The following is a 70,740-nucleotide window of genomic DNA, read 5'->3' on the forward strand; positions in this document are numbered from 1 at the left end:
CCTCATCTCCCGTAGTAACCTGTAAAAGACTAACGCATCACTTAAGCGCACGAGAAAACAAAAACGAGAGGGGCTAGGGCCCACAGAAAGTTTCCATAATCGAATGTATCTTCTGTTGAGTTGACAGCTGAGGCCAACCCACACCTTCTCTGTCTTTTCTCTTCTTCACTTCCTCTGTTGAAATCCTTCTTTTTTTCTTCTATTCCACCATCGCGCACCCCCCCCCCCTCCCCATCTCTTGCTCTCTCTCTCTTCCATAGACACACGTGACGTTATCCACATTTTCCCCTCCTCTTCTGTTGCTTTTACCCCCCCACCCCCCACCCCCCCCAAAAGGAGAACTGGCATCAATGTTAAGGTATGACCGAAGAGAACATTGAAATGAAAGAAGTCAATGACTTTTCTTTATCTCTGAGTGAGCCACCACCACCATTATCAGTAGCCCGGGTGGTTTGGCATTCAGCGGTAGCTTGAGCTACTCAGAACAATGACCGTCATTCATAGGCCAGCCATTCTGCTCTGTGCTGCGTGCTATCATCACCGTTTTCTGGTCAGTCGACACATGCAGACACGTACGCACAGGAACTTAACAATGACCCTGACGGTGACGTCAGAGGTAAGCAAACGTCTTTGATCTGAATTGATCTGATCTCCGTGGAAACGATAAGAGCTATTGGGGGAAACAGAGAGGTGGAGTCTTGCTTCTCTGACATCGCGTGCCAGCATCTGGATCCCAGTTGGTTATGTGTGAAGGGCTTCTGCCAGAGAGGGGACACGGCAAAACCAGAGCATCTGTGGCCAGGGCTCGCTCAGCAGAGGATATGCATCAGCCACGGGACTCTACGGAATTCCAGAGTGGTTGGCAAGCCATATACTGCCTTGTGGCCTCTCTCCCCCTCCCTCTCTCTCTCTCTATAGTAAAGTTGTTTTTATCCCTCTGGCCATGGAAAAGGGTTTGGTGCTTTACCTCACCCTAACCAGTGGCACAGATGAGGGAGACCTAATTAGAATTGGGACAATGACATCATCTTGTGGTTCAAACAGCTTTTAGACACATGCACACATACACACAAACAAACACACACAAACAAACACACACACACACACACACACACACACACAAACACAAACACAGAGAAGACAATTCAGCAGCTGGGGAAGCATTGAAAGGTTCTGGTATGTTGGCATGAGCTTATCACTAAAGAATGTGGAGGAAAGCTGAGAAACAGGACGTCTGGCAGACTGGTGGCACAGTCTGCTTCAAGCTGTCAACAGTCTGCAAAAACTGCTGAACTATTCTCAGAAACTGCCGATAGTCTAGTTCACACACAAGTACACACTATCCTTCGAGCAATACACTTTTACTAGACATGAGCCAGATATCTATCAGCAGCTGACTGACACCAACCAACATGGGCATTTTACAAGACATCTGTGTGAGTCATACCTTATGATCACTTTCACAGATACTTGTAAAAAGGTTGAAAGTAGGCCAAAACAGGCAATGTATGCCCCCCCCCCCCCCCCCCCCCCCGGYCTCTCTTGCTCTCTCTCATTACCTCATTCCCTAAAGAGCTCACCTGAACTCAGTAACTCAGTAACTGAGAAGTTAGGTTGTACAGAAAAGAGCAGACACTGAACAGCTAACAAAACCTTGGGTTACTTGCATAACCCTGGTTCTATGATAATATGAGTGAGATGTCTCACAATCGGATTCACTCGTGGATCACTTATGGCTCGAGTAATGACGCACACAATGTCTGTTGGAGACAGACAGGGTGAGTGGCGAATGAGGTGAGCCCCTCTCCTCCGAATAAGACGCCACTCGCCCACCCACTGGTAATTCTCAAGCATGCCTCTGTTCCTTGCGCTCTTTCAAGCATGGAAATGTGGTGAGACATCGACTCATATTATCATAGAACCGGGGTTACGCAAATACTCGTTTCGATGTCTCACGATCAAATTGCCATACCAGGCGATGATGCAACCAGTCAAGATGCACTCGCTGGTGCAGCTGTAGAACGTTTTGAGGATCTGGGGACCCATGCCAAATCTTTTCAGTCTCCTGAGCGGGAAAAGGAGTTGTCGTGCCCTCTTCACGACTGTCTTGGTGTGTTTGGACCATGATAGTTCGTTGCTGATGTGGACACCAAGGAACTTGAAACTCTCAACCCGCTCCACTACAGCCCCGTCAATGTGAATGGGGGTGTGTTCGGCCCTCCTTTTCCTGTAGTCCACGATCATCTCCTTTGTCTTGCTCACGTTGAGCGAAAGGTTGTTGTCCTGGCACCACACTGCCAGGTCTCTGACCTCCTCCCTATAGGCCGTCTCATCGTTATATGTGATCAGGCCTACCACCGTTGTGTTGTCAGCAAACTTAATGATGGTGTTGGAGTCGTGCCTGGCCATGCAGTCGTGGGTGAACAGGGAGTACAGGAGGGGACTGAGCACGCACTCCTGAGGGGCCCCGTGTTGAGGATCAGCGTGGAAGATGTGTTGTTGCCTACTCTTACCACCTGGGGACGGCCCGTCAGGAAGTCCAGGATCCAGTTGCAGAGGGAGGTGTTTAGTCCCAGGGTCCTTAGCTTAGTGATGAGCTTTGTGGGCACTATGCTGTAGAACGCTGAGCTGTAGTCAATGAACAGCATTCTAAAAATGGGATATGGCTAACTCCCGTATCGCAGACATGTTCTCCGAAGCCAGGGTAGTCCCAACAGCTTCACCACTCCTTCTTCTGTAGAAGTCAAGGGCGGTGGGTGGAAATCCATAAGCTCTAAGGCGAGACAATTGCAATTGAAACTGACCTTAGGCGTAATGGCGGGGTTGGGTAACAATGTTATCTTGGATAACCCCGGAGCAAACTTTAGGCACGAGTGGTGGACTGACAGTGCGTGTAGCTTACTCACTCGCTTTGCAAATGTAAGGGCAATCAGCAAAGATGTTTTGAAGGAGAGATATTTCAACTCCAAGCCTTCCAGAGGCTCAAAAGGTTGCTGTGGAATTGCCTCAAGCACAATAGACAGATCCCAAGATGGGGCTAAAGGCCTGGAGAATGGGGGTAAGCGCGACTCGCTCCCTTCATGAAACAACATAACAGAAGGTGTTTCCCTATTCTGTTAATGTTGAAGCCTATATGCGATAGCAGCTAGTTAGACATTAACAGTGGAGAAAGCTTTCCCTCTGTCCAAAAGGTCCTACAAGAATCATTAAACCTCAGATACAGAGCAATGGTAAAGGAATAATCTGTTTTCGGTCCCACGACATGTTTCCATACAGTGAGGGTGTAGAAGGGGCTCTGGCACTGTACAGTCTCAATGACTCTGAGAGGCAAGCCTGTTGCATTCAGATTTCTCCTGTCACGGGCCTGGCCCAGAGGGCCATGGTTCCTAGGTGAGGATGGAAAATCTCTCAATTCGCAATGGTAGTTGCCAGGGATTGTCGTAAAGCAGGAGAAGGATCTCTGCTAACCAGAGCCTCCCTGGCCATCGAGGGGCTACCAAGATTAGGAATAATCATTGTTCCATCACTCTGTTCAGGGTGGGGAGTATCAAGCATAGAGGAGGAAAAGAGTAGATGCCAGCGCGTCCAATCCCAGTGGTGCGTATCCTGCTATTGCAAAGAACAACGGACAGTGCATATCTTTGTGCGATGCGAAGACATCTATGGTGGCTATATCATATCTCTCCCAGATCTGGTTCACCATCTGGGGATGGAGTCTCCAATCCCCGCAAAGGGGATTCCCTCTGGACAACAAGTCCGATCCTACATTCAGTACACCCAACAACTTTTGGGTGTCAGGGAAAATGTATGGAATAAAAAATACATTATTTACCTTAGGAATGTAGTGAAGTAAAAGTTGTAAATAATATAAATTGTAAAGTAAAGTACAGATACCCAAAGAAATTACTTAAGTACTTTAAAGTATTTTTACTCAAGTACTTTACACCACTGTACGCAGGAATCGGGGTTAGTGAGTGTTGCATTAGCGTGCTCAAACCCCAAGCAGGTGATGCACATGGGGTGTTTGTCTATGCCTGCTATCATAGCCCAGCATGGACACGAGTGTGTCCGTGTTGGGGCAGGAGACCTGCTCGGTTCTCCCTGTGTAAGGGTAGCATCCTCCATGGCTCTAATAAATATTATTCATTGAGCAAAGTGTGATCTAGCTAGTGTTCCAGGTAGAAAAGCTAGACTGATGTAGCTAGCCTAGACTGGTGTGTCTGTAACTTCCTCACTCATCATTATTCACGACTCATTCAGGAATATCGGTAATACATTTACATTTAAGTCATTTAGCAGACGCTCTTATCCAGAGCGACTTACAAATTGGAAAGTTCATACATATTCATCCTGGTCCCCCCGTGGGGAATGAACCCACAACCCTGGCGTTGCAAGCGCCATGCTCTACCAACTGAGCCACACGGGACCATGTGTAATCATGGTAGCATCCACATTAATGTAAAAGTGGTTAGAAACATATTCGATTCTTATTTGCAATAAAAGTGACTCCAAAATGACACAATACATGATTTACCAATCATTTCTGTTGGGCACAAAATAATCTGAAACATTTACATTTAAAATTTAGTAACTTAGCGGATGCTCTTATCCAGAGCGATTTACAGTAGCGAGTGGATACATTTTCGTACTTTTTTATACAACCAAAACAAACAGCAAATGCATCCAACAAGTTTGTAGAGTCACAACCTTGATTTAATCATTGAGTGAAAGGAATATGGGACCAAATACTAACTTTTGACTACTTTAATACACATACAGTAGAAGTGAATTTGTCCCAATACTTCTGGTCCCCTAAAATGGTGGGACGATGTATAAAAAGTGCTGTAATGTCTAAACGGTTCACCCAATATGGATAAAAATACCCTCAAATTTAAGCTGACAGTCTGCACTTTAACCTCACAGTCATTGTATCATTTCAAATCCAAAGTGCTGGAGTACAGAGCCAAAACAACAACAAATGTGTCCCTGTCCCAATACTTTTGGAGCGCACTGTATGTAAAGATATACAGTACCAGTCAAAAGTTTGGACACGCCTACTCATTCCAGGGTTTATCTTTATTTTTACTATTTTTTACATTGTAGAATAATAGTGAAGACATCAAAACTATGAAATAACACATATGTTATCATGTAGTAAGCAAAACAGTGTTAAACAAATCAAAATACATTTTATAGTTGAGATTCTTCAAAGTAGTCACCCTTAGCCTTGATGACAGCTTTGCACACTCTTGGCATTCTCTCAACTAGCTTCATGATGTAGTCACCTGGAATGCATTTCAATTAACATGTGTGCCTTGTTAAAAGTTAATGCATTTTTAATGCTTTTGAGCCAATCAGTTGTGTTGTGACAAGGTAGAGGTGGTATACAGAAGATAGCCCTATATGGTAAAAGACCATGTCCATATTATGGCAAGAACAGCTGAAATAAGCAAAGAGAAATGACAGTCCATCATTACTTTAAGACATGAAGGTCAGTCAATCAGGAACATTTCAAGAACTTTGAAAGTTTCTTCAAGTACAGTCGCAAAAACAATCAAGCGCTATGATGAAACTGGCTCTCATGAGGACCGCCACAGGAAAGGAAGACCCAGAGTTACCTCTGCTGCAGAGGATAAGTTCATTGGAGTTACCAGCCTCAGAAATTGCAGCCCAAATAAATGCTTCACAGAGTTCAAGTAACAGACACATCTCAACATCAACTGTTTAGAGGAGACTGCGTGAATCAAGCCTTCATGGTCGAATTGCTGCAAAGAAACCACTACTGAAGGACACCAATAAGAAGAAGAGACTTGCTTGGGCCAAGAAACACGAGCAATGGACATTAGACCGGTGGAAATCTGACCATTGGTCTGATGAGTCCAAATTTGAGATTTTCGGTTCCAACCGCCATGTCGTTGTGTCACGTTCCTGACCTGTTTTCTCTTATTTTTGTATGTGTTTAGTTGGTCAGGGCGTGAGTTGGGGTGGGCATTCTATGTTACGTGTTTCTATGTTTAGGTTCATTGTTTGTTAGCCTTATATGGTTCTCAATCAGGGACAGGTGTTATTCATTTCCTCTGATTGAGAATCATATATAGGTAGGCTGTTTCACTCTGTTTGTTTGTGGGTGGTTGTCTCTTGTGTCTGTGTTTGTAGCGCCACACGGGACTGTTTCGGTTTGTTTGTAGTCTGTACCTGTTTGTGCGTTCTTCGTGTATATGTAAGTTCTTATGTTCAGGTCGGTCTGCATTTGTTTGTTATTTTGTAAATTATCAAGTGTAGTTCGTGTCAGTGTTCGTCTTGTCAAATAAATTCATGATGTCTACATTCAACGCTTCATTTTGGTCCGACCCTTACTCCTTCTCCTCATCCGAGGAGGAGGAATTAGACAGACGTTACACGTTGTGAGACGCAGAGTAGGTGAACGGATGATCTCCGCATGTGTGTTTCCCCCCGTGAAGCATGGAGGAGGAGGTGTGATGGTGCTTTGCTGGTGACTGTCAGTGATTTATTTAGAATTCAAGGCACACTTAACCAGCATGAATACCACAGCATTCTGCAGCGATACGCCATCCCATCTGGTTTGCACTTAAGTGGGACTATCATTTGTTTTTCAACAGGACAATGATCCAACACAGCTCCAGGCTGTGTAAGGGCTATTTGACCAAGTAGGAGAGTGATGGAGTCCTGCATCAGATGACCTGGCCTCCACAGTCATCTGACCTAAACCCAATTGAGATGGTTTGGGATGAGTTGGACCGCAGAGTGAAGGAAAAGTGTTCAGCATATGTGGGAAGTCCTTCAAGACTGTTGGAAAAGCATCCCAGTTGAAGCTGGTTGAGAGAATGCCAAGAGTGTGCAAAGCTGCCAAGGAAAAGGATGGCTACTTTGAAGAATCTAAACTCTAAAATATATTTTTATTTGTTTAACACTTTTTTGGTTACTACATGATTTCATATGTGTTATTTCATAGTTTTGATATCTTCAATATTATTCTTCAATGTAGAAAATAGGAAAAATAAAGAAAAACCCTTGAATGAGTAGGTGTGTCCAAACTTTTGACTGGTACTGTAGGTATTTTGGTATTTTATTAGGATCCCATTAGCTGTTGCAAAAGCAGCAGCTACTCTTCCTGGGGTCCACACAAAACATGAAACATAATACAGAATGACATAATGCAGAACATCATTAGACAAGAACAGCTCAAACACAGAACTACATACAATTGTAAAAAGGCACACGTAGCCTACATATCAATGCATACACACAAACATATCAATGCATACACACAAACTACCTAGGTGTCAAGATCTTTGGGGTATACTGCCTACCACTTTACAGGATGGATAAGAGTCAGCTTTATATAGCAGCCATACAGAAATATCAGCAACTCAAGATTTTATGGAGCACTGAGGTCATAGTAATTAATTTTCTGCGTACGACCTCTGACGTTAGCTCTTTTCTGGGAGCGGGAAAGCTGCAGAAAGAAGCGATCTCTGGGCCAACATCTGTCCGATAACACAATTGGACTTTTAGCCAGACAGACACAGACACACCGAGACGGAGAGAGAGGAGGTGAGAGAATGAGTGCGAGACATAAAGAGAGAGAGAGCGATATATATAGAGAGAGGACAGGAATTCATTTAATTGATCTTGGTGATGCATGTTTCTGCCATCACATGCCTCAGTCCCAGAGGTCCATCCCTACACTGAAAAATCTTAATAAGAAACAGATTTTGGAGGAAGATTTTCAGAAGTCAGCATGTTGCATATGATATTTCAGCCAACGCCCCAACCAACTCAACGCATTATTGCAAATAGCCTTACGGCATTTATTTAGGTCTCTAATTGGTTCAAATGAAATAGTATTCGGTGTTTAAAGAAAGATAACGATCTATTAAAGCAGGCATATTCCTATTATTAACGCTGGGGATTTAACTGAAGTCGCCAGAGTTTGCTATGTAATCATCATGGAGCCAATTCATGTGCAGAAAACTATTACTAATAGGCTTGTTAAAATGCGGTATGTATTGCTGATTCTCGAATAAAAGACAGACATGAAATGCAGAAGTCGAAGTTGCAAATCAGAGACAATATCAGTCTATGTTGCCATGTTGTATTATATGGACTGACTAACTGTACATTCGTGTTTACATAGCTTTTACATTCACAATTGAATCGAAAAACATGCCTCGCCAACAGGTCTACGAATAGTTTCGAATGTCCTTGTATTAATCAATAACGACTAGATTTGGATCTGTCCATGCAACTTACCAAGTTCAAATGAGGTTATGTGGGACGCGCACGCTCTCCCTGATCTGCACAAGCGCCAGTTCTTCTGCACAGGATATAGCCTACTACTGTATAAGGTACTTACAAAAAATGCAAACCACTCTGGAGGCAGGATATCGGGTAATAAATCATGACAGGATATGACTGCCTTCGAATAAACGTAAAAGTACTGTATTTCCATGCAGAATATATTGGCCAAGTCTTCAGGAAATGGTTGAATTAACAATACGCCTACTAATTGGTCTGAAATGTTGATTGATCTTTGTTTTTAATTGTAGCACTATTCTTTACACAATTGTTTTAAACTGAAAGTGTAGCCTATGTTAGGGGTTTTCCAACTGGGATCTGCGGAGGTACTGCAGGTGGTCTGCGATTTCTAAAATATATAATTGGGAAACTTTTCTGGGAATTTTTGGGGTGATTTAATCAACAAAAATATGAATAACGCTAGCTGCAACAGAATACCATCATGGATACCATTTGTATGTATTTGCATCCAGTATGAAAGAAGTTAGAAGTAGTTTCATGAGCCAATGTTAACTAGCGTTAGCGCAATGACTGGAAGTTAGCATGCTAGCTGTTCTGGTTCAACGGACTCTGGGGAAGTAGATAAATGGCTTCATTGCCAAAATCTCGAACTATCCCTTTAATATGGAGGAAATTACAGTCATTGGCGCTAATTACAGGCTTGTTTCTGCATAGAAGTGGTAATTTTCAGGATGGAAAAACAGTTAAACGACCAAAACCAGATAGAAAGCAAGCAGAATAAAAAAAAATACTATATATATATTTATTTATTTAATACCATCTTTGAGAACTAACAATCAAATAAAAGCTAGACATTAAGGAAGAATCAAAACATGTAAAAAATCAGGCATTCAAGGCACATGGCCAATGATTTTGTTTTGTTTGAGCAGAGGAACATTTAGCCATGGCAAAATGCATTGAGCTAAAATGTCTCTCAGCTCCATGCCAAACTTGCAGGAAATTAGATTCAAAACTGCAAAATGTTCTCTCAGCTCAATAGAAAAATCTGAAGAATTGCATAACATTTTCTTTACAATAGCAACATTTTCTCTACTCCGCCAATATACCTTTAGCTTCCTAGCTAGATTGCTGAGTTCACACTTGCTCTTGCAATGAACTGCGGGGAGTTCAAAATAATGGCTGTCTACCAAATCTATTCATTATAAAATGTTGATTAACGTTACTTCTACTTGCCATTATCATTCACTTGATGATAAAACAAGACGTGATGTTGTTTTGTTATGCTAACATATAATGGGGTCCCTGGGTCGCTGATTTGCCTGGGCAGGGGTTTCTGGGAAAGAAATGTTTGAAAACCCCTGACCTATGTGATATACAACAAGTTACAGTTTAACAATTATAACATACTTGTACATAAATACACACAGAGTGAGATAGATTTGCTTTTTTTGGTAATAGCAACAAAAAAAAACATTCACATAAAAAGTATTGAAATAATTTCAACTACAATATTTGTTTTTATTGTGCTGTTAGTAACTTTGTCAAGTACAAATGAATAATACAGATCTAAGGTTTTGTTTCTCCCCACATCCACCAATTTAACTTTATTTTTTGAATTCACATTTCAAGGCAAAAACAAAATATACATCAATATCATACACCCTGTCACGCCCTGACCTTAGAGAGCCTTTTTATTCTCTATTTGGTTAGGTCGGAGTGTGACTAGGGTGGGCAATCTATGTTGTATTTCTATGTTGGCCTGGTATGGTTCCCAATCAGAGGCAGCTGTCTATCGATCATACTTAGGCAGCCTTTTTTCCACCTTAGTTTGTGGGATCTTGATTTTGTAGAGTTGTTGTGTAGCCTGCAGAACTTTACATTCGTTTTGTATTTTGTTGTTTTTCGGTGTTCATTTTAATAAAAGTAAGATGTTCGCCTACCACGCTGCACCTTGGTCTCCTCATTCAAACGACATGCATAACACACCCAAATACGGTTGGAACAAGTAAAGACTGCCTCACCTTTTCAGGTTGAATTTTCTGCTACTTCAACAACTGGCCTTTTATATACTAAATATCTACAACCCCACCTACAACCCTACTTACAGACTAGATTTGTTCCAGGGTAGACTATGTGAAGCATTCCTTTCATATACTGACTACAATACACTGGTACAGTTACAGTACTCATAACATGTGGTTACACTATCTACTGTCTGTGGTAGGGCAGAATTTGTTAGCGCAAGTGGCTTATATTAAATAAAGATGACAATAAAAGCAAATACAAAAATGTAATATAGAACAAATGTCAGAATATGTCCATAGTTGTATTCGGCGCATGTGACTAATACAATTTGATTTGATTTAGATTTAGTTTCTGCCTACCTGACTAAAAAAGAAAACAAAAACAAATCCTGCATAGCAGAAGCTCGGAGTAACAGTTCCAGTTTCCTGTCTTGGAGCCCATACACACATTAAGCCAGGGTGTACTCCATAGACAGCAGCTCTGTACAGTATCATACCAAACCCTTCTTCAGGTCAATAGATTCAGTATAAAGGCATCTGCTTATGGATAAGGACATTGTAGTGCACAGAGCAAGACTTGAATAGACAGGAATCTCCTAACATAAATCTGCTTATGAATAAGTCTGCTCATACACATTATATTCCACAGTGTATTGGTATAACATTGAGCTGGGTTTCAAGTTATAATAATCCAAATGATTTACTGTAAAGGATTCATTAATATGTACAAATCACAGTAGGCTCAGGGGGGTCGTCCATGGGCAGGACCAGACATGTTCCCCTTATGACCAGTTCATGCTCCACCACCTGGTTCAAGGAGGCCACACCCCTTGTGGAGGCAGACAGACATTTGTGGTTGGTGGTGCGGGTGCTTGAGGCATCGGTGCTCATTGTGACGTCACAATACATGGTTGCATTGCCGTCATTCAGTTCGTCAGATTCATCATTGTGCAGGCGCCCTTCATTCTGGAGAGAGAACGAATCAAGAACCACTACCATTACATTACCAGTGTGTGTGTGTGTGGGAGTGTGTTTGCTTGTGAACACTCACCTCGTATGCCTGAGGGCTGGTGAGACAGCGTGCCAAGTGCCACAGCAGCCTGGCAGGGTGGCAGTAAGGGGTGGGCCGCTGTGAGTCAACAGCGGATTCAGGTAGCTGGAGGAGGCCACACTCAAGAGATCTAATCCTCAAAACGCCACGGACTCCTTTAGCAATTCATTAGGAGATTACTATACATTAGTCTTGGCTTTTTGGCTCTGCTTTTTCGGGTTAGCTCACTGCCAGAGCATATATCATGTAAGATATAATAATAACAGGCAGTGAACAAGGCATGCTATACCAATCCCCCTGACTGAAACAAAAGCAGATCCCAAACAGGTGGAGGCTGGGGTGGGTGGTGGGAAAGCAGAAAACAGATATGCATTGCGAGTAACGCATGTTACAGCATTAGAATGTCACCGAGAACACCAGCCATCAGAGAATGTGTGCTCAACCTGGTCGGCTAAATAGACCACCATATTAAGGGTAGTGTGATGAATCTATTTGATGCAATGCTATCAGCTAATGCAACATTCGGGTTTCCTGTATGAAACTGCTGCGCTTGATTTATAGTAGTCGGAGCACAATCATCATCAATAAAGGAATAACCTCTATAAAGGCATTTAGTGCCTCGTCATATTTTCATTGATTGTGTATCACATGAACTGACTTTCCTTTACATTGCAAACGAAATTCAAAGAGTGCCCTCTAGCGTATAATGTTAAACATTGCATCTGCACTGCACTATACTGTACATACAATCACCATTGAACAGTGCTTCCCGAATGGTGGGTCCAAGTTGAAGACTGGATTGTTATGGCTAGAACTGTTGTGTTTATCTCATGAAAAACGAACAATTTAACACCAAAAATCCAAATTCAAATGTCAGGCCAGGCATTGTCAAACGAAAACCAACAGCATGGTTTTAGAGACCAATAGACCGGTATCTGTTCCAGTAGCGGTTTGAGTCAGAAGAAAGGTCGTTGAAGGTGTAGTGAGCCTGAGTCCTCCTACACAACAACATGGCCGCCACACCTGCAGGACAAAGCACACACAGATGAGCATGTGATAGACTCACCTATGAAAGGTAGGCTGAAACCGTGTGCGTACATGTGTGTAAATAAATATGTGTAAAAAAAATAGTGAAAGATTCAAAAAAGTTATCCTTTTTAGATAAAACTACACTAAATATCACACATTGTTTTGCAATGAAGGTCTACAGTAGCCTCAGCTGCACTCTGTAGGGTAGCACCATGGTGTAGCCGGAGGACAGCTAGTTTCCGTCCCCCTCTGGGTACATTAACTCCAACACAAAACCTAGGAGGCTCTGGGTTCTCACCCCGTTCTATAGACTTACACAGTAATTATGACAACTTCCGGAGGATGTCCTTCAACCTGTCAGAGCTCTTGAAGCATGAGCTGACATGTTGTCCGCCCAATCAAAGGATCAAAGAATGAATCTAGTACTGAAAGCATAAACTACAGCTAGCTAGCACTGCAGTGGCTAAAATGTGGTGAGTAGTTGACTCAAAGCGAGAGTCAACGACCAGCAACACGTGCCAGTATTGTGGAAAAACTCAATAATTATACCCATTCCTAAAGCATCTAATCCCTCTGGCCTGAATGACTACCGCCCTGTCGCCTTGACATCCCTAGTATTGAAATGCCTTGAGAAAATTGTGAGTCATGTTCTCAGCGCCACCCAGAAGCTCCTCCATCCGTTTCAGTTTGCCTATCAGCCCAAATCAAATCAAATCAAATCAAATTGTATAGGTCACATACGCAGATGTTATTGCGGGTGTAGCGTAATGCTTGTGCTTCTAGCTCCGACAGTGCAATAATATCTATCAAGTAATGTCTAACAGTTTGACAACATATACCCAAAATACACATAAATCTAAGTAAGGAATGGATTAAGAATATATATATACAAATATGTCAGAGTGGCATTGGACTAAGATACAGTGTCATTGTATAGAGTACAGTATATACATATGAGATGGGTGATGCAATATTTACAAACAATTAAAGTGACTAAGATACCGTAGAATAGTATGGAGTACAGTTTACACATATGAGATGAGTAATGCAAGTAATGCAAGATACGGAGACATTATTAAAGTGGCTAGTGTTTCATTTCCTTAAAGTGGCCAGTGATTCCTAATCTATGTCTATAGGCAGCAGCCTCTGATGTGCTGGAGATGGCTGTTTAACAGTCAGTGGTGTAGTATAGAATACAATACAGTATATACATATGAAATGGGTGATGCCATATGTAAACACAATTTAAAAGTGACTAAGATACCGTAGAATAGTGTGGAGTGCAGTTTATACATATGAGATGAGTAATGCTAGATACGGAACATTATTAAAGTGGCTAGTGATCCATTTCTAAAAGTGGCCAGTGATTCCTAATCTTCTTCAACACACTCTCTGTGTGGGTGGACCATTTCGGTCCCATTGATGTGGATAGTGGGGTGCTCCCTCTGCTATTTCCTGAAGTTCACGATCATCTCCTTAGTTTTGTTGATGTTGAGTGAGAGGTTATTTTCCTGGCACCACACTGTGATCAAGGATTTCTATTGGAGAAGCAGTTTTTGCCTATCTTCATACTGTACTGTCTTTGGTTCTAGGTCGATTTTCAACCATTTTGAATGAAGTGCCGTTTGAAAGCCAAATGATGCTGCACTTTTAATCAAGCAATCAATCAATCAAATGTATTTATAAAGCCCTTTTTACATCAGCCAATGTCACAAAGTGCTGTACAGAAACCCAACCTAAAACCCTAAACAGCAAGCAAGCAATGCAAATTATGAAGCACGGTGGCTAGGAAAAACTCCCTAGAAAGGCCGGAACCTAGGAAGAAACCTCGAGAGGAAGCAGGCTCTGAGGTGTGGCCAGTCCTCTTCTGGCTGTGCCGGGTGGAGATTATAACAGTACATGGCCAAGATGTTCAAACGTTCATAGATGACCAGCAGGGTCAGATAATAATAATCACAGTGGTTGTAGATGCAACAGGTCAGGTGCAACAGGTCAGCACCTCGGGAGTAAATGTCAGTTGGCTTTTCATAGCCAATCATTCAGAGTTAGAGACAGCTGGTGCGGTAGAGAGAGAGTCTTAAACAGCAGGTCTGGGACAAGGTAGCACGTCCGGTGAACAGGTCAGGGTTCCATAACCGCAGGCAGAACAGTTGAAACTGGAGCAGCAGCACGACCAGGTGGACTGGGGACAGCAAGGAGTCATCAGGCCAGGTAGTCCTGAGGCATGGTCCTAGGGCTTAGGTCCTCCGAGAGAAAGAGAGAGGAGAAAGAGAAAGAGAGAAAAAAAGTGAGAGAATAAGAGGGAGTATACTTAAATTCACACAGGACACCGGATAAGACAGCAGAAATACTCCAGATATAACAGACTGACCCTAGCCCCCCGACACAAACTATTTTAGCATAAATACTGGAGGCTGAGACAGGAGGGGTCGGGGACATAAATTCTGCCAAATGATGCTCCACACCGAAAAGACTCGGATTGAGAATGCTAACTAGCTGGCTAGTAACTTGTGACTCGAGTTCACGCTGTTCCGCCAGCCTAACAAACTTCCGAACATCCTGTTGGAATTATTAAATGCATAACAAAATGTAGCTCGTCATTAGGCCAAAATAGCGTAACTTATTATTGCAGCTTTACTCATGAACTGCACAAAAATGGGCCTGTTGTTGAGTCGTCAAATGCTAGTGGGACCTGAAACACTTCGGTTGGTGACACCAAAAAATACTTTAAAAAATGTACGTTATTTTTTTTTTTTGCATTTTAGTATCGGCTCGCCAGATATGTCTGGATAAAGATACAGTAGTTCACTCAAGCCCAGGGGCGTAATGTATGGAGATCGATTTCCAGAGGTGTGGACTCGAGTCAAATGACTTGGACTCGAGTCACAAATATGATGACTTGCAACTCGACTTTGACTTCAACACCAATGACTCGTGACTTGACTTGGACTTGAGCCTTATGACTCGATCTGACTTGATACCCTCCCCAAACCCAAATATAAAAAATGATGCTATTAAAAAAAGTATGCAGTGCATCAACTCTTCATTTAACAGATTACAGTTTGAATCGGACTGCAGCCAATCAAATTGTGCCAGCTGAGAAAAAGTTGTGCGTGACAGTGCAGAGGAACGTCGGCGGGTGAATTCAGATGGAGCCCTTGGAAAGATGATACCCCAAATTATTATTTTCGGATATAAAGACGATGCTGTATCAACAGAAAACGGATTGCAACTTTCAAAACATGCGGGAAGAAAATTACAGACGGAGGCGCAACAATCTCCAACTTTGTTTGACATTTGAAGCTGCACAAAGAACGGTAAATCGTGGCTAATATAGCCGACAGCTATATATTTTATCACTTTACTAGTGTATCATGTAAGCTAATGTAACGTTAAATCAATGAGCCTCCACACAGTCAGTTAGTGCGGAAACGTGATCATTGCACCCAAGAATTGAGCTACAACTGGCTAGGCAGTTGGTAGCCTAAATCCTGCCTGATGTTACTGCTGATCCTTAAACCATTGACATACGTTAGCATACTGTAACTACACAGAGTGTGTGTGTGTGTGTGTTTGTGTGTTAAGGTTGGGCGATTGTGTACAAGCCTACGTCGCCCGATTGCGCCCCATAGCGATCCTCGATAGTCAATCACTATTGGGGGGGTGTGTCTTTCTCATGGCTACCCATGTATTTCCATGGAAATATAATGTTTATTTGGAAAGTAATAAATAAAGAGATATTTTCATCAGCATTCATGATTTGCGTAAATGTAATCTACTAACTATTACTCTTGTTAAAAATATGAAATGGTATTACATTTGGTGAAGAGCACATTATGACTTGTTTAGGACTCGAAACTCAAAGTTTAGGACTTGAGATTTGACTTGATACTTGACGGTCTTGACTTGAGACTTGACTCGGACTTGCCTGTCTTGACTTGAGACTTGACTTGAGTCTTACTTGTGACTTGTAAAAAAATGACTTGGTCCCACCACGATTTCTATCGAAATGTTTTAAATAGTGAGTCACACACAAACAAAATATATGTTGTGCAAATATAGAATGCAACTTTTAAATAAGAATCACAGTCTGTAAATGTCGATATACTGTAGTTTCACAAACATGTCACGAACCAAAAGGGACGAGTCATCAGTTCTGGGCCATATAGTGAAAAATGATTGTGAAATAAAAAGGCGCAGCCCAGGTCTGGCCTAAATAGGGCACAAAGGTACGGCTGAGTTCCCTCCTAGGTCCCTGGTCCACAGGTGGGCCAGATGCAGGAATCCACACAGACCTTAAGGGCTACATTAAACCAGCTATATTCTCCAAATTACATTCAGATACTCTGCTATTAAAATGCTGTATTTAAACAAAAGAGAAGAAAAAGAAAAGAGAAGAGCAGTTGCAGATGAGTCAATCAAAAACATCTGGTTTATTACAAGTTGCAACAGGGAAAATGTAGTGTAGAAACACAGCACACAAAACCCCATAAAAAAATCTAAAATATTGAATTGGATTTGTGTCACAAATGCTAAAACGTGAGCATTTGAAAACATTGGCCAGGTAAACAAAAACAAAGCATGGATCGCTGGCATACCTTGTCCATAGACAGCTTACAGGGTAAGGACATTTGGGTGAACTGTCCATTGAATTACTGTTTACCCTTCCCATGGGAAGCCCTTGGTGTTGATATCCCTGCCCTGGTGGGCTGACATTAGCTAGCATGTCACCACATGGAAAAGTGTGACTACACGAATGGTGAGCTAACACTAGCTAGCTGGCTAGCTATCTCACAAAGTACTTGTGAGCTCAATGTTTCCCCATACAAAACACAGAAACGGTTTTGTTTCACGAGTGCATTGGTTGTACATGACTAATCAAATGACCTGTGAAGTCAGTTAGAAATGTCAGAAGGGATGAAAATTAAGCTAGCCCAAGGCTAATACTTTTCAGACTGGGCTAGTAGACAATCTGCCAAACTAGCCTGACACAGCAGTGCAACTTTGCCTTTACAAACATCACATGCCACAGATTTAGGACTTGAATGTTACCCAGGCTAGTAGAAATTGTGGTCTGCTGGCCAGTGCCCAAAATCCTTATGCTCCATCTCTGCATGTCAGTCCCTTTCAGACGATCCCTCTACGACTGTTGGTCCTCCTCACGGCTGAGGGTTAACTTTCCTCTTGAGAATTAGAATCATAAGTACAGCCGTATACCCCATCGCAATAATTCACCTCTTTGGGCAATGGTACCCGTCCTGGTCTAGTTGAGCATTCCAGATAATTCCTCCAGCCCAGCAGAAATTTCCCATCCAAATGGTAAGATTTTTTTATGTGCAGATCGACCAAAGCCCAATCTATTTTACCGTTACTATAGTGAAGTTTGTGGGTTATGGTATTTAAAAATAGATGTTACCATTTTAGTAATCAACCCAGCTAGCTAGTATAATTTTTTTTTTTGCAGATGGGCGTGCCGGAAACCCAGTGACAACACTCGGGTCTGCAGCTGCCATTTTCCGGTGGGAAAGAGAATTGGTAGCTCATCCACCATTGCAAAAGAGGAAGATCCAGACACATCCACCATTGCAAAAGAGGAAGATCCAGACACATCCACCATGACAGAAGAGGAAGATCCAGACACATCCACCATGGCAAACGGGTTAAGATCCCAGACACATTCACATGACAGAAGAGGAAGATCCAGACACATCCACCATGGCAGAAGAGGAAGATCCAGACACATCCACCATGACAGAAGAGGAAGATCCAGACACATCCACCATGACAGAAGAGGAAGATCCAGACACAACCACCATGACAGAAGAGGAGATCCAGACACATCCACCATGACAGAAGAGGAAGATCCAGACACATCCACCATGACAGAAGAGGAAGATCCAGACACATCCACCATGACAGAAGAGAAAGATCCAGACACAACCACCATGACAGAAGAGGAGATCCAGACACATCCACCATGACAGAAGATGAAGTTCCAGGCCCCTCGGCAGGCTGAAGAATGTAGGCGGCTGCTGTCTGCACAGTTGCAGAATGTTCTCACTGAGGTGCATCTTGAGGGAACATTAAGTCAGTTGAAGGTTCTACAGGAGAATCAGCTGAATACCTGCAACAGGAATTCAGCATCGCAGCTGTCTGATAAAGTACTTAGGATGGAAACAGGACTTCCAGAAAATTTTTGTTGTTGATTACTTGGAACATCACAAGGACTGTGTTGTCTACGTTGCAAAGTGGAGTGTCGAGACGTTGTCTTTTTAGGTCAAGTGTTTATGGCGCTTAGGAAGTTGCGCCACAGCTACACTAACTTGCACCTGGCTCAACTATTCCAATGTAGTGCAAGCACTGTCAGCAATGTTACCATCACTTTCATTCATGTGATCCACAATCCTTTTTCCATTAGAACAATGAAGACTGTTCCAAATCAGGAGAAGAATCAAACGTGCTTGCCTGCGTCGTTTCAGGGGTCCAGCAGAAACTGCAGGATCGTCATTGACTGTATTGACATAGAAGTTGCTACTCCAAGTCAGATGGATCTACAGAAACAAACCTACTCTGTGTACCGTTCAATGCACTCCTTCAAGCTACTCCTGGGTGTTGCACCTAATGTGATGATAACATACTGCAGTGATCTGTATCCAGGATCTGTGTCGTACGAAGCCATATTCCAGAAGTCAAGGTTTGAGAAGATCTTCATGTCCGGAGACGTGATCTTGGCAGACAAAGGCTTCTTGATCCAGAGCTCGATGCCTGCAGGAGTCACTGTAAACATTCCCCCATTCCTGAACCACAGAGGTTTCACAGACAGTGAAATACATCTCACAAAAGACATAGCGAGAAACAAGATCCATGTTGAGAGGGCAAATGCTTGACAAAAATATTTAAAAATCCTGAGATCCATCCCACCTTATCTATGTTGTTATAGTAATGTGCTGGTGCAGACTTGCTGTGCACTTGTAAACCTCCAAGACCGACTCATCAGAGAAGTAGCTGTTGATTGGGAAACAAGAACAAACAATGAGGCATGAGGATGGGTGTTGAGTGACCACTTGTCACATTGTCCAATGTGGGTTTACGTTATAAACAATGAGTTTTCTGTCCAGATAAAGAAGTTGATACAGCATTGAAAAAGACCCACCACTGACCAAATGTCTCTTTGTTTTCCAGTCCAACAGGAGTGCATCCCTCAGACCATCTGGTGCATGGACATCCTGTGCCAGTGTGATCCAAGCGGGAGTGTCCAGTTGTAGAGATTACAGCAGATTGAGCCTGTGGATGGACAGGTCAGTATCTCATCAAATGTGATACAATATTGTGTAGAACAGTGAATTTGAAGATTGTGCAGTATGTTTGTCATTAGGGATGCACGATATATCGGTAAGCATATCAGAATCGGCCGATATTAGCTAAAACTGCCAACATCGGCATCGGCCCAATGTCTAGTTTAACGCCGATGTGCAAAACCGATGTCAAAGCTAACGTGCATACCTATATAACGTAGGTAGATGATGTGATGATGCCACAAAAAATACAACGCTACACTTGCAATAAAAAATTATCTAACATAAATCATGTAGCAGATATAGAATATGGTAGGAAAAGTAGGTGGCCTTTTTTGTAACTACAGGCTGGAGATAAAATGTATGACAATGTAATGAGACGGATACTTTTTACATTATGCAGGTTTATCCGATCAAATAGCATAACCTAAATGGCGCCCAATCAAATAAAAAGGCTTTGTCATGTTAACAACAAACAACATATCCTTAAAACAGGACAGGTCAAAGTAAAATGGAAAATATGGAATGGACAATCACAACTGTTGTCCAGGAGTTTCACCCCCATTGTCATGATCAGTGGTTTCCATCAAGTCCATCAAGTTTGTATCCATCAATTTTTGACAAGCTGACCATTGCGGGAAAAAACAAAAACTTCTGTGTGTAAACACATTGCAAAGAGGCTCACAATAACTCCTGATGAAGTTGGGTAGCTGATATTCCGGGCTTAAATAGACAAATTGATCCACATTTTTGCAGACATGGTAGGCTACACCCCAGTAAGCACGAGCCGATGTCTTTTGGACATATTTTTTTGGTTCTTGATTTCCACATCCACAGATATTGGTTTTTGGTCTGGTCTAGACAGAATCTGAACCAATCATAGATGTCTATGTTTTGTTCAGATTTGGTGCGGTCCAGACCAGCCTTGATTTCAACGTCCACGGACATAGATTTTTTTTGTCCAGTCCGGATCAAATCTGAACCAATCATAGACGTCTATGTTCGATTTTGTCCGGTCTGGACCAGCCTGGATTTGGCCCAAACATAAACGTCTATAAATTACACGTTTCAAATTTTATTCAGAACCAAAAATTTGATTTAAACATCAGGAAAATACATATTTTTCAACATCCGGAAAATACGCTTTTTCAACGTCCTGGAAAAAAATATATTTTAAATGTATGGAAAATACATATTTTCATCTTTCATCAGAACCTAAATTTAACCTGATTTCAATTTCCAGAAAAATCATATGACAGAGCCAGGTGCCCTGATCTGTCAGACGTGTAGTAGTATAATTCTGTATTTTCCCATGTAAAAGCGATTGCTTTTGATAAAAACGCTTTATCTGCCTTCCCAATGAAAACTATTTAGAAAATTAAATAATTTATTTTATGGATAATAGATCTTGTATGAGTCTGGATGATACATAATGGTGCCTTGTAAACAAAATGAATGAGCGGCACAGATTACTGTTCAAGAGCGGCAGGGGGAAAATCGCGGAAGTGGATGAACAATTCAAATCAAGCAGCGTGTCGAACAAAGTTGGTGAAGATGAATGTTGTGAATGGACAATAGTAGTGGAGGATACTTGTATGAATGATAATGAATCACCTCTTGTTGGGATGCGTTTGTTGAGTAAGGATGCATATGTGGGAGACCCCTTTGAGGTGTCAAATGGTGAAGTATAGGCTGGGAAAAGAGTCTGTCAGAGTGACCAGGAGTGGTCTTATTTTGATTAATTGTATTTCTGAAGAAAATAAGAATATTGCAGTTAGCCTCAAAAGAATCCGGACAACAGAAGTTTTGTGTTTTGAGCTTCGGAGTAGAGCACCAGTCAAAGGAGTAATTTTAGGGGTGACAACAGATATTCAGGTTGAATCCCTGAAGAGAATTCCCGGTGTGATTGGTGCCCCGCGTCTGACCCGCTGGGTAAATGGAGAAAAATAAGAAAGTCTGTCAGTCCTGTTGTTTTTTGATGAAGAGCAAATACCTATGTGAAGCTTGGTTATGTAAGATACACTGTAAGAGCTTTTGTCCCCAAGCCATTGCAGTGTAAGCATTGTAAAGTATTTGGCCATGTTTCAAGTGTGTGCAGACGGACAGAGTTTATTGAAGAACAGTGAGTAGAAGGACTACGGTGTTGCAATTGTGGTGGGGGATCATGATTCCGAGTTCCTGGAGTGCCCTGTAAGGGTGAAGGAGATTGAGGTGGCAAAAGTTTGAGCGGTCAATCAAATCTCCTATGCGGAGGCGATTCAAATAATTGAGAAAACAAGTGACGCTAGTGAAGACATGGTAGTGGACACATCACAGCCTGTAGTAAATGTTTGCTGCCAGGCAAAAGATACCCTGTGTGTTAAAAAGGTGGATTTTATGGCATTCATTGACACAGTTATAAACTGTACGGCACAAGTCTCAAAGAAATCTAAGAAACTGGACGTTATTGTGGCTGCTGCAGAAATTCTTTGGGGACTCAGAGGCAGGACTTGCAGCGCGATCTGTGTCACAAATAGAACTGACTTCTATTTTACAGGCTGACTACACCGCTCGCGTCGCCAAGAGCTAAAATAGAAGTCAGTTCTATTTGTAACGCGGATCGCGCTGCAAGTCCTGCCTCTCCCATCTCCTCATTGGTTTATAGAAGCAGGTACCCACGTGCCATCTCCTCATTGGTTATACCCACGTGGGTGACTGAAAGACGAACGAGGTCAGTGGCGGTAATGCACTTAATTTATGAAAGTTGCCAATCGCAATATAAAGTCAAGAGAAGAAAAAGCCTAGGAGGAGAGATAACTAGAAACGATTTGGTTGACCATTTTATGTGTGGATGAATTGTCGGAGTAGAGGACATTGTGCATTTCAGGTAAAATAAAAACTCAATGTTTATATCCCAGGACAAATTAGCTAGCAACAGCAAGCTAGCTAAATTGGACAAATTAGCTAGCAAGTGCAAGCTAGCTAAATTGCCATAAATGTTTAATGCTTTTCGACCTGTCCCCAAATTAATGTAATTGGTTCAGAGTTTGTTTTGATATTTTAACCTGCATTTGGTGTGGGGGGACAAAATACATTTATGCACGATGGCGCATGCACAGCCGGTTTGGGTTCCGTGTTAGCCCTTGGCAACGCAGATGCTTGTTGACGCGCGCGAGTTGTGTAGGTGCAATAATTGAATGATATAGATTTCTAAATGTATTTTGCAACGCTCGCATTGCGTAGTCAGCCTGTTACAGTCGACTACTCTCTACAATGTCTTCAGCCCAACTCTCCCATATGTCATTGAACTTTTACTGCCCTTGCATCTCGTAATCCAATCACTTCAATGCAAGAACGGAAACCCCATTGTCATTTGTTAATTAAAATAACTCAACCCCAGCATACAATTCCCATTGGCTATTTGCAACCATTTAAAATCTAAACTCATTAACACATAATACATTTGTCAATACACCACATTTTGTTTTTTTGCGAATCCTTTCTCCATCCCGGACAGTAGGTGGCGGAACGCATATTCCATCGCAAATAAATAAATAAATATATATACCATAGAAGAAAAAGATTACCGTTCAATTTGAGAGAGCGCTCCTCCCTCCGTGTGTGTGTGTGTGTGTGTGTGTGTGTGTGTGTGTGTGTGTGTGTGTGTGTGTGTGTGTGTGTGTGTGTGTTGATTTACGCCGCGTTGAAATTTGCTGAACACATCAAATTAGTAGGGGAGATCTAGCTGAGAATTGTTTCTCGCTATTGAGTTTTATAACGTGAACATCTTGCGGGTTGTCGGACAAGGAAGATGTCAGATCCCACGGTAGCTGATACTCGCCGGTTAAATTCAAAACCTCAGGACCTGACGGATGCTTATGGTCCCCCCAGCAATTTTCTTGAAATGGATGTTTATGACCCCCAAACTGTTGGAGTCGGGCGGAACCGTTTCACAACGTACGAAGTCCGTATGCGGGTAGGTTATTATAGCTAGAAGTCTGTCGTCACTACATAGTTAGCTTGCTGAACATGTTTGTAGCTTTTGCTAAGGTTAGATGGATGAAAATCGAGGCCCAGGACTTGTTCCGGCCTACTAGCTAGTTAGCTTTGTAAGCTAAGGAAGTGTTTAAAATTGCACGTGAGAGAGCCTTTTTAAGCTAAGATGGGTTAGCTAGCTAGCGTTTACTTGTTGGCTGTCTATTGACGAGAATATATAATGTTATTGTTTCTGTTTTCAATAAATGCAGACAAACCTGCCGATTTTTAAGTTGAAGGATTCTATTGTGCGAAGAAGATACAGTGACTTTGAGTGGCTGAAGAATGAGTTGGAGCGAGACAGTAAGGTGAGTGAAAGATTATAGCTATAGCTTGACTGATTAATCAGACTGTGATACACAAATTAATTTGAGGGGTGCCCTCCACCAACTAATGTTTTTAGCTCTTGCCATAGGTTATGGTTGTGCTTCAGATCTGGACTTTTCGCTGACCCCTCCAGTCCAGCGTTTCTTTCTGAATAATTCCAGGGTTCTGTTGATGTGTCTTTGGGTTGTTGTCCTGATGGAAGACCCACAACCTTCAACAGAGACACCGTTTTTGAACACTTGATTGAACGTTGGACATTGCACTCCTAAACACATTGATAATCTGGTGATTTAATGATGCCCCCCAGTACCAGAGACAGCAAAACAACCCCACAAACCTCTCCCATGTTTGATTGAAGGGAGGGTGTTCTTTTCTTTGAATGGTTAATTTGGTCTTTGGTAAACATAGGAGGACCCCACTGCTGAAGGAGACCCAAGGCAGCCTGATTGAAAAAAAATATGAACCAAAATTACAGCTCTTTGGCAATACAGATCAGCGCTGTGTTAACTGACAACCAAATGAAGCATTCCATGAAAAGAACACCCTCCCTGCAGTCAAATATGGGGTGTTTTATAATGCTATGGGGTTGTTTTGCTGTCTGTGGTACTGGGGGCCTTAAGGGTGTGCAAGGCATCATGAAATCAGCAGATTATCATGTTTTAAAGTCCAATGTTCAACCCAGTGTCCAAAAACTGGGTCTCCATTGACCCCAAAACACACACCAAAAACCCCCAGGGATGATTCGAGAAGAGGTGTTGGACTATTCTGGAGTGGCCAACGATACCTATGACATTTAGGCTTACAAGTGTTTTAACAATGCAACGGTTGAAGATGCGTTTCCCAAAACACCACGCAGAGAAAACGTTCCCTAAGTGCGTTCACTAAGTGCATCGTTGAGGCATTTGTTGATACTGATAGGATTGAAAGAAAGCCAGCTCTAATCTCAAATCCGCTTTCTCCATTCAAATCTTACCTTAGCATTAGAATTCTTCCACAATAGTGATTGATCAGCTCCAACAGTCTGATTCAGACTGAAGAAATGTACACCTTGCCTACTCACTTCTCAGTAGTTGGCATTCAGACTTGCCTTACGCAGGTGCGTAATGGGCTTTGCAGGCGTGGTTGCCTTGTGTGCACATCAAATCAACTGCTGGAAACCTTCCCACTTGCTGGCCAACAGACTCTCATGGAGTTCATTCATTTGAGTTTTCAGTACATTTATCTAAAGCCATCCCTTTCAATTTGGTGATCCTTTAATTATAATTTTCTCGACAAACTGACTACTATATGGAGATAACGTGCATATTCGTCTCCTTTTCAGGACCAATTGGTTGTTGAAAAATGTATATTATTTAGGGTTAGGAAGTATTTGTATGAATAATAAAAAAAACTGGTTTGATGAGCCTTTACACACTAAATATATTGGTGAATCAAAAATAGTGGTTTGATTCATCCAGAAAGTTGCCGTATTCAGTTGTTCGATCATGACGCAATGAGAGGTGAGAGAAGTGTACAATAGGGGTTGAGCGGTAGTCTTATAAATCTACCCTAATAATCTTCATTAGTCATGGAACTGTTGACAACGGTCCAGTCGTTGTGAACCGTGCGCCAGACTCCAGGTTTAAACTGTTACGTTTGGTGTGCGTTCCATAATGATTCAAATTGGCTACATGTCCCAAATAAGTACACAACTTTGTAATACGTTAGCCTAATATGATTCACTATTGCTAACGAGCCTCAGGAACAATCACACGAACGTGACAGAGGAAAGAAAGGTAAACTAAAAATGGAATGGAATGATGCAAAATGTAAGGAAACTAACACTAAAGTTGTGACAGTTATAAATGTATGTGAGTAACCAATTTTCCCTCATTTTCTTGGGGGCACAGAGCAAATTTGAGGTCTTGTGAGCGGAAACTTGCAACGTTGTGAGAATTTTGTGCAACTTCCAGTGCGTGTTTACAGTGAACACTGAGGCTGTGCCCTTACAGTTTTAGACAGTAGCCATTAGGCTAGACAGTAGCTATTTGAGCATAATGTAGGCCTACCAACAAAACCAATGGAGCAAATCCCATAACACTTTGAAATGGAAATAGCTTTTGATTTCTATGATCTAGCCTACAGTAGCTTGACCTTAATTACATAAAATATCTTACTTGGTCTGTAACACCATGGGCCAAATAGGTGACTGTAAATTGTATTGTGTTGTATGATGCAAGAATTACAATTACAATTACTATTCAGAGAATTAGACAATGTAGACTACCCCTCTGCCTATTGGCTTATTTGCATATTCCAGCCTGTCTGAAAATACAACACTGTCCCTTTAATTAAGATCTAAGCATTTTACCTGACTGGCTTTTCAAAGACAGCTTGAATTGTAACCTACACTTTTTGTGTTCTTGTAGGAAGCAGTAACTCCCCATTGCTGACCTATACTTATCTATAACTGGGCGAATAACTCGCTAACTAGTAAAGAATATCAACAAAGGTGCACACGTAAGCCTCTGCACTCATGAACTGATCTGAAAAGCACATTCACTTGTGGGTTATTGAAAGACCGCTCGTGGGTTACCCCACATAGAATTCTTCTCTGTTGTACTCTGGCTCTGCCTACAACAAAATCAGACTCAATCTTGCAAAGTTAGATTTGGTTTGGTTTGATGCATTGAAAAGGGGCTGGTATAATGTTGATTCGATCACAGAAAAAAACGTTGATCTATATAGTGCAAGCTCAGTGAATTTCTATCTCTTGCGTCTCTGCGTGGCATGGCTTTTCTTCTGAGTGGCAGTCCTGGAAGAAGTGTGCGGCCGCTCACACGCTCAGCTTAGAGGGGACATTGGGTATAACGGACGGTGGCTACCGATTTAGGCTTGGACGGTATCCAGATGTTCATGCTGTCCTTCTCTCATCCTGGGATTTACATTTATTACCGACATGGCACACAAGGGGGTGCTAAAAATGCAAGAAAAGCCCATTGGGCCTCTATTACCAGAATTTTAACAAAATTAGCACAAACTAATTGCGAAATCACATGAATTGCAAAATGCTAACGTGCGAGAAATGAACAAATCCAGCTCATAAAGTTATACAAGCCTAGCTTGTAGCAACCTCGGTGAGTGTGGACATTTACAAGCGAAAGTGAATGAGCGAAATTGTGCAAGTGAACAGAGTTGTGATGTATGCTTTTCTGAAGGAAGAGCAGCATGTGTACACTGAGTAGAGCGGAGGAGGAAGAAAATGCTAGTAGGAAGCACACATGGAAAATGGCAGTTACTGATAACTTATCCAGAGCTCTTTGACTTTCTGGCAGAAATCCATTATAAGATATCTGATGGCTAACATTTAGTAGTGAATTGCATACACGTGTGACTTCATCCCCTCGTGTGCCTCTCAACAGAGACTCGCCAATAAAAAAAATAACTCTTTGGACTCACCAGCTCCCACTTTCTCCCATTGTGCTATTTACAAATGTGACTGACTGTTCTTGAGAACTACGGTAAGCTTCATTATGTAAAATAATTTGATAGGTAAAATTTTAAGAATGCAATCTGCTTTATCTCCTAAGGTATTGCACAAGTTGACTGCAGGTATTAACATAAAAAGTATACATAAATATAAACGTAACGTGCAACAATTTCAACGGAGTTAAAGTTCATATAAGGAAATCAATCAATTGAAATGCATTTATTAGGTCCAAATCTATGGATTTCACATGACTGGGCAGGGGCGCAGCCATGAGTGGGTCTGGGATGACATAGGCCAATCGGAAGGAGTTTTTCCCCACAAAAGGGCTTTATTACAGACAGACATCCTCCTCAGTTTCATCAGCTGTCCGGGTGACTGGTCTCAGACGATCCCACAGGCGTAGAAACCAGATGTGGAGGTCCTGGGCTGGCGTGGTTGTGAGGTTGGTTGGACTTACTGCCAAATTCTCTAAAACAACGTATGGTAGAGAAATTAACATTCAATTCTCTGGCAACAGCACTGGTGGACATTCCTGCAGTCAGCATGCCAATTGAATGGTTCCTCAAAACCTGAGACAACTGTGGCATTGTGTTGTGTGACAAATCTGCACATTTTAGCCATTTTTTTGTCCCCAGCACAAGGTGCACCTGTGTAATGATCGTGCTGTTTAATCCGCTTCTTGATATGCCACACATGTCATGTGGATTAATTATCTTGGCAAAGGAGAAATGGTCACTAACAGGGATGTAAATATTTCTGGGATTTTTTTTTCCTGCTCATGAAACATGGGACCAACATTTTACATGTTGTGTTTATTTTTGTTCAGTACAACAACACTTTTTGGGTTGTTTTACGAGTGGTCTGAGGCAGTCGGTAAATAACAAGGATTTTCAAGTGAAACTTTAGTAACGAAGGTTTTGGGAAACTACTCAGCGTTCTAACTATGACCTAAGCCATAAGATGCTTTTAGGAAATCGGCCCTGATCTGAATCACATCTAAAACCTATGGCGAGATCTGAAAACAGCAGTTGGTGGAGGACACTGTAAAACACATATGTCAGAGTCAAGGCCCGCGGGCCACATCCGGCCCGCGAGAAGGTTTTTTACGGCCCCTGGGATGATCTTGATTTATTATTAGAACCGGCCCGCAGACCGCAGCAAGCCGGCAGCCCGCAGATCTTTTACACGCACCAATACTACATTTCCCACAATGCAACGGTGACGCACCGAGCAGTAGGCTGCTTCATTTCAATATTTATTGGCACAGCAGTCGTCAGCATCACAGTAAAATTAACTTTCAGATACCCATCAAAAATGGCAAAACGGAAGGTGGACACTGAGAACCGGTGTTTCAAACAAGGTGGGAGTCGGAGTATATGGTTCACGGAGGTAGCTGGAAAACCTGTGTGTCTTCTGTGTGGAGAAAGTGTGGCGGTACTGAAAGAGTATAATCTGAGACGACATTATGAAACGAAACACGCGGACAAAAACAAGAATATGGACATGGAACAAAGGCTACAAAAGGCAGAGGAATTAAAACGAGGCCTCAAACTCGACAGGCTCTGTTCAAAAAAGCCAAATCACAAGGCCAGGCTGCTGTCAAGGCCAGTTTTATTTTGGCAGAAGAGATCGCTAAATCAGCCCGGCCATTTACGGAGGGGGATTTCATCAAAAACTGCATGATTAAAGTTTGTGACGAAGTTTGCCCAGAAAAAAGGCAACTCTTTTTAAAGTGTGAGTCTGAGCAGAAACACCATTGCCGAGAGAGTAGACCAGTTGTCCATCAATCTAAAAGAGCAGCTTGTGAAAAAGGGAAAAGATTTCATTGCATATCCTTGGCTGTGGATGAGAGCACCGACATTTCTGACATTGCCCAGTTGTCAATTTTCATCCGCGGAGTGGACTCCAGCCTAAGCGTGACAGAGGAGTTTTTGGCTTTACGTCCTATGCATGGCACAACTACGGGGCATGATTTGTATGAAGAGGTGTTCAAGATGTGTAATGAGATGGAGCTGCCTTGGAAAAACTCGTGGGTTTGACAACCGACGGAGCACCTGCGATGTGTGGACACAGGAGCGGACTGGTGGCGAAGATACGGGAAAAGATGCAAGAGGAAAACGCGACAGGTGAGCTGACAGCTTATCATTGTATCATACACCAGGAAGCGTTGTGCGGTAAAGCCTTGAAAATGGAGCATGTAATGAGCATCATCACGCGCACAGTTAACTTTATCAGAGCCAAAGGTTTGAATCACCGCCAGTTCAGGCATTTCTGACGGAGTTAGAAACGGAGCATGGTGATTTGCCTTATCACACAGAGTGCGATGGCTAAGCCAGGGAAAGGTGCTTCAAAGATGTTTCGAGCTTCGTGAGGAGATTTGTCTGTTCTTGGACAGCAAAGGGAAAGACACAACACAACTCCGAGACGAAATGTTTCTGTGTGAAATGGCTTTTCTGTGTGACATTACGAGTCATCTGAATGCAATGAACTTGCAGCTGCAGGGTCGGGATCATGTCATCTCTGATATGTACAGTACAGTGAAGGCATTTAAAACCAAACTGATCTGTGGGAGACGCAGATGCGGAAAGAAAATTTGAGCCACTTTCCCAGCTGCCAGACCATGAAAGAGAAGCTCTCTACCAGTGCGTTCCCGAGCGCACAGTTGGCTGATAAAATAGGTATGCTTGCCGCTGACTTTCGACGCCGATTTGCTGACTTTGAAGCACAAAAAAGCAGGTTGGAACTGCTCGGTAACCCATTTGCTGTTGACGTGGGAAAGCTCACCACCAAACCTCCAATGGAGTTGATGACCTCCAATGCAATGATGCACTGAGGGCAAATATGCGGCAGTGGGTGCTGCGGAGTTCGCCCGTTCCTCCCCGACACAATGCCCCAGCTGCGCATCCAGGCTGCTCAAACGTTGTCTATGTTTGGCAGCACATACCTGTGTGAACAACTGTTTTCTTTGATGAACCTGAACAAAACATCACACAGAAGTCGACTTACTGCTGAACACCTCCACTCAATTCTGAGGATTCCTCAGCTCAGAGCCTTACCCCGAACATTGATGAACTTGTGGAAAAGATGGGACACCACCAAGTATCACCCTCAACCTCAACAAGTGAACATTACTGTGCAATCACATATTTAGAGTTTTACTCAGTTCAAGTTTAAAAGTTAAAGTTTAATATTTGTTTTCACTGCATGTTACTTCTCCTTAAACAAAGTGTTGTTTTTGATTAATAGATTTTTTGCACTTTATTTTATTGTATTTCAATCCAATTATATTTTAAAATATTTCAGTTGAGTGGATGATAGAAAATTGCTATTATTGTTTTTTTCTTTGAAGTAAATTTAGCCCACTTTTGCGTAAAATAGAAAATATAGGCTACTGATGGTGCCTTGAATACCGGTTTCTTTCATTTAATGTTCATGTTATGGGGATTTTTATATAAAGGAAATTTGTCTTTTGTGTCTGTTGAAAATTAAAGATTACTGACAGAGCCATAAGAAAATATTGCTTTATTTATCTGATCATATTGGAATATATTTGTTAGGTTTTCAGTAGGTTCAATTAGGTTCACTAGACTATATGCGTCATTTAAAAAAAATTCAATGAACATTCGAACAGTCCGGCCCTCGGCTTGTAGCTAAATTTTTTATTTGGCCCTCCGTCCATTTGACTTTGACACCCCTGCTGTAAAACATTGAAGAATTAGAGCAGTTTGCTGCTAAAAGTGGGCCAAACTGCCAGCAGAAGGTGCAGCAAACTCAATGATGGCTACAATGAGTTATCTTGGCCAAAGGCTGTGAAACCAAGTACTAGCTCCAGGGTGCCAATAATTTTGTCCATGCCATTTTGTTTTAATTTAGAAAAATTCAAATTTTGAACTTAAATTTACTTAAATTAAATAATTCTGCAATGTTAAGTCCAATTACAAGATGTGGTGACCCATTTATTATTATTTTTTAATGTATTTTAGAAAAGAAAGGTGGAACTATTTAAGAAAAGTGCAAGGGTGCCAATATATTTGGCCGCAACTATATCTACACTACACATTACAATAGGATTTTACTCCATGGTGATGTCTCCATAAGTTAGGCTAATTACATTTATCTAGAGCAATAATTAATGATGTAATTAATGAATCATGATTAAGTGGATCTGCTATGTCCTAAATGCATTGCTATTGGTTTTCTTCCCCCAGATTGTGGTGCCTCCCTTGCCTGGGAAGGCACTGAAGAGACAGCTACCTTTCCGTGGGGATGAAGGCATTTTTGAAGATGCTTTCATTGAAGAGCGGCGTGTGGGTCTTGAGCAGTTCATCAACAGGTGGCCCTCAATTTTATTAAACATTACAGATGTAATGATGTGAAATAACCTGCATCAACTTTGAGTTTTTTTGTGGCAGATTTGGAATTGGCTTCTGCTGGTGTGGGTCATTTAAAATGCATTCATTTCTAGACACCATTTTTGAACTGCACATAAATTACTTTTTATGAATTCATGTCTTATGTTTTTTTTTCTAGAATTGCAGGTCACCCTCTGGCCCAAAACGAGCGCTGTCTTCACATGTTTTTGCAGGACGAGAGCATCGACCGCAACTACGTTCCCGGAAAGGTACGTCTGTAGGGTTTGGAGTTGGGGTTGACAATGTGGTGTGGAAATGACTGCTTTCTATTCTTGTCCCTCTGCTCTGCTCTTTCGTTGTTGTTTTTACACAGAGCTCTTTGCCATTCAAAGTAGTGCAGTACTTTTATTTGATATTTTGTATATAATATTGTGTAGGAATATTTGGAAAGTATTCAGACCTCTTGACTTTTTCCACATTTTGTTACAGCCTTATTCTAAAATTCATCTTTGCCTCGATCCTGATTAGTCTCCCGGGTCCCTCCCGCTGAAAAACATCCCCACTGCATGATGCTGCCACAACCATGCTTCATCATAGGGATTGTGCCAGGTTTCCTCCAGATGTGACGCTTGGCATTCAGGCCAGAGTTTAATCTTGGTTTCATCAGACCAGAGAATCTTGTTTCTCATGGTCTGAGAGTCTAGGTTTCTTTTGGCAAACTCCAAGCAAGCTGTCATTTGCCTTTTACTGAGGATTGGCATCTGTCTGGCCACTCTACCATAAATGCCTGTTTGGTGCAGAGTGCTGCAGAGATGGTTGTCCTTCTGGAAGTTTCTCCCATCTCCACAAAGGAGCTCTGTTGAGTGACCATCGGGTTCTTGGTTACCTCCCTGACAAAAGCCCTTCTCCCCTGATTACTCAGTTTGGCCGGGCGGCCAGCTCTAGGAAGATTCTTGGTGGTTCCAAACTTCTTCCATTTAGGAATGAGGGAGGCCACTGTGTTCTTGGGGGCCTTCAATGCTGCAGAAATGTTTTGGTACCCTTCCCCAGATCTGTGCCTCGACCTCACGGCTTGGTTTTTGCTCTGACATGTACTGTCAACTGTGGGACCTTATATAGACAGGTGTGTGCCTTTCCAAATCATGTTCAATCAATTGAATTTACCACAGGTTGACTCCAGTCAAGTTGTAGAAACATCTCAAGGATGATCAATGGAAACAGGATGCACCTGAGATCAATTTCAAGTCTCATAGCAAAGGGTTTGAATACTTATGTAAATAAAAATGTAAACCTATTTATGCTTTGTCATTATGGGGTATTGTGTGTACTGTGGATGGCTGAGGATTTTTTATTTAATCCATTAGAATAAGGCTGTAACGTAACAAAATGTGGGAAAAGTTAAAGGGTCTGAATACTTTCCTGAAGGCACCGTATGCAAAGTTATGTAGTGAGTTTACTGATTTAAATGTATTCTCTCTCTCTTATGCAGGTATGAATGAAGTAAGTCTGACTTTTTTTGACACTCTAAAATCTCTTAGAAGGTTTAGATCATAGCATGGACACAATCATTAGTTAAAAAAAAAAAGGTGGACCCCTTATCCCGGGGGGCTAAAGGTCCCGAAGCGTCTGCGCATGTGCTGGATTCTCTATTTACACAGCTACTCTACTCGTAGAGAACAAGCTTCTCTTGCGAATGGTGCTTGTTCAATGACGTTAGTTCAAAGCTGAATCAATATCTGCAACATCACGTTATGATAGTATTGTACATAACAGAAGCGAATATAATAGCATAGTTTAACGTTACTTACTGTAAGACACAAATTACTGCATTTCTTATGAGATTGTAAGATGATTGTGCGAATGGTCACTTAAAAAAAAAAAATGTATGCGGCCACAACTCAAGTGTGCGCCACTAGGCAAAATGTAGGCTACAGTTTATTAACGTCATCGCCTCAATTTGCTCACCGCACATACCAGTAATTGAAACAACACTGTACATAACCAAGAAGATCTTTATATTATGGATATAATGCATATTCCCATGAAACTGATTGAGATCCAATGGTTGGCATGCAGATGCTGCATGGACATTTCACCAGTCAAACTTTTTAAGAATTATAATTCAAAATTGACAGTGAGAAATGTGAAGGGATGGTGACCACAAAAAAATGTATTCGTAAAGAAACACAGAACACGATACGGATCTTTTCAGACGGGCAGAACAGAACAGTTGCCTATGAATCCGCAGTCTCGGGCCCCCTCATAAAAAAAAAAAGTCGGACCTGACACTTTGAGGTTAAGGATTTCACAATTTTTGCAACATCTCTTTCAGTAATGGAAAGACCATCTGATCATGTGACGCAATTGTTTGGACTCCAGATCCAGTAATCCAGAGGCAAGACGTGCCGAACACAGACAAGGACCCGTCTGTTTTATCACCTCGGCCCGATTAAGCATACCGCACCCTATCCCCGTCGTGGCCGCAACCACCTTTGACAGCTGCCTGCGTCACTCTCTAATGCCTTGTACTGTATACAAAAAGTATATTCTGCTAGTTGCCCCAGCAACAATGGTGCATGTCCCTCTGCAGCCCTGTCATGGGGCTGTTTACTCCAAGAACACTAAATGGGGAGTGTGACAGGGAAGTTAGTGCATTGTTGGAGATATATATAAAAATACATGAGAAATAGAGTATGTTATCCCATCTAAGTATTCAATCATAATGTCTCTGTCTCTTCATACCCACAGTAACCAACATTGTTCCTCCAATTGTATGTTTCCCATCTCTGATGGATGTCAGTAAATGATACCTTCCAAAGTTAAGCAAAACAACCATTTTAAATGGGAGATTTACTTCCCATAGTCTTCCTGTAGCATGACATTCCATGTTTCTTTGCACTTCAACATGCTCTTAGTGTGATTTTTGTAATATGATTTTTTTTTTTTGTAACTTTGTTTGCCTTGAGCTCTGCATAAGTTGTCTTCAGTCTGCTTATGGAATGTAATGTCAGGTAATCAAACCACTGTGAAAACAAGGGGCTGAAAAATAATCCACACATTTTTTTTGATAAAGCTTTCAGCATCAAGTTTATTGACCCAAAGTATTCTTTAAATTGCTTTCTGTCATGTCTTTTACCTCTTCATTATTATGTACATTTAATCATGCAGCTTTCAGTTTTCATAACTGCCTTGTTTGTACTATCAATAAAATCTCTGCCTGCTGTGCCATGTCCAAAATAGTGTTTTAAATGGTCTTTTCAAATTAATTTCAGGGGATGGTATGTGGTTCTCATTTGCATCTTGTACAGGCGCATATTGTATGTTTAATTTTTTCTAGTGTATTTCCTTATGTCGCCAGTTCAGTAATTACGGAAGTAGAATGACATCTCTGTTCCAAGAGATTATTTTATGGAAACATAGTTCTTAGCGAAAGAAAGATCATATTTTCTGATGAACCTAGTATTTTCCAGCAATCACAGTCCTTGTAAAAACATAAGCTCTGTGTATAACAACTTAATAGGTCTGCATGTTTTTACGATTACACTACGTGGACAACCAAAGTGCTGTAGTTTGGGTGGATGTATGGGGTTACTTTCTTAAAGTTGAACCTCTTTAATTTAGTAGCGTACTCCAGGAATCGACAGGATTAACAGGGAGGAGGGGAATGTAGTCAGGATTAAATGTACCCCAAAAATAGCTTTTGATGTGTGCCTTGACCTGTATAATGCATGGTTCAAAAATAACAAGACACAATTTTCCCAAATAACCGTCTGTTAAGTTTTAATTGAAAGTAGCATTAAGACTAGTAGGATTTTCCACTCCTTTGTAGCCACCCGCATATGCAGTGGTCACTCAGTTACTTTAGCAGGGTATAAAATGTGCGTGGAGGAAATGATGTGCAAAGGGATTTTCATGAACAACTATTAATGGGAATCAGGGATTGACATTAAAGTCTGAAAGGCACTTGCCCATCTGTCAAGTCAGGAGTATTCTTTTGTTGTTGAGCTGCCTGAAGATTATGATCACTGGCCCAAAAATATAAATAGTATTTTAATATGCAGAAGTACCATATATTGCCTGCCTTTCACCTACAGGGGAGGAATCAAAAAGTTCAGTACTGGAATTATTTGTATTTTGGTTATCAGTCAAAAATATATATAATCTCAGGCTCAATTTGCCTGTCTTTTACTTAAACAATGGGTAAGAACCATTGTGTCTTGTCAGTTTTAGGCTATTAGAGTTATTTGCAGTTTGGTTGTTTCCATTATTCTTTTTAAATCACCTGCCCAATGCGGTAACCTCGGAGCAGGTTCAACTTGCGTGACTGCTCAGTTCACTTGAAATCGGACAACCCTTAATGTCAAGCCCTGGGAATGCTAGGGTTACAAACACAACACACTTTTTCATTCAAACATGCATTCATGTCCCCATGTCAAATGTCTTGGACGATAGTGCTATTCAACAATGATAATGTATGTGTGGTCATATCTGGTTGTGAAGTAAAGTTTAGCTTTTGCAGAACCCATGAAGAAAACTAGAGTGCACGTTTGATGCCAATCGAGACTGACTCAGAATATCTACTGAAGGCAAAAACCCACAAGCCTGTCTTTGATCTCCAGGCCCTGTCCTGTTCAATGAAAGCAGACAGAATGGATGAGCTGTATGGGACAGCAGTGAGATTAGCAGTGTTATGTTAATGGCGCAGATGCAGATACAATCCCAGAACGTAAGGCTGTAGCCTGGTTTTCAGCGGTGACGCTTGTTTTACTTAGGGAGACATGCAGTTTTGTTAGCTTGATAAAGTGGAAGTTCATTGAAAGAGCAACTCCATGCTGGCCTGAAGGGAGGCAGATGTCACTGAGCAAGGACAATGGGTTGGGTATTACCCAAAGTTAAAGGGCAATTCTGCCACTTTTCAACCTCATATTCATCATCTCAAGCATAATACCAGTGTCTACATAATATGAAAAAGGCAAGATAGAAGGTCCTAATTACTGCTTCTCTGTAACCACGTTTCCATCAATTTTTTATGCCAGTAAAGTCATAGTGAAAACTGAAAATATATCACAACAGCTGTGATAGAAACAGGACGTTTTGTTAAAAATTTCTAAATGCCGACAGATAATTTGCTAGTTCGACATGGTGGGATTTTTTGGGGTCGGTAAAATAAATTATGCGAGAGAGAAATGGCAGTGGAAGCACCTTTATGCGCAAATATTTCTATAATAACCATACAATCATATCGAAGTAAACTTTGAGTCACGCGACTCTTGAAACGATGCAGTTTATTTGGCTACAGATAAAATAACTTATGAGGAACTTCACAGGGTGGTGAAAGTGCACGTTGATCTTGATGCTCCTTTACAATAAATATCAATCGATGCTTGACTGACGTTTGATAAATAAAAATATTCTCGCTCTTAGGCTATCCATAATAATCTCATCATCTAGATTAGTCTACCTGCACTGTTTGGCTAGAGCGCAAATGCCAAGACCATAGTATGTAAGTTTGCTATTTAACGCAACAGTTTTCGTGACAAATTAAACATACGCATCAAAATCTGTCGACAATTGGATGGAAACCTAGCTAGTGACATGATTTGCAAAATCTGCAACGGGTTTCTAGCCAGAGGCAGGGTCTTTTTTTGCTTCTCACGTCACCGTAAACGCTTTAACTTTTGATGTCATCGGGTATAACTTTTTTTCTACAAAGTTTAGAAATTCACTGTTTTCACATATGTAGGCACCTGTGATGGGAAAACTACCCAATTGTCATACTTGGGGAAAAGTACCCAATTTCCATACTTGAGTCAAAGTATAGCTACCTTAATAGAAAGTTAATCAAGTGAAAGTGAAAGTCACCCAGTAAAATACTACTTGAGTAAAAGTCGAAAAGTATTTGGTTTTAAATATACTTAAGTATCAAAAGTAAATGTAATTGCTAAAATATACTTAAGTATCAAAAGAGTACGGAAAAGTAGAAATAATTTCAAATTCCTTATATTAAGCAAAGCAGACGGCACCATTTTCTTGTTTTTTTAATTTACGGATAGCCAGGTGCACACTCCAACACTCAGACATTATTTACAAAGGATGCATTTGTGTTTAGTGAGTCCGCCAGACCATGGCAGTAGAGATGACCACGTGTTTTCTTGATAAGTGCGTGAATTTCACAATTTTCCTGTCCTGCTAAGCATTCAAAATGTAACGAATACTTTGGGTTGCCAGGGAAAATGTATGGAGTAAAAATTAAAATATTTTCTTTAGGAATGTAGTTAATTAAAAATAGTAAAAAATATAAATAGTAAAGTACAGATACCCCAAAAAACTACTTTAGTAGTACTTTAAAATATTTTTACTAAGGTACTTTACACCACTGGTAGACACAGCTATTGTGATGGGGAGATAATGAAAATGAGGTTGAAAAGTATTAGAGTTGCCCTTTAAACTCAAAATATTACAGTAGAAAGAATAATTGTGTTTTCTTCTTTCCTATCATGGTCTGATTGGTGGGAGTAATATACCTTTCCTGTTATGGAGTTTGCATGCCAGTGAGATTTCAGGACTGGGAAGGGCATATGTCATACCGTCAGTATGGCATCATTAAACATGGTCATTGCACCTCTAACACTCCAGACAAGGGCATTGGGTGCAGAGATGAAGCAGAACCATTTCCCCCTTCTATTAATCTGGGTGACAAAGCTACAGCGGATACAGTGAAAAGCCCTTGGAGCTAGCTCAGTTGCTGGAGTGAAAGATCTTGAAAAGGGAATGACATGCACTCACACGCACGCACAACACAACGGGCTTGAATGGGCATAATGACTGCACATCTCTCCTGGATTTGTAGTATAATTTCTCTGAATTTTGTAAAGGTCAAAGTGTGGGTCTATCTCAATCATTTTAAAAAGCTTCCTCTCCTTGTTGCATTTCCTTCATTTGCAGCGACGTGAAAGAACTCGAGAAATGAAAGCATATTGCGTTTCACCTCGTATGTGATCAGTGCAATTGGTGGAGGGGGAGGCGAATCGAGGAAGCCACTGTACCACATTGAGATGTACCCTGGAATACATGAATGGTTTGCGCCACCCCACAAAGGGAGGGTTGTTTATACTACGAATATCCACGTCACTGTCTCCGCCCTCTAAAAAAAACGCACACAAGAACTAAGGAACGCGGGATGTTTCATCAGCGAATGTGAAGTCAACTGTATTTGGTCGTGCTGTCGAGCCTTCGAGCATTCCAAAGTAAAACCAAAGGTAAAGTAACCAACATCACACGTTTAAAAAAACTATATTGTACTGAAAAGTATGTGCTTACGTTTCGATGTTGTGGTCCATGTGTCGAAACTGCACGAGACTCCGTAGTATTTTACTCTCGCTAATTCTGACGCAATCACACCCTCGTGTGTTGTCAGAAATACTAACTTTAGCCAACTACTATAACGATATTCTCTTTTAAAACAGCACATTACTGGTTATGTTTTTAGGGATTAGAATACCTATTGTCTGTTTATTTTGTTTGAAATAAATAGTTAGATGGGTACCTAACGTCTTCCAACAAACGTTAGTTGACGTTACCAATACCATTGCTCGCTAGGTGGTTGATGTTTTAGCGGGGAACGTTAATTTAGCCAGTTAGCATATTGGCTATTAATGGTAGCTAACTAGGTAACGTTATAATCTAAGATGTGCCGTGTAAATCCATGTTGTTGCAACTAACTAGTTTATCTTGTCGGGTGTAAAAGCTGATGTGTGTCACCATTCATTGTTTTACTTGCTAGCTATCAAACAAAGTCTTAAGTCAACTAGTTCAATTACTTTGCTAGCTAACGTTTAGTTAGATAATGTTATCTAGCTAACTATCGTTAGGTAGAAAACTACACATCAACGAACTGTAGGTATGCAAGTGTGCAACCTGTAATATTTATCTTAACAGTGGGTATGTAACTAGTTAACAAACCAATCACAAACAACTTTCATAATATACCAGTCTAGCTAGACAATAGACGGGTCCGTGGCTTGACTGCTGTAGCGTTAGCTGCAGCTAACTGCATTTTTAATATGTTGCGTCAGCTGTTGCATCAGCTTGAGTTCGCTAACTAGCAGCATTTTATAGTTGCTGCTATTAACTAGCCACAACTATCAAAATGTGTTACACGTCATATTCAATGTGAGGACTCCTTGTCTGTGTGTTGAAAGTTGTTCGCCCTCAGTCTCATGTCAGACAGCTAGTTGTTCAAGTTGTTGTTGTTCAACTCTCAAGGAACATAACTTTACCGCCTTAGTAATTGTTTGATGTTCAGGTTGGTCATCATGCAGAGGAACATTTGTTTTATTATAGGGGGGTCTTTGCCTCAACTGACTCATTCAAGGGGTCACTTTTTGCATTGAATGCATTTATTTGGTCACCCTAGTATTCTAAGCTGATGGATGGAAAAACACATTTTCAGGGACATTTTCTGAAATGTTCAAGGGGCAAATTTGCCCCAAGCTCTGTGTAGACTGGTCATGGCAGAGGCATTGAGGAAGGAGGAAGGGATCCTGTTGGCTCATAGCAGTAGTCCTTTTTTTTTTCTGGAAAATTGATTGCACCATAGCGTCAAACAACTAGACAACTATTGACTGTCTGTGATGCATGAAGTGTGCCACCCATCACATAGCTCCAAGCGTGACCTCGCCCACTGAGATTAGAATGCTGAAAGGGCGCTCTGCACCAGCCTATTAAAAAGTATCCACTCTCCCAATGGACATCTGAAAAAGCATATAAAAGGGGCAAGAAACACCATGTGTAGGTGTTAAAATAATTTCATTGTGTGTGCTTAACATTTAGTATATGGTAATTGTACCCACAAATTGCATGGTGAGCCAGTTTGTCAAATGATTCCCCTGGTCATGAAGTCAGCAGTCATTAGTCGAACATGAAATGCAGGGCTGGAGTAAAGTTGTCATTTCGAGGCATTTTCAAATCTGGTCATGTTATACAGTGTACCCATTAATTGATATGCTTGTTACAGTGAACATTTTTTAAGATTATAGCAGTGGTGCCTGGACTTTGCAATCTGTTTACCTGCCTGCCGAGGACAAGTGACAGGCAGAACCACCCGTATCACTTGCGTTCTCTGTCCCACACGCCAGGACCGAGAGGTGCAAGAATGCTCTTTTTAGCAACCAGGGCGTAGTGCGTCTTTCAAATATTTTGACTCAAAACACGAGGAGACGTTGAAACAACTTGTTTATTGAATACCATCTCATTAGTCTATTACACTTTAATAAAGCACTGTGAATGACTTTACAAGAAGATACATGTTTTTTCTATTGCATGCCACCAACTGAGTAACTTAGTGGCACCCGTCTAAATTCTAAATAATGTCAAGGGTCTGGGTCGGATTGGATATGATTGTTAGGTATCTCTGGTTGTTAGTTTAACTGACTTGTCCGGAAGGGCTTGTACACATCTGAACGCGCTAATTTATGCCGCTGCGCTTGCTTTTCATGACTGGGGCGTGGAACGTGTAGCTTGTTGTTGGCCAATCCTAAGTCATCAAAGTGGCAATAGTCTACAGTCATAGAGCCTCCATGTGTGGCAAACGTAAGGAGATATCTAATCAATGGAAGACGGAATGAAAAGTTAAAGGAGAAGGATATGCTGAGAGCCAACAGGCTGCTACTTAATTTTTTGAATGGAATTACAATTTAAAACATATATTTTTAAAAACTTGGAGGGGGAGAAGACTTTTTTTGCCATAGCCCTGACTGGCTTTACACATGCGCTTGTCTGAGGTGTCGGACTTGACGACAGTTGCTATCAGATTTGACCGCTGTGGTTGGGTGCTCAAAATTATGGGGTGGGGCTTAGCATAGGGTACATTTTGGGGAGGTACTACCTAAATCGCTCAAATCTCAATTTAAGATACTGACTTTATGACACATTGTGCTATTTACACTTGGTAGTACATTTTTACACCGTTTTTGACTATCAATGTAACATCGGTCGTTTTGAAGCAGATAAGTTGGTTTTTGAGGTCAGCTGCCTTTTTAAATAAGTTTTATCTTAATTGTGTGTAATTATTTGTCTAAATTTAGTCCATATCCATGTATTTCAGTGTGTATCGCTAGGTTTCCATCCAATTTGGCAACATATTTTCATTCAAATGGTCTCAAACAAGTGCTGTGTTCCCACCAAACGGACTTATTGCAGATAAAAATCAGTGGGTGATGACAGTGCACACAATGTACCTTTTCACTTAAGGTTTCATGTGCCGAATAAGCGTCTAAAGTTCAATGTGTTTCCATCGCATTTTCAACTCGATAGTTTTGTCACAAAACTGTTGCGCTAAATAGCAAATGTGCCTACTCTGGTCTTGGCGCATGTACTCTAGCCACCAGCTTCTACACGATGACATCATCATTATGGATAAGTGAGAATGTTTGTTTTTATTTGTCACGCATCGATCGTCAAGTCGCCAGAATCAGACCCTCAATATTTATTGGAAAGGAGCATCAAGATCACCGTGCACTTTCACCACCCTGTGAAGTTCCTCAAGTTATTTCATCTCTAGCCTAATAAACTGCATGGTTTCCTAAATCGCTCTGGGAGGACCACACACCATATCATTGCGTGACTCTACGGCCATTTCTCGCATGATTTCATTGTACAGACACAGATCCCACCATGTCGTGAACCTACTACCAGTGAGCAGGAACACTAACCAATAAGGGAACCCAGTCTTTCCACTTTATATAGTATCATAAGTTAGCTAACGATGAGGGCCTAGGTCTTAACTTTTGTTTATTTCATATGCTATCTTAAAGCCTAGGAAGCTTAGGACACCCTGATAACAAACTAGGCTAATCATAATACCGTATCGTGATGGCAGAGTTGAGGCTAGACAGTGAGTCAAAACCCCCCAAAAGTGCTTTGTGTGGAGTGAGCAACAGTCTAATGAGATTGAGCTAAGATAATCCTCTTAGTCTGTTGCAGCAGGTGCTTTGGAAAAGCTCAGTGAGGCAAATAATATACAGTATCTGCGGAAGCTTCCGCCGGGTGGTTACTTGTGTGCTGGAAGACCTAGTTAAAAGCCTCATAACATAAACCTAAATCTAATCCATATGGTATTAGGTAGCAATACCAGGGCTCTCTTGTCCCTCTGCGGCAGAGGTGAGCAATATTTGGAACATCGAATCGCAATCAAATTACAGTATCGAATCTCGATACATTTCGTATCGGCACCGAAATATTGTGATAATATCGTATTGTGATGTCCCTGGCAATTCCCAGCCCAAGTATTAGGCAATTAGACTAGGCCTAGTTTTTAATGCTCTTTAAGTGGTTGAAGTACTCCTACCCTTTGTATACTATAGCCTACCTATTACAGGAAAAGAGTCCCACTAAACCCTTTGGCCTAGAGGCTCCAACGAGCATGCCTGATTTGAGCTTCCAGGTGGTAAATTATAGGAGCTGCGTGTTGGTGTCTTCACAACCTGGTCTGAAGCCGCCGCTGTTTCACAGAGGCCAGCCACCCCTCGTGAAGACCACAAGGAAAAGATTAGCCTAGTTGGTCTAGGTGACGCAGGGTGGCCTACCTCCAGAGCTTACTGTGTGGGCAGAACAGACTAAACCTCTCAGGCGCCGCACATTAATCGCATGCAGGGGGACTCCCAGAAGTGAACCTTTCCCAGGGCCGGAGATGACGCCTGCCCTGCCCGCCGGCCTCCTAAAACAGCTAATGCAACTCTTCAGCAGAGCAGACCCTGTATGCGGTTTCAGTCTTGCTTAACTATTCCGTTGTTCAATCATAACCCCTAGAGAGCACAACCATGGTGTGTATTTTTTTAAATTTTTAACACTGGTTTAAGTTACAAGGTGGATATGCCAAGCCCATGCAGACTTCAATAAGGAAGCCATTGTGCATGTCCAAGTGCAGGATGGAATATAGTTGGTTGCACCATTGTGATCCAATCACGGAATCTAGCCCAGGCTGACTGCCCGATCAAACCAGCATTGACTATTTTCCCTGTAGACAGTTTGTGACAGTAACTACAATGCCTGATACATGAAAGTTATTTTTGAACAGTTTTAATTTCCTGTTACCTTCAAAGGCCAGTGGATATGTTTATTTTACTGACATTCCATTTTTTGTTCTGTGTTTGCAAATTGTTTTCTCAATAACCTTCCGGTGATTGTGCACAGTGTTCTATGGATAACAACGTAGAATGGGCCCGAAAACATTTATTATTATTATTATTATTTGACTATTATTATAGGTGTTAAGAGGCTAAGCTACACCTCCAAGTCGCCAACCTTTTGTGGAGTGTTTGGTGTGCTGCTGAAGAGGCAGCGTCTCGGATATCTCGAATAAGCAGTAGCCATGATGACCTTACGGTTGGTCGGGACAGGGACCAGACGTTCTGTGCAACGTGCTTAATGTCAACATGGAGCTGTGTGGACAGCTGCTGCCAGTCAGACAAGGTCATGTGACCAGAGCCTCCAATGCTTATGAGGTGGTTGTGTGTGTGAGTGTCCCTGCAGTCTGGCACCTGCACAGATAGAGATGCTGTCTGTCCTTGAGCTGAAGGGGCCGGGGTTTGTTGTAAGTGGTGCTATCAGTATTAGTCAGCCTGCCCCTAGAGATGCCAAAACACTACATCGCTGACGTGAATGCTATGATTTGTTGTCGTTACACGAGATTGCTAAGCAGAAGTTTTGCTTGAAATGTTGCGCTGTTGTCACCTTTTTTTCCCTTTTGTGGGACATGCTAGTTGTAATAGAAAGTGGGATCCCAATTTGAAGACTTGTTATAACACTTGAGTTGGCGTTGTTCTGCTAGGGTAGGGCCGATCTACTGCCTAACTCTTGGAGGAAGGCAAATTAACCTTGTGACAGTGAACTTTGATAATATGAAAAATCAGCTTTTTATCTATGTAGGCTAAATGCCAAGTGGTTGTCTTACTACGTGCTATCACTTCATTTGGTTTTGAATTGTAACTCTGTATTTTGACATGATACGGGCCTCTATTCAAGATGTTCTATTGCTTACTGCCGTATAATAGACTACACAACGATTGTTTCTGATGACTTAAAGGTGGTCGGCATGTGGGCAATTCCACGGTAATGGGATTACGCCGAGACTCAGATTGTTCACTGTAAAACGTATACCAAACAACAACCATTTTGATTTCAAAGTTGAACAAATCATAGAGCTCTATGGACAAGGACTACTTTTTAAAGATGTACACGCATTTTACAAAAACACGTTTTATAGGAAGAACTGCCGGTACAAAATTTGCTAGTAGAATACAACCGAGGGAGATTTTACTGTAATTCTGTTACCAAAGTTTGCATCTGCATTTTTTTCTCAATTTTAAAAGTTGTCATTGTGCATAGAGTTGTATGGTTTGTTAAACTTTTGGTTTGGCAAACATTTTTAAAGTGAAGGATCTGAGTCATTGGGAATTGCCCATGTCTTTAAAATTGTAGTCAACCAGTAAGGTTATTAGTGAAAAGCGAGGCACAGAGAGATTGGTGTTCACTTCCATGTCTGCTTATCGAAGCTCTCTACCGGTCAGGTCATGTTTAGAAACATTTTTTTTATAAACCACTATTGAAGGTGGGGAAATGTAATTCTGGGAAGCCGCATAATAGCAGCATGCTGTTCCTTAGAAGAATGTGGTTTGCTTGTCTGGAAACCTGCAGGAGGGGAATTAAAACTTTACTGGAAGTACCCGAGTAGGAGGAAACAAACTAGTGTGGCACCATACAGACATGTAAGGTATCAACTTGACTAAATACGCACATGAGAGCTAATCAGTCAGTTCGTTATCACAGAGACGGTTGGTTGGCTAACAAGGGATCCGCACGGAACAAAGTAAAGCAACAAACAGCTAGATTAAACGGTAGCCTATTATTTCCCATAGTCACTCATCAATCTGCTTCCCCTCTGTTTGATCATAGGATCTCTCCTGCTCCGTCTCAACTCTTCGCAGCTCTGCTCAGTCAACCCCTTCAGCTTCGCAGCTCCCTCCGCAGACGTGACCATGGTAGACAAGATGGCCTCCTTTGGCCGGATCTTGTTGCGACGCAGGGTACTGGACTGCTCCGATGAGGGAAGCCGCTTTGCCCGCTGCCTCTCCACACTGGACCTGGTGGCGCTGGGGGTGGGCTCTACGCTAGGGGCAGGGGTGTACGTCCTGGCTGGTGAGGTAGCCAGGGAGAAGGCTGGTCCTGCCATCGTGCTCTGCTTCCTCATCGCTGCGCTCTCCTCCATGCTGGCCGGACTCTGTTACGCCGAGTTTGGCGCCCGCGTACCCAAGACTGGTTCGGCGTACCTGTACAGCTACGTGACGGTTGGCGAGATCTGGGCTTTCATCACGGGGTGGAACCTCATCCTCTCCTATGTCCTCGGTGAGTTAGTAGATTGGAAATTGCTTCCGTTTTCAAAGGCTTTTGCGTTGAGCCACAATGTTCACTGTGGTTAGTCTCTAGTCTGCCTTATCCTCTTGAGTTTGGTCGACGGTTTCCATGACGTTAACTTCTTCTCCATGGTCCTTTTTAGGTACAGCCAGTGTGGCCCGAGCCTGGAGCTCTAATTTCGATAGCCTGGTGGAGCAGAGGATATCGGACTTCTTCAGGTCGTCCATGGCCATGAACGTCCCGGGGGGCGTGCTGGCTGAATACCCGGACCTGTTTGCGCTCATCCTCGTGCTCTTATTAACCGGTGAGGACTTCAGTCAACCAAAATGTATAGTGCTGGGGGAGGCAGCACATAAGTTATAGCCTCATTGTAAAAACTTGCATGTATTGTAACGTACATGTGCCTAATGCGACTTGATTTGTGTTTCCTAACGCCATACTGTTGCTTCTTCCAGGGCTGCTGGCGTTTGGCGTGAGTGAGTCGGCTCTGGTGAATAAGATCTTCACGGGGGTCAACCTGGTGGTGCTGGGCTTCGTCATCATCTCAGGCTTTGTGAAGGGAGACACAAACAACTGGAACCTTACTTTGGATGACTTTAACAACACCTACCGTGTCATCAACGCCAATATCACCAACGCGTCCAGCTTATCCAAAGAGTGAGTCCTCCAATACAGATTAATACCAGCTGAGATTTAGCCAGAGATTCCATTATAGGGCACTGGTATTGACTAAATCATGCTTTCATGTGTCTCGCTGTGTTTTAATCTCTGCACTTGGCTTCAGAAATAAAACCGTATAATTGCTGCCTCTGTCTCTCAGGGTTGTGGATAAGACATTTGGCACAGGTGGTTTTGCTCCGTTTGGCCTCCGTGGCATTTTGTCTGGTGCCGCCACGTGTTTCTATGCCTTTGTGGGGTTCGACTGCATCGCCACGACAAGTGAGTTATTTACTGTGCTCCAAAGCTAAACATTAGATAGGACCACGTCGTTTGTTATCAGTAGATTGAGCGTTCACTTACATGCCACTTAGTCAAAATGTAGCTTTTTTAATATGGTGGCCAATTTTCGCTAAATAGTTGGAATGTATAGTTCTACTTGGTTGTTACTCTCTCATAGTTACAGACAAATATATGTTGTGCCTTGTCGTCGCCCCCCCCCCCCCAGGCGAAGAGGCTAAGAACCCAACGCGTTCCATCCCTGTGGGCATCGTGGCCTCTCTGCTCATCTGTTTCTTCGCCTACTTTGGGGTGTCTGCGGCCCTCACCCTCATGATGCCCTACTACCTGCTGGACACCAAGAGCCCCCTGCCAAAGGCCTTCATCCACATAGGCTGGCCTGCTGCTCACTACATCGTGGCTGTGGGCTCCCTCTGTGCTCTCTCCACCAGGTCAGTTAGGCTGATAGACCGCACTATGGCTACTGTTCTGTAGCTCCCTTGTCTTCTACAGTCCTCAGTACTTGGTGTTCTTGTCAAGCTATCAAATGCACTCCCTTTGTTACGTGTGTGTATATAATGTTGGTTTTGTTGTCCTCCTAGCCTGCTTGGGTCCATGTTCCCCATGCCGAGGGTGATCTACGCCATGGCAGAGGATGGGCTCCTGTTCCGTGGCCTGTCCCGCATGAACACGCGCACCAAGACGCCCCTGATGGCCACCATCGTCTCTGGCTGTGTGGCATGTGAGTTCAGCCCTCCGCCCTCTCTCTGTTCATTCATCTGGTTCTGCTCTACTACCTCTGGGTTCCACTGTAGTCAACTCCTGCTGTTATGTTTTTGTTTATGTATGAATCTATGAATGTGCAGCAGGAGGGAAGCTTGTCGAAATAGACCCTTTGATCAGTGGAATGCTTTTTAAAAGTGTTATTTTTTTATTTATTTTTTCTTCATTGTTTTTGAATGCCGGAATAACTAGAGTAAATAACCAACTGAAGGGATGTGGATTGTGTTTTCTATAGTATGTATGATGGTAATGCTCATTGTCTCCTCTCCCTGTAGCTCTGATGGCCTTCCTCTTTGACCTGGCTGCCCTGGTTGACCTCATGTCCATAGGGACACTGCTGGCCTACTCACTAGTGGCCATCTGTGTGCTCATCCTCAGGTGGGTGACGACTTGTGCCGCTTTTTCTTTTAAATATATTTTAATGCCAAACACCGCATTTTTGTGGTGTTGAAATTATGATTTGTCTCCAATTCTGTGATTTGCTTATGGTGTTTGACATTCTCAGTGTGATTACCGCTCATGGTCCAGGAAACTGACCTGCTCTTCCCTCCTGTCCAGGTACCAGCCGGGCACCCTGAGCTCGTCCAGTCAGAGTGAAAAGCTGGTGGAGCTGGTGGGAGGGGAGAAGGTGGCCGTGTCCGGGCAAGACAGCGGTGACGAGTACGGCCTGGATCTGGAGGACGGCCCCCTCCGGGAGAAGTTCACCCCCCGCCTCCTCCTCTTCCCCAGCGGGAATCTACCCACTCAGATCTCTGGGAACATCGTCTATGCCACCACGGCCATTATCTGTGAGTGACGCCTCTTCTCTTTCTCTCTCACTTATGAAGTTGTAATGCAGTTGACCACGGGTCGTTTTCAAAGCGGCTCTTTTTTTAGAGAAAGCACATTTTGATTCTCTCTTCGTCCTCTCTAGCGGTGCTCATCACTGTGCTGTGTGTGGTGTTGGCGGGGAAGCTGGATGAGTTGATCGAGGTTCAGCCTGTGTGGGTCACGGTGTGTGTAGTACTGGCCTTGCTCTGTGCCCTTTGTGTCGTCATCATCTGGAGGCAACCCGAGAGCAAGGAAGCCCTCACCTTCAAGGTTAGTTTCTGGATACTTCAGTGTTTGTTCACGGCCAATTCATAATACAACTTGTACGCAGTAAAACAACTAACTTGTTTCTCACCCCCTCCAGGTGCCCTTGTTGCCATGGCTGCCTCTGTTCAGTGTCTTTGTCAACATCTACCTCATGATGCAGCTGGACCTGGCTACGTGGTGCCGCTTTGCTGTTTGGATGGGCATTGGTGAGTTGGATTACATTATACAGAGTAGGACATTTTTCTAAATTCACAATAGAATCACATGTTAATCACGGAATCCGCTGTAGGGGAAAACCGTCTGCCCCATGGTCAATGTAATTGCAGTGCATTTTCTGCTGTTCTATCGCTCGTGCAATGATGTCGGGGGGGGGGGGGAACTGTTTGTTTGCAGTGACTTTGTAATATCGCAAACAGACGTGGCATATTCACCATTTTTAAAGATTCCCTCTTTAATTCAGTCAACTTAATTCCTCTCTTTTTCTCCTTCCCTCAGGATTTGCAATCTACTTCTGCTACGGGATCTGGCACAGCACCGAGGCAGCCAACAGCACCCCCCGGAAATACGAGCCTGCCCTCCAGACCAAGAAGAAGCCCATCTACCTGGGGAGAGACGAGAGTGAGGCGGAGGGGATGAGCCCCTGAACGGCTAGGGACTGGAGGAAACCCCACACGTTATACCTCTGAAGTGAAGGCAGACAATTCAACTGACACTGCAATGTGTGTGTCTAGATTTGTTGCCTTTCATTTTTGGGAGATCTGTCTTACACTTTATTGGACACTTTCAACACTTAATGTTTCTATTAACATTACTAGTGATTTTTAAATTTTATTTATTAACCGTTAGTCTCTTCCTAGTTGGTGGCTGTGGCCGTGCCTCCAATCGTTAGCCCACGGGGGCCCCCAGCAGCAATATGAAGTACAGCTGTACAGGATCTGTTGGTTAGGGCCATGTGTATTACTGGGTACCAGTGTGTCTGTGGGGTTTACGGCCTTGGTCAGGGCCTCCGTAGACTTGTTAACGGTGTCGAGGCCCAACGCGGGCGGTTTTTGGGATGACTGTCGTAGACGAGCTGTCCTCCACCTGCCAAAGAGCAACCTATTTAACAGGACTTTGTGCACCTAGTTGCAGAAACGATTATTTTTGTTGGTGTCAGCTTCTTCAATACGTCTCATGAAATGGAAATATCACCACAGAGACCTCGAACTACATATCCTATAATGTTAAAGGCGTTTATGAACAATCTGTTGCCGGTGATTTTTCTGTCGTACATTTGTCTTTGAACGTATGGTAAAAATAGTCAAAGTAATGATGTATGTTATCATTTTCATGGTGATGTAAGTCCCTGTGTTACTTGCCTCTGAGGTCCATCCAAAGAATTGACTGAGGTAAATCAACCCTTGGAGGGTGATAAAGCATCCCAGCACCTCTGCACTGTCTGCTGAATAATCTTTAATCTGGTATCGTCATTTGGGCTGTTCTGTACTCTTGTAACCCCCTTCATATGCATTTCTATTTATCTCTGGAGTTCTGATTTACAAATCCGAGCTACCCTTTTTATATGGAAATACTTGAGTTTGAGAGATCTGCCTCGAATGCTTGAGCTGTCTACAGATGTAGATTTAACTGTCAAACAAAGAAATACCCGTATGATCTAGACAATGCGCTGTATTGACTCTTTTTAAAAGGCAGTGATTTTAGTCCTGGTCAGGTATTACCACTAATATTACTTTAGCTGTAGATTCTTGTGAACCTATTTTCACAAACATTTTTAGTTTCCATTGAAACTTGTTCTTGGCAGCTTGGCTGTCGAGTTTGCATCATCATTTTAGCCATCTATTTTCCTGCTATGCCCTTCAACTGACTTTAATCGAGTAATGTGCTTTTTATAGATGTGTTTTGTCTTTTACGTGTACTCTTGATTACCCCCTTGCTTTTAATGTGTTACTGTATATAGCAAAACTTTTGCTTCACCAAATAATTGACAGGTCTACTCGTGACTCTATTTGTTAAGTCACTAGTTGTGGTGCTGCTTGACCAAATTACATTTTGCTTTGGAGACACTGGTTCAAGAGCATGAGTATGACCAGCAAAAATTGGTCTCTAAATTTGAACTTTATTTGCTCTGCTCCAAAGACCCTGGAGATGGCGAGGATAATTGATAGATATGGTATTGTAGTACGGTAATAACTGTAGATGTACCGTGTGTATAGCTGTATTTTATTAGTATAATGCTGTATATTATACAAATGGACATGTTTTTATAGTTGTGCTTCTCGGCATTACTTTTCACAACATCGTTTCTTGAGGGTTTGTTAGACAAAAGAAACCGGTTCCTCCATAAGAAACCGGTTATTAAAAATGCCTACCACCTCAAAGATCCCACTGGCTGGTAAACCAAGACACAGGTTTTATCTTCGGTTTTATATACTGTAAATACACTGCATGACCAAAAGTATGTGGACACCTGCTCGTCAAACATCTCAGTCCAAAATCATGGGCCTTAATATGGAGTTGGTCCCCCCCCATTGCTGATATAACAGCCTCCACTCTTCTGGGAAGGTTGTCCACCAGATGTTAGAACATAGCTGTGTGGATTTGCTTCTATTCAGCCATGAGCATTAGTGAGATCAGGCACTGATGTTTGGCAATTAGGCCTTGGCGTTCCAATTCATCCCAAAGGTGTTCGGTGGGGTTTAGGGCAGGCCTCTTTGCAGGCCAGTCAAGTTCTTCCACACCAATCTTGACAAACCATTTCTGTATGGAACTCGCTTTGTGTACGGTTGCATTATCATGCTGAAACAGGAAAGGGCTTTCCCCAAACTGTTGCCACAGTTGGAAGCACAGAACCGTCTAGAGTGTCATTGTATTCTGTAGCATTAAGATTTCCCTTCACTGGAACTAAGGGGCCTAGCCCGATCCATGAAAAACAGCCCCAGGTCATTATTCCTCCTCCACCAAACTTTACAGTTGGCGCTATGCATTCGGGCAGGTAGCGTTCTCCTGGCATCCAGATTTGTTTGTCAGACTGCCAGATGGCGATGTGTGATTCATCACTCCAGAGAACGCGTTTCCACTGCTCCGGGGTCCCATGGTGGCGAGCTTTACACCGCTCCAGCCGACGCATTGCGCATGGTGATCTTAGGCTTGTGTGCGGCTGCTCGTCAATGGAAATCTATTTCATGATGCTCCTGACACAGTTATTGTGCTGATGTTGCTTTCAGAGGCAGTTTGTAACCCTGTAGTGAGTGTTGCAATTGAGAATTTTTACGCACTTCAACACTCGCCGTTCCCGTTCTGTGAGCTTTTTTTGCCTACCACTTCATGGCTGAGGCATTCCTGTAGATGTTTCCACTTCACAATAACAGTACTTACAGGTGACCCGGGCGGCTCTAATGGCAGACATTTGACAAACTGATTTGTGGAAAGGTGCCACGTTGAAAGTCACTGAGCTCTTCAGTGAGGCCATTCTACTGCCAATCTTTGTCTATAGAGGTTGAATGGCTTTGTGCTCAACGTTATACGCCTGTCAGCAACAGGAGTGGCTATAATAGCCAAAGCCACTCTTTTGAAGGGGTGTCCACATACTTTTGTGTAATTACCTGTATAAATGAGCTGTATTTTCATTGTTCTTTTCTAAATAAATAATAAATACAAATTATTTGCCTTTTTTGATTCTCAAGAATAACTGGAATTGTTTTAGAAAATTCCTAATCCTATCAAGTGGGGGGAATACATATCCATAAAACAAATTGCCCTCATCTACAGATCCACAACTTTTGTATGCTGCATGTACAGGTAACTGCCAAAAAAGCCAATATCTTCAGGGCTTTGGGCTGCCATAAGAGTTTCAATGTGCCTTGAAGGGATGTGAAACCATTCTACGATGAGAAATTCCATTATTTGGTGTTGGGGGAAAACGCTGTCACAAGCACCGCTCCAGAATCGGCCTTAAGTGTTCAATTGGATTGAGATCTGGTAACTGAGACAAACACGCCCTTTGCACCCCCTATGCTCCTTAGACCCCCTCTTTCATAGCCACTTCTAGCCTTGCTTGCCCAAATAATGGGCAACTGAGCTTTTTTTTTTACATTTTTTTTTTTATACATGAACTGTACTGTTTTGACAATTAGACACTCACCCTTCTAGATAACTTGAAACCATCTAACCAGGTCTTGTCTGGAAGTAGGCAAGCTAGCTTCAGTGCGACCATGGCAAAGAAGGTTTGACTTTGGATATCTGTGAGGGTTAGTTAGGGACTGTCAATATATTACACAATGTAAATGGGACAATATTTTCATGTTTCAAACCTTTTTAGTGTTCTCATTAAATGCATTCAATATTTGTATATTCATTTCTACAATTTATAGTTTGAGGTTTTTATGTCATTGAACATTTTAGCTTCTTAATTAAAAAAAATGATCATCCCATGTACATTTTTGTTTATTTACTGATGGTCCCTAAATAGCCCCATAGGGATATCAAGAGTGAAACCAAATTTACCATGGTCACTGGTCAGTGCTTCAAATGAATGATTACTTGGGTGCTGCCAGCTGTGGGCAGGATTGAAATAACCCAACCCAAGGAAAATGTACGTACCCTTCCTTCCGTGACATACCTTTATTTCATAATAATTTTGCAAATTACATTGAACGAGACTGAGTCAGTCAAGTTATCCTATTTACACATTGTAGTCAATTTTGACACTAACCAGAATAAACGCCTATAGATGCCACAGGCTTCAAACAACTTTTTTCTTCTTCCAGTCGCTCTTTTAATTTGGGTCATGTGATGAATATGATGTGTTCAGATTCTCCTGGCCTTGCTCTGTGCCCTTTGTGTCATTATCATCTGGAGGCAACCTGAGAGCAAGGAAGCCCTCACCTTCAAGGTTAGTTTCTGGATACTTATTGAAGGTGTCAACAACACGTGCAGTGTTTATTCATGGCTTACAACCTTGTCGTTACAGTTTATAATACAGCTAGATATGCAGTAAAATGATGACTAACTGTTTTCTCTCCCCTTTCTAGGTGCCCCTGCTGCCTTGGCTACCTCTGTTTACTGTCTTTGTCAAAATCTACCTCATGACGCAGCTAGTGGTGTAAAGTACTTTAAGTATAAATACTTTAAAGTGCTACTTTAAAGAGAAAACGGCAACTACTCGGCTTCCGACCACAAGGCACTACAGAGGGTAGAGTGTACAGCCCAGTATATCACTGGGGCCAAGCTTCCTGCCATCCAGGACCTCTATACTAGGCGGTGTCAGAGGAAGGCCCTACAAATTGTCAAAGACTCCAGCCACCCTAGTCATAGACTGTTCTCTCCACTAATTATGTACTTTTTACTCCATACAGTTTCCCTGACACCCAAAAGTACTTGTTACATTCTGAATGCTTAGCAGCACCGGAAAACATCCCTGGTGATCCCAACTGCCTCTGATCTGGCGGACTCACCAAACACATTCTTCATTTTTAAATGTCTGAGTGTTGGAGCGTGCTCCTGGCTATCCGTAAATTAAATAACTAGAAAATGGTGCCGTCTGGTTTGCTTAATATAAGGAATTTGAAATGATTTATACTTTTACAGTACCTTTGGAAAGTATTCAGACCCCTTGACTTTTCCCACATTGTTATGTTATTGCCTTATTCTAAAATGTATTGAATATAATTTTTTCCTCAGCAATCTACACACACTACCCCATAATGACAAAGTGAAAAACTGGGTTTTAGACATTTTTTAATAAATTAGCAACTTAAAAAACAGAAATACCTTATTTAAGTATTCAGACCCAGGTGCATCCTGTTTCTGTGGATTATCCTTGAGTTGTTTCTACAACTTGATTGGAGTCCACCTGTGGTAAATTCAAATGATTGGACATGATTTGGAAAGGCATACACCTGTCTATATAAGGTACCACAGTTGTCAGAGCAAAAAGCATGTCATGAGGTCGAAGGAATTATCCGTAGAGCTCTAAGACAGGATTGTGTCAAGGCACAGATATGGGGAAGGGTACCAAAAAATGTCTGCAACATTGAAGGTCCCCAAGAACACAGTGGCCTCCATCATTCTTAAGTGGAAGAAGTTTGGAACCACCAAGACTCTTCCTAGAGCTGGCTGCCCGGCCAAACTGAGCAATCGGGGGAGGAGGGCCTCCCATCTCCACTCTGCACCAAACAGGCATTTATGGTAGAGTGGCCAGACGGAAGCCACTCCTCAGTAAAAAGCAAATGACAGCTTGCTTGGAGTTTGCCAAAAGAAACCTAAAGACTCTCAGACCATGAGAAACAAGATTATCTGGTCTGATGAAACCAAGATTGAACTCTGGCCTGAATGCCAAGCGTCATGTCTGGAGGAAAACTGGCACCATGGTGGTGGCAGCATCATGCTGTGGGGATGTTTTTCAGTGGCAGGGACTGGGAGACTAGTCAGGATTGAGGCAAAGATGAACAGAGCAAAGTACAGAGAGATACTTGATGAAAACCTGCTCCAGAGCAGTCAGGACCTCAGACTGGGGCGAAGGTTTACCTTCCAACATGACAACGACCCTAAGCACACAGCCATGAAAACGCAGCAGTGGCTTCGGGACAAGTCTCTGAATGTCCTTGAGTGGCCCAGCCTGAGCCAGGACTTGAACCCAATCCAACATCTCTGGAGAGATCTGAAAATAGCTGTGCAGCAACACTCCCCATCCAACCGTACAGAGCTTGAGAGGATCTGCAGAGAACAATGGGAGAAACTCCCCAAATACAGGTGTACCAAGCTTGTAGCGTCATACTCAAGAAGACTCAAAGCTGTAATCGCTGCCAAAGGTGCTTCAACAAGGTGCTGTGTAAAGGGTCTGAATACTTGTGTAAATTTAATATTTCCGTATTTTTTTAATACATTTGCAAAAATTCAAAAAAACAGTTTTTGCTTCGTCATTATGGGGTATTGTGTAGATTGATGAGCTATTATTTTTATTTTATCAATTTCAGAATAAGGCTGTGACAAAATATGGAAAAAGTCAAGGGGTCTGAATACTTTTCCCAAATACACTGTACTTTTGATACCTAATTATATTTTGGCATTTACATTTACTTTTGATACTTAAGTATATCTAAAACGACTTTCTTTTAGACCTTTACTCAAGTAGTATTTTACTGGGTGACCTTCACTTTTACTTGAGTAATTTTCTATCTTTAATTTTACTCAAGTATGACAATTGGGTACTTTTCCCACCACTGGATGCAGCTGGACATGGCTACATGGTGCCGCTTCGCTGTGTGCATGGGCGATGCTGATTAAGATTCCATTATATACACATTCAATAGGAATTCTTTCTAGATCCACAGTAGAATCCCATATGTTTTTGTCGCCCTGTATTTTAACTACACGTGTCTTTAACTTTTAATGTTGCGCCTTGTGATTGTTAACGTCTAACCATTTACAACGCCAACTCTTTAGTGTGTGCTGCCCTCTTGTGTGTTTGTACATGGCATTGCAGCATTACACTAATGGAGACTACAAACGGTTATTTTCGTATCAACAGTGTTCACAATTTAATAGGGAGTTAGTTCACAGAATCTTTGTGGTACAAATAGATACATCACCGACATTACATTAATTTAGTCTCCATGTGCTTTGACCTGCTTGCATATCCAGTTTCACTTACGGAATTTCAAATTCTTTTGAACGCCTTGTTAAATAAACATAATGTTTTTTCCAGGCTGGGGGAATATCTAAGTCATTGGGGTTATAAGTGTGCATGCAGAGGTAACTAACACTGAACACATGTATTTTGGATGGGCATCATAGAGCATTGGTAATATTGACCGTGCCTTTGCTGAGATCAAATGTTTATTTCTTACAAGCATATGAGACATTGAACCTGCCCTTCTATGCGTCCCAAACCTACACACCGCTAAAGAAACATGTTCGGCTTTACGTTTGTTTCAAATAACATTTACAAGTCACATAAAATGAATTGGAAATGCATCTTTGCTTTGACTAGAGATGTATGTCGTCGTTTCAAACCGCCACATGACGTTGTGCAGGTAAACTGCGTCATCCGGAGCCTCCGGTGTCTAGCAGAGATCACGAACTACAGAGAACCGTCTGTCTGAATGTTCTCTCTACGATACCCGATATTACAGTCAGTCAGTGGTTTAGAAAGAAAGAAAGACAACGGTTGTTTGGCGCTAGTGCTGTGATTGTAAAATGAGCAGCTGATCTGGTACCTGGCTTAAGCAGAGAATGGAGACAGGAGTCCATTCAACAACAGACTGCAATGTGTCTGTCACATGTAGGCTCAATAAGCATGTAGGATATTTAGATACCGGATGTCAATATGAAGGTTGTGGACGTTCATTTTTCATATATCTCCTTTCATATGATACATGGGTACGACTTCAGTGAAAGTGGGGGAAACCAAAACTATCTTAATATCCTGAACAGAGCAACACCCATTCAAAGCCTTCTCCCTTTCCACTCCAGTTACTGTATGATACATCCTACAAATATTGAAACGGATGGAATTTTCTCCCCATATTGTGAGAAAGTAAAACTGGAATTCTATCACGCCAATATTACACTTCATGTTCTAGAAACAAATGCACCCAGTACACCCTGGCTATTTACAATATGTTATATCAGAAATCCATTAAGACACTTGTAATTCTTTGGAAAATCAAATGTAAAATGAGTGAAATGCAACTATACACGTGCGGCAATGAACAACCCTCTTGTTCAACACATTGTGAGGGTTGGAGGACAGTAAAATGAATGAACGCACGTTGTAGCTTTCCTTTAGAGTGAATGGTTACTTTCTCGGTGCATAGATACTTTGAACCCAGGAGGCTCCTGATTATTGCTCTCAGACATGGTCTGCTTGCATTAGCATGCAGAAATATGGACATGGGGGCCCTTGAAGCAAAGGGGTTCGTAGCTTACCGAAAAGTTGTAATAAGGTGGGTGGAAACTGGCATTGAGGAGGAAAACTGCTTAGGAGGTACTAAGGGTTGAGGTCGGAAGTCTTAATGGTTAGATAAAGCACATGGCTGAGTCTAAAACACTGTAACAAAGTGGGGAGATGCTGTTGTTCTGCAGTGCATTTACTGATTGGAATGATAACAAATGACACTTTGGTTCATTCAACCTATTCTATAAAATGTCCCTGAAATCAAATAACAAATTTGACAGATCAATGTGATTTTTTTTTTTTATTGAATGAAAGTTCTAAATTGCTTTCAACACCTCACGAGCGCATGCGCGTTGAATAGCGGCGGGGCAATGTAGCGGCGGCAGCCTATCAAAAGCGCTGGAGGTATAGCTTATTGGGGGCGTGGCTTTCAGTTAGTTATTTTTGCCCACCTGTGAGAGTAAATGTCGTTCCTGTTAATGTGGTCTAATTGTATCTGTTATTCTAACTCAAACGTGTACACTGACAGCATCTGTAATGATACTTGCATGAGAGCATATGGTACTAAAGAGCCTGTTAACGTTTCTATGTTAAGGTAGTTAATTCTTGGCCATGATATTGTGGCTACTAAATGTATAAAGAATATGTTTAGAAACATTATTTCAAGTTATCGGACCAACTTAATTCCTTGATTTACAGGGAATTGATTTCATTGGAGTTGGATAGGTAATTCCAAATTAAAAAGTGAACTTGGAACAATATGAAAAAATTGGTTACATTTACATGAAATATGAGTTTGTATTTGTTATTTATTAGGTTTAACCGAAAGGGGAAAAGTAAGTTGAGTTTTGAAAGAAATACATTGCAACTTCAAATATGGGTTTGGTAATAATGAAATAAAACTGTCGCCATTGAATCATATATTTTGTTTCAACAAATGTAGTGTTTTTCAATTGAGAAAACCTAACTTATTTACTTGTAACCAGTTGGAGTCATTTTTTAGGTTGATCCAAAAGAGTTTTTTTTTAACAGTGTAGGGCGGGAAGAAATATCGGACATGTTGCTTTATGCAGAATGTTGCTTATAATCATGTTGAAACTACAAGCATACGACCATACAGTATGGAGGTCTTAAGAAACTAAAGGCAAACAACCCTATTTAAAGGCGGCCGACCCCATTTAAAGCTTCAGTGTTCATCAGGAGGCATTATCGTTGGGTAGATGTCAATGTTTAAGGGGTGGGCTTACAGTTTACGCCAATGGAGTAAATAAAACTGCTTCCTCATGAGACACATTCTCTGTAATGATTATGATCGATGGACAGGGTAGCTAAAAGGGGTGATATGTTGTACATTTACCTTCTGTCACCAACTGTGCATTTAATATGAGCAACGAGGACGCAAACCGCAATAAAAACATTGATGTTAGGCCTTTCACAGTGCATACCCACACTCAACGGTACAAATTCCCTGTGGATACTCATATAGAAACACAGTTGACAACTGAATCAGTACACACACACTTTGGTTCCATCTTATCTATGATCAAAAGGATGATGGCAATGATGTGTTCTCGGATTGTTCATTTGTCTGGTGGTGCCATCAGTCTCACAAACTAAAGCAGAGGAGGCATTGCACACAGCAGTGTGCCATTCCCCACATGCTCACGCAGTGCTAATACAACACATGCTTCCCTCTGTGAATTGGATCTTTCCATAGAGAGGGTTTAAAAAGCAGAGCTAGATTTGGTGTCCCCTTGTATTGCACACGCCAGCCAGCAACAGACTAGGGAGGTTAGGTGTCCTCCCGAAAGTTGTGTGAGCGCTCCAGACTCCAGGACAGACTTGTAAAGTTTGAGGTGTGTTCCTTCCGTAGGGCACAAGACGAGGCATAACTACAGAGAGGAAAATCTCATCATAAAGCAGGGCATTTCTTTTCTTTCAAGTGCATGTAACAGGTAAGACAGAGGCGAGGAAGGTTACTTTGGCAATTGGGTCGTTCCACCAATTCGGTGCCTTTTGAGATGTGTAACTTGGTATATTTTGGGGGGGGGGTTCACCTAATTTTAACATTCTGTTATAATGTGACAGCACATGTTCAACTTCATAAAAAACAAGTTTTCCCATTACTATAGCAATTGCCTATTAAGTGCCAAATACGGTTGACCATAACAGGGTTGATGTTTTCATCTTAAATCAGCCATCAATCCCCTTGTGACGGGGAATGGCAATTGAATGCAATCTTCACCCTAAAAAATGTAATCGTTAGAATATTTCTAGCCTGTCTATTTGTGGGTAACAGGGGTGACATGTTATGCTCGACCCGCTCAGTTTTCCACCACACAACACCAGAAAATGGCCCAAAATTGTAGAACCAGCTCACCTGCTTTTACACTATGATTTCACTATTATATGTTCAATGTTTCTTTAAAAAAATATAGATATTTTAAAAGGAATAGCTTCACCATATTAAAACGGGAGTTCCGTTGACCTTAAAATGAGGGACAGACATAAATGAATCACTAATCACACGAAATGAATAATAATCTTCAGAAATAACTTTGGCAAAGCAACAAAATGTTACTTTGAGAAATGTTGGGATTAAGTGGGTTAAAATCCTCCTAGAAGAGACACAGGGTTGAGAGAGGGACATGTCGAAATGCAACAGGCTATTCAAATGCAATATTGGTGCACAATTTCTACTTAAAATATCCAAGGGACACAAAAGGCACTCTTTTCATGGAACGACCCAAATCGGTTTGTCCATTTTTGCTTCAGTGGTAGACTAGAGCTGATATGGCCTTCCAGTATTCAGGATAGGAGTGAGAGAGCCAAATAAATGCCAGGTGATAAGACAGGGAGCTAGTGGGTCATAATGTTACTGGAATGCATGGGCTGGGGGGGGTAAAGCCAACTAGACAGACAGGACATTCAGCAGAGGCACCGGCGGTCACTCTTGGTGACCTCTTCTGAGGAGTGCACCACATTGGGCACAAAGCCACTCTTCACCCCTTCCCAGCCCTCCTGGATGTTGATGTCACCGCTCTTGACAAGCTCAAATATGTCCTGCGTTAGCTCAGTGAAGGCCTTTTCCACGTTGATGGCGTCGCGAGCCGATGTCTCCACGTAGCGCATGCCATAGGCACCTGCCAGCTTCTCAGCCTCCTGCTGGCTCACCTGCCTCTGGGACTCCAGGTCACACTTGTGACCCACCAACAGGAAGACGATACTGTGAGGCTGGACATGACTGCGGGCCTCCTCCAGCCACTCATGCACATTCTGGAAGGAGCGACGGTTGGTGATGTCAAACAGCAGTAGCCCCCCAACAGAGTTACGGTAGTAAGCCCTGGTAATAGACCTAGAGAGGGTTGAGGGGGTAAGCAAAGAAGAGAGACAGAATTGAGAGAAATTGTAAATATAAGCATTGAGAAGTGGGGAAATGGAAAAACAAAGGGCGTGACAGAGAAGTGGTGAGGTTCAACATCAAGACAACGAAAGGGTCCGAGATGAATAATATAGAGATAAAATTGTATATCATTATAACAATAATATTTACAGATGACTATCAAAAAAAGTGATTTTTTTAAGACAAATTATTTCGTCTTTACAATGGAAGATTAAAAAAGGAAAATACAATCTAAAAACTTAACCTGAATCGCTCTTGTCCAGCGGTGTCCCAGATTTGAAGTTTAATGCGTTTCCCTGGCTCTATCTCCACTAGCCTTGAGAAGAAGTCTACACCGACTGTGGGGTCAGACACCTGCGCAAAGCGTCCCTCGGTGAATCGCCGGATCAGGCACGACTTTCCTACTGTCGAGTCCCCAATGACGATGAGTCGAAACTGGTACAGCCATATCGCTTCCATATCTCACAGAATCTATGGCAAAAAAATAAACGAATAGTAAATGGCCTATAATCAAGTAGACTAGCTTAAATCTAGACTCCTTAGTATCTACAGTACATTCATTAATGATCGCCTATATACCCATTGATTCTTGAAGAATAACACTTAAACAGTATATTCCTCATTAGCTTAGTTCAACTGTTGTAAGCTTCCACTGGGCACAGTGGAAACAACGTTGATTCACCGGTGTGTGTCCAGTGGGTAGTTTTACTCCAATGTTTTGTTTGACTCCAATTTTTGGAAACATTGTAAGCGTTATCCTTATCGGCCTATTTTTTTATGTAGATCTGTGTGATGGGTATGACTATTTTTTCGTGGCCTATTCGTGATGATGTGTGCGCAACATCCAACATCGATTTGAGTGGTGCTAAGAACTATTAAATGTAGAATTCCAATAGCCTACTGCGGACGGACTAATTGCGTATTCTTGAAAAACAGTAGTCTGCCTGCCCTAGCCTACATTACAATGAGGGAAAGGCCGCTCCTCTTTCCAGTGTAAATGCACAGACAGCTCTTGCAAAATAACACTCGTACGTACATTCAGCTCCCATAGAAACACCGTTGGTTCATAACTCGTATATTCAGCTCTCATAGAAACACAGTTGGTGCAAAGCCAATCAAGTGCAATAACATATATTTTTAATTACAAACCAAATTAAAAGGGTAGTTATGCACAGTTTTATAGACAAACAATAGGCTACATATTGAATACTCATTTCACCCGTGCCAAAATGTGGAAACGTGTTATGTCTGGGCTACATAAGTCTGACGTTTTAGAATAAGCCATCTTAATTTAAAACACATTTAACTGATATTCTTTCCGCCCTTCATAGATCGAGTTACAACGGTCTTCTCTGTGGCAATGCCATATTAATCCATAATAAACACAACATCGGCATGTAGGCCTACAAACTTATGTTAAATTACCTTGTTGGATGGGCGATCAACGCCTGGCAATAGAAAACCCCATGATCTTGAGAAATATTTTCTCTCGAAGATGCTCTCTGAAACAGTGATCCCAGGAGGCCTAGTCAAACGCTGTGTTTTACACCAAGGAGTAATCCGCAAATAGGCCTTGTCCTAGGCTATCATTTTATTTTATTCTACACTGAGATTTGTTACTGTACTGGCGAGTTTCATGTGAAATAGGATAATGGCCGTCCTTAAAACTTGTCGATGGTTTCATTTTATGGTAATTCCATGTTTAAAGATGGAGAGATATTTTTGAAAATCCGCTGATGAAATGGCAGTAACAACAGCATCACATAGCGCGACTCATCCCTCATCAGCACCATTACCGTAAGAACCCAGACAGCAACGCAGATAGAATGTATCCGAAATTACGCGCTGCTCTCAATAGAGGGTGCTATAAAGGGACATTTAAATGTAGGTATTTTTCTCCCGAAGATTAGATTCGGGTTATCTTTGTGGGCTACTGTGTAGCCTAATGTCCTCTGAATGGTTAAATAGCTTGTGTGCGAATCCTGCTCTGAAGTAGACCCACAGTAGACTATTGCAGGGTAGAAGATAATGGGTGTGTCTGAGTCTTGGCAGTTTTAAAATGTTTTTGTATCATGACATCGGGTGGAAAACTGGTCTCGAAGCGACTGGAGGGAGGGAAACTCATTGCGGAGGTGTTAGAGCTATGGAGTAGACTTTTTTTGGGGAGAAAGTTGGCCTATGCTGAAAATATTATAAGATCAAAAGTTAACATTTCGTGTTGGCTACGGTCGATGGAATCAAGTTGGATTACATCATTTGCTTGACTTCATCCTTTGGATATGAAGGCATAATTTCGTATGGGTGCACCGTGACATAGGCCTACAGTCAACATGCAATGTTCTATATGGAAACACTTGAAAGAATGTAGGCTGTAGTTGGAACGGAATTAGTATTAAATCATAATCTGTCTTTTAGAAAGCCATCATCACTGGCAAATAGTGAATCCTGTGGTGTGCGTTTTGAATGAGCTGTTGTACACAGTCAGACCATGCAGCAGGAGCATTTGTTCAAAGTTCTCGTTATAGGCGACCTTGGGGTCGGGAAAACGTCAATCATCAAGCGTTATGTCCATCAGATATTTTCTCAACATTATCGCGCAACTATTGGCGTCGATTTTGCGCTCAAAGTTCTGCACTGGGACAGTGACACCGTTATACGACTACAGCTTTGGGATATTGCCGGTATGTCTTAACCAGTCCATTTTACTTTAATATTTTACTTTATATATCCATCCATTGTAATACCAGTGGTTTGGACGATTCGTCAGACTTTATTCAAGTTTAGCATTTTGTGTAAAATCACATTTATGTTTTCAACAACTCAATAGGCGTATCAATGAATTAACGCACTTTTATGAGACTTATATTTAGTTTTATCCATAGATAGCCAATGTTACATGAATCGTCCTAATGAATAGTGTAAAGTATTTCTCCCTATGGTGTTTCATGTGCACTGTGGAGGAATGTGTCTTGTGTTGGGCTCAGCTGGTCTCATGCACATATTAGAGTCACATGAGCACTGCAGTTATTGCCAGGAGTCTCTCTCTCGCTCTCTGTAATAAGAAAAACCTGACCAGTTTTTGGATCTTGCCAAGTCATAATGCAATATAATTAGATAGTTAAATACATATAATTCAAGTATAGATAGACCAGTGCTGTGTGCCTCTGACCCTAATGTGTGCTGTTCTTGTATTTGTTTGTCCCAGGACAAGAACGCTATGGAAATATGACTCGTGTGTATTATCGGGAGGCAGTGGGAGCTCTGGTGGTGTTTGACGTGACCCGCGCCTCCACATTTGATGCCGTGCTCAAGTGGAAGGACGATCTGGACACTAAGGTCACCCTAAATCATGGCAAACCTGTCCCAGCTGTGCTGCTGGCCAACAAGTCCGATCAAGTCTGCTCCCAGCAGCCCAGACTGGACACGTTCTGTCGGGAAAATGGATTTGTGGGATGGTTTGAGACCTCAGCCAAGGTGAGGAAGAAAGATACTGAAGATACTAAGAATTTGTTCTTAACTGACTTGCCTAGTTAAATAAAGCTTAAATTATTTTTTTTTTATGAAATTATAAAGAGCATACATTTGACTACAGCCTTTGATTGTCAGCTTGGGTTACTTTAAAGCGTTCAATGAAATGCAATCACACTCGGCTGATAAATACATGCGATCCGTTGGAATGAAATGTCAGCATACCCTGGGGTATAAGGACACAGGCTAATTAGCCGAGGGGAATGTGAACAGGAATGTGTGAAATGGTCCGCAAGGCTGTGAAAGGTGTGTTCCCTTCTCACAGACTGAACCTGAGAGGAAGGGGACACTCACAGCCACTCTCTAATGAGTTACTCAGTTGGCTGTGAAGGATGATTGGGTGAATATGTCACTGGGGCCTACCCAGCTGATAGCTTACATTAATAATGATGGAAGATTAGCAACATCCTTCTGCCTGAGGTAAGAGGATTTTGAATCCTGAGCAGATCTGGCCTGGGGAATACTTCCCATCTGAGGTCCATTTGTCATTTAAGCTGTACATGATTTTGTCTTCTGTTTTATCTTGTAGGAGAACACTAACATTGAAGCGGCAGCGAGATGTCTGGTTGAACATATCCTGGCCAACGAAGAGAGTACAGTCTTGGATTCAGACCCAGATGTGCAGGTTCTGCCTGGGTTCAACAACAGCGTTAAAGAAAGAGTTCGCTGTGGATCATGTAACAAATTCTGACCCATCAAAGAGAATGGAGAAAAAATGAAGATCTTCAAGGGTCTGTATGTGTCTCTCTGTAGTCTGTAGGAATGGTCCAATTAAAGAACATCTTCAAGAGAAGCTGAGAGGGGTCATGGAAGAAAAAAAACGTTATGCGAGAGATGTGGTGTATCTCTCTATGTTGATTTATGATCATGTTTGTGTGAGAAATGGTAAAATAGTAATATAATGAGTGGAACATTTTTCTTTTCACAAGAAATACATTCTTGTAACTCCTTGGTGTGAACCACCTCTCCACATTGTGAAAGCAGGGCTCTCCCTCATTTCAGTCCCTCAGACAACTAAATGACAAAGCAGAGAATATCAGCAACGAGATGACACACATTATGATATCTACAGTCATATAACCAAGGATATCGGACCGTGTGATATAAAGATGTCGTTATGATTGACATCAGACTGATACAAAAGGGGTGTTTCTGTTTATAGGAGGGGGACAACACTGCCACAGTGCCTTGGTGTACCTATACTGTACATGCAGTGTAGGCCTATAGCTTTAACTTCATTAAAATGGCTTTGATGTGGGGTTCAGCAGAGTTGTCTTGTCCATTTTTGTAGCCTATGTATTTGACCATGTTAGTTGTTCAACACAGCATGCTAATGCAACATTGTTACTATGTCATTATATTATTACTACACAGGTATAAAAGGATAACATTGATGTCAGTTCTCCTCTCATCCTAATCTGCATCCTCCACCATGAGTTGATCCCAGGACGAGGCTGGACTAGAAAGGGAGAGAACCAGTGAATTTCAAACCTTTTCATATAGTTGGTAGCCTATAAAAATGCATTTACATCCTGTACAGTATTTGTAAAATAGAGGAAGACATCTCAATGCCAAATCTGACTCATATTAGGGATTTTATCTCACTTGCAGGCCGAGTAGAGTCACATGCCTAGACATTACATGTACTGTATGTCCTACATTCCTATAGAGAGCTGCAGGAAACTGAGAAGCTGGTGCTTTGTGAAAGGTTGTTGTTATAGTCCAATAACAATGGTATTCACATCAATAGCATACTAACCCAGGGGTTTGTCTTCAGATGTGTCTGGATCTGATTGGACAGTACTGCAGAGTCAGACAGATTCCATCCACTTCAAATCAAGAAGCAGCTGCCTAATATTCAGTTGCGGTGTTCCGCTTTAAGATGCCCTCCCCGGACCCTTTCTGTGTTGCCCAATCAACCCCTTTCTAAGTCACCTGATTCATAGGCTACACTGCCATTTTACACATGAAGTTTGAGTGAAAAAAAAGAATAATCGACTACCTAACAAAAAACCATTTGTAAAAAGATTAAATGCAATCAGAATAAACCATATGGAGCACGTCAATTAAAGGATATGGAAAAACGAGGAGGAGTCACTGCTACAAGACCTCGACACGAACAGAGGGGGGCTTGAGAGAAAATACATTAATATGCTATTTTGTAACGTCTTCAAAATTAGTCTAGCCCCAATCATAACCAGAGAGAACGTCGCGTGATCACCAACCGAGGATTGGTAGGCTAACTAATCAATGATTGTTGCTCTCCTGATGCTCAATTGTATTCATGCAGGCTACTGTTGCGGCTGTACACTCTAACCGGCATCACCATTGGAAAGCTATTACGCGGATATATTGTAGCATCGCGACCTCCGAACGAATCATTCTGAGCTGATATTGGTGTGGGTCGTTCAGGTTAGGTTTTTGTATTTTATATTTGTGAGGACATCGGATTGCCATTTCGTTTACTGAATGTAGCCGTCAATTCTATTTGGCCGCCGTATGAATTCTCCCATCGGATTCGCGTCAGTGTACGTTTTTGTTTTCAGACGGGCAGTTTGTTTAGAGGGCACCCTCACTATCATAACTAAAGACAATTTGATTTCTGATTCCCCAATTACTGCTTTTGGAATATGTCTGGACAGTCTATCACGGATCGGATCGCTGCGGCTCAGCACAGCATGACAGGATCCGCTATAAGCAAAGCCGTCTGCAAGGCCACGACGCATGAAGTCAGCGGACCCAAGAAGAAACACCTTGACTGTAGGTTAAGTACACCACCAGTGCACCGCCGTTGCTACATACCAGCAACAAAAGCATTGGTTACATTGAATATTCAAGACGACCTGTATTTGTCATGATGTACATAATGTTTGGTATGGCCAAGGGTTTATCGAAATGATTCTATTAGGCTATGAATAATTGCGCATCATAGGCTTCAACGGCTCAGTAGTCAATCATTATCATACAGTGTCATTATCCTACAGTAGTCTATCGTGTTGTAGCCTGAACATGATGAGACAAATATATTATTATTCCTGAGTGTCATACAGGAAAATCAATCAATCAAATGTATTTATAAATCCCTTTTTACATCAGCAGATGTCAGAAAGTGCTGTACAGAAACCCATCCTAAAACCCCAAACAGCAAGCAAATCAGATGCAAATGCACATTTTGTGATCATAAATAGCCTACTACACTTTATTCATCATTGTATGCAGTAATATATTTTGTAAATTTCCCTTTTAATTAATAGGCTCTGAAAATGTTTATGGCAGCGTAGGTTTAAAGAAGCACAATTGGAGTCAGTCTACCAATTGTAAACCATTTCTTCATTTCCTACTGAGTTCTAGAGGAAAATATGTCTAATTTAGGTACATTAGTACATTCTGGTGTATGTAGCCTTCTGAGTTTTCTCGGCTACTTCAATTCGTGATGAGCTGGTGTCCAGGTCATTCATATTTGTTCAGTGGCAGCAGTGTCAGAGACCATCTTGATCTCAACATTTGAATGTTTATCTGTGTGTGGGAATGTGGAACTGGAGTCATTATTGGGTAGAAAGTATTTTCTCCACGTTTAACTACTGATGATTAGGTTAGGTGGCTTTATACCCAAATAATGACTTGACACAATCAACATTGTGTCCAGTCAATCAATTAAGATCAATCAGTCCTGTTCTGGGCTGCAACAAATGCCATAGACCCAGAGGGTTATTGGTTCAGTGAAACAAGGTAGGCTAGTTAGGTCCCAGGTCTCATCATGTGCTGTCAGTTTGATTCTTTTCTGGGGAGGGAATGTTTAATTGTACAATTCTTTGCCCAACCTTTATCCAAAGTAATCCAATTGTGAACATTTTAGTCACTTTAGAGTCATGCTGAGTGGAATTACGTAAGCTAAAATCTTGTTGTCAGAAAAACTGCCATTTTCTCTGAGTGGCATTTGGGAAGACTTCAAATGTGATTTAAAAATGTGGTACCCGACTGCAATTTAGCTCTTTAAAGAGTGTAATTCCTCTGGATTATCCGGACGCCTTGATATTCCATTTATGTTTCCTTTATGTTCCCTTTTAAGGTTTAGCATAAATTTAGACTCCTCCTACAGTGAAATGTCTTGAAGGACTACACAATCATATTTGAGGTTATTTTTATGACCGTCTGTTTTACAATCAGAATTCCAATTTGAAATGTTAATTGCCGGCTTAGTCACTGTAATTAAGGCATAATAAGTGAGAGTTAATTCACTAGTAAAAGAACGTGTATCTTTTTGAAGGGTGCGAGGGGCCGAGCAGAGATCCAACTGCTGCTAGGAATTTTCAGCATGACAATATGTTTTCACTAACACTTGTATTCAGCCTCACCACGCTAGCTTTGCCCTTGTGTGGGTGCAAGCAAGCTAGGTGGTGCTAGGTATTAGCAGCCTATTAAGTAGAGGGCTGGATGCCATAGTGAGCCTCGATCGGTCTAGCTCATCGATGTCGCAGAGTTTTTGCATAAAGTTCAGCTTCCCTAACTTTGGTCCCACCCTGTTCACGTCTGTCGCCCATGCTCGCGTCGTCACCCACTTCGCTTCTCTTCATTGGAAATGAATGGTTTCCCGTAGTTTCATCGCCCACGTCGTCTTCAGTGTAGAGGAACTGTGTGTGAGTTGATCAGCCTCAGTGTAGAGTAGAGTACAACATTTCTTAAGCACCGAAAGCACTATTACATTTTTTCAAATGTCACCATTCTGTGTCGTCGGCAGACCTGATCCACTGCACCAACGAGCTGAACGTGAGTGTCCCCCACCTGGCTGACACGTTGTTTGAGAGGACGGCCAACAACAGCTGGGTTGTGGTGTTCAAGGCCCTCGTCACCACGCACCACCTCATGATGTACGGCAACGAGGTGAGTCACCCGCTGACAGACTGGCTTCACTGTTAAAGTGGACCTCTGTCGCTCAGTTGGCAGAGCATGGCGCTCGCAGCGCCAGAACGGTGGGTTCAATTCACGGGACCACCCGTACAAAGAAAATGTATGCACGCACGACTGTAAGTCACTTTGGATAAAAGCATCTCTTAAATGGGTTACATTATTATATGTTATTCACTGATTTAATCTTTATTCTTACTGGTTATGATCACGCTCTCTTTGTTTCACCAGCGATTAATCCAGTATCTGGCGTCCAGAAACACACTTTTTAACCTGAACAACTTCTTGGATAAGGGAGCATTACAAGGTACTGTTGGGAATTTGTCCGTGGAAGCAATTCCACCCCACACTGTACATAAGTCACAGCTACAAAACAGCATAGAAACGTGCAATGCATAAACAAAAAATGCGCAGTTCAAAAGTTCAAACCGTCGTTCCGAATGCTTGCAGAGGTTTGGCTCTGTAAGCCACCAGCTAGCACTTATACTAATACAAGTGCTCCCTCTCTGCCAGGTTATGACATGTCAACGTTCATCAGACGCTACAGCAGGTACCTGAATGAGAAGGCCATGTCCTACAGACTGGTGGCTGTGGACTTCACCAAGATGAAGAGAGGGTAAGATGCCCTGTTGTGGCCAGCGTGGAACACCTCCCCCGTGTCACACTAAGATGCGTCATTAAGCTACATCCTGTGGAGACAGGTCTTAAATAGATTGAAGGTAACCCGGCTCAACTGGCCAACTCATTTCAGCAGCCACTTTGGATATGGCGTGCGTTATATTGAGTTTCAGCGCGATTGACACGGACATGCTTTATCTGTTCAGAGCAACGTGTTTGTCCGTCGCTTGCCCCGTTAAAGCGGTTCTCCGTGCCTCTCGTCGACAGGGTCGACGGTGTGATGCGCACCATGACTGTTGAGAAGCTGATCAAGACTCTGCCTATCATTCAGAATCAGCTGG

The 70,740-nt window shown here is 42.0% G+C and overlaps 6 protein-coding genes across 7 annotated transcripts in view; 4 read left to right on the forward strand and 2 right to left on the reverse strand.

Moving 5' to 3' along the window:
* fhl1b (four and a half LIM domains 1b) overlaps positions 1–8,382 on the reverse strand; it is an 18,304-nt gene extending 9,922 nt beyond the window's left edge. Inside the window, exon 1 of the mRNA XM_023969028.2 lies at positions 8,275–8,382. The gene's annotated coding sequence lies outside the window, so the exon portion shown is untranslated. The remainder of the gene's footprint in view (positions 1–8,274) is intronic.
* Positions 8,383–23,236: 14,854 nt separating this feature from the next.
* Positions 23,237–34,936, forward strand: LOC111950615 (sorting nexin-12). Of its 2 annotated transcripts, none has more exons than XM_070434641.1 (5): positions 23,237–23,634; positions 23,906–24,001; positions 31,698–31,822; positions 32,028–32,110; positions 34,174–34,936. In XM_070434641.1, the coding sequence occupies exons 1-5, from the start codon at positions 23,470–23,472 to the stop codon at positions 34,227–34,229; spliced, it is 525 nt and encodes a 174-aa protein (XP_070290742.1). In that variant the 5' UTR covers positions 23,237–23,469; the 3' UTR covers positions 34,230–34,936. The 2 variants fall into 2 exon arrangements, with proteins under 2 accessions (XP_070290742.1, XP_023824114.1); XM_023968346.2 differs by having other exon boundaries at positions 32,020–32,110; positions 34,174–34,825.
* A 4,075-nt stretch (positions 34,937–39,011) lies between these two features.
* LOC111950409 (cationic amino acid transporter 3) lies at positions 39,012–50,055 on the forward strand. The gene is made up of 12 exons (XM_023967965.2): positions 39,012–39,100; positions 45,795–46,244; positions 46,396–46,557; positions 46,709–46,910; positions 47,074–47,192; positions 47,419–47,641; positions 47,792–47,931; positions 48,248–48,350; positions 48,531–48,760; positions 48,886–49,052; positions 49,147–49,255; positions 49,545–50,055. Exons 2-12 carry the CDS (start codon positions 45,878–45,880, stop codon positions 49,691–49,693), a joined length of 1,971 nt encoding a protein of 656 aa, XP_023823733.1. The 5' UTR covers positions 39,012–39,100; positions 45,795–45,877; the 3' UTR covers positions 49,694–50,055.
* Positions 50,056–60,593: 10,538 nt separating this feature from the next.
* Positions 60,594–62,864, reverse strand: LOC111950669 (ras-related protein Rab-39B). Its single transcript, XM_023968444.3, has 3 exons — positions 62,774–62,864; positions 61,593–61,819; positions 60,594–61,300 (listed from the first exon to the last, which is right to left on the reverse strand). The coding sequence occupies exons 2-3, from the start codon at positions 61,805–61,807 to the stop codon at positions 60,874–60,876; spliced, it is 642 nt and encodes a 213-aa protein (XP_023824212.1). The 5' UTR covers positions 61,808–61,819; positions 62,774–62,864; the 3' UTR covers positions 60,594–60,873.
* Positions 62,865–63,291: 427 nt separating this feature from the next.
* Positions 63,292–66,140, forward strand: rab38c (RAB38c, member of RAS oncogene family). The gene is made up of 3 exons (XM_023967547.2): positions 63,292–64,029; positions 64,554–64,822; positions 65,406–66,140. The coding sequence occupies exons 1-3, from the start codon at positions 63,837–63,839 to the stop codon at positions 65,565–65,567; spliced, it is 624 nt and encodes a 207-aa protein (XP_023823315.1). The 5' UTR covers positions 63,292–63,836; the 3' UTR covers positions 65,568–66,140.
* Positions 66,141–66,997: 857 nt separating this feature from the next.
* LOC111950224 (phosphatidylinositol-binding clathrin assembly protein-like) overlaps positions 66,998–70,740 on the forward strand; it is a 15,082-nt gene continuing 11,339 nt past the window's right edge. Inside the window, exons 1-5 of the mRNA XM_070434647.1 lie at positions 66,998–67,636; positions 69,615–69,757; positions 70,013–70,088; positions 70,295–70,397; positions 70,667–70,740. The exon at positions 70,667–70,740 is cut by the window's right edge and continues 20 nt beyond it. Of these exons, the coding sequence (XP_070290748.1) occupies positions 67,507–67,636; positions 69,615–69,757; positions 70,013–70,088; positions 70,295–70,397; positions 70,667–70,740 (526 nt within the window). The 5' untranslated portion in view covers positions 66,998–67,506. The remainder of the gene's footprint in view (positions 67,637–69,614; positions 69,758–70,012; positions 70,089–70,294; positions 70,398–70,666) is intronic.

Source organism: Salvelinus sp. IW2-2015, linkage group LG23 (genome assembly GCF_002910315.2).
Source record: "Salvelinus sp. IW2-2015 linkage group LG23, ASM291031v2, whole genome shotgun sequence".
Taxonomy (NCBI): Eukaryota; Metazoa; Chordata; class Actinopteri; order Salmoniformes; family Salmonidae; genus Salvelinus; species Salvelinus sp. IW2-2015.

What these genes read in the sequence shown, in the direction of transcription:
- rab38c (XM_023967547.2), top strand. Translation starts at nt 63,837, where the DNA reads ATGCAGCAGGAGCATTTGTTCAAAGTTCTCGTTATAGGCGACCTTGGG. An exon ending in ACAGCTTTGGGATATTGCCG is followed by an intron (nt 64,030 to 64,553) that starts GTATGTCTTAAC and finishes TGTTTGTCCCAG; the next exon opens with GACAAGAACGCTATGGAAAT. An exon ending in GGTTTGAGACCTCAGCCAAG is followed by an intron (nt 64,823 to 65,405) that starts GTGAGGAAGAAA and finishes TTTATCTTGTAG; the next exon opens with GAGAACACTAACATTGAAGC.
- LOC111950669 (XM_023968444.3), bottom strand. Translation starts at nt 61,807, where the DNA reads ATGGAAGCGATATGGCTGTACCAGTTTCGACTCATCGTCATTGGGGAC. An exon ending in GCTGGACAAGAGCGATTCAG is followed by an intron (nt 61,301 to 61,592) that starts GTTAAGTTTTTA and finishes AACCCTCTCTAG; the next exon opens with GTCTATTACCAGGGCTTACT.
- LOC111950615 (XM_070434641.1), top strand. Translation starts at nt 23,470, where the DNA reads ATGTCAGATCCCACGGTAGCTGATACTCGCCGGTTAAATTCAAAACCT. An exon ending in CTTGAGCAGTTCATCAACAG is followed by an intron (nt 31,823 to 32,027) that starts GTGGCCCTCAAT and finishes CTAGAATTGCAG; the next exon opens with GTCACCCTCTGGCCCAAAAC. An exon ending in GCAACTACGTTCCCGGAAAG is followed by an intron (nt 32,111 to 34,173) that starts GTACGTCTGTAG and finishes CATCTCTTTCAG; the next exon opens with TAATGGAAAGACCATCTGAT.
- LOC111950409 (XM_023967965.2), top strand. Translation starts at nt 45,878, where the DNA reads ATGGTAGACAAGATGGCCTCCTTTGGCCGGATCTTGTTGCGACGCAGG. An exon ending in CCTCGTGCTCTTATTAACCG is followed by an intron (nt 46,558 to 46,708) that starts GTGAGGACTTCA and finishes TGCTTCTTCCAG; the next exon opens with GGCTGCTGGCGTTTGGCGTG. An exon ending in TGCCACCACGGCCATTATCT is followed by an intron (nt 48,761 to 48,885) that starts GTGAGTGACGCC and finishes CGTCCTCTCTAG; the next exon opens with CGGTGCTCATCACTGTGCTG.